The sequence below is a fragment of the Acipenser ruthenus genome, chromosome 3 (genome assembly GCF_902713425.1).
Source record: "Acipenser ruthenus chromosome 3, fAciRut3.2 maternal haplotype, whole genome shotgun sequence".
Taxonomy (NCBI): Eukaryota; Metazoa; Chordata; class Actinopteri; order Acipenseriformes; family Acipenseridae; genus Acipenser; species Acipenser ruthenus.
In genome coordinates, this window is record NC_081191.1 from 76,916,792 (window position 1) to 76,971,972 (window position 55,181).

Consider the following 55,181-nt stretch of genomic DNA (forward strand, 5'->3'; position numbering starts at 1 on the left):
TCCGTAGGGTAGATGGAAGTCGGTCAGTTCGGAAGGGGGCGGAGCCATGGCACCCGAGCTCAGTGACCCAGACGGTAAGCGGCGTGGCATCCGAGGACTGGAGGAGCGGATGCGCTCGTTAACCTCGGGGTCATGGGCGAGGGTATAAATAGGGGGCATGGCTTGAGTGATCTGTTCCTTTTTCATATGGTTAAGTTTAATAACCGAGAAGGAGCCCGTACTGTGAGGAAACCGTGAGTGTTCTGTGTCTGTGTATTAACACTGTGTGTCTTGTGTGTTATTTGTCACAGAGGATTACTGAGCACGATCCGGAGCTGCAGCCGCAGGCCAGCGAAAAACCCGGACTTCACCACTCACCTTTCACTACCAACTGTCTTTGTGTTTGCACCTTTTAGCACTTGAATCACGCACTGTCTTTTGTGTTCGTGTTTAGTGTGGGTGTCGGAACGGGACTTTGGGGTTGCGGGTCAAACCCGCGGGATTATAAATTAGAAGTGATACACGCCGCTGTATCACTTCCAGCACTATTATCATTTACAGGTTTTGCCTTGAGGCTCTGGACATTTACAAAAATAAATAAACACCCTTGCACCTGTACCAACGTCTGTCTGTGTGATTCTTCTGCACTGCACTCACCTGCACGTCATTACCACTTTGCCACACGGTTTCACGCTGTTCTTTGGCAATTGTAAGACACTGAAATGATCCAAACACAGTTCCAGTGTTTTCAATGGCCCTGTTGTTTCAGCCTCATCTTGTTTACATTTCCTTTCATTCAATGTATGTTTAGAACTTCCCATGTGCTCTACAATGGTCTGCCTAGGAGTGTAATCTACAGCCTTGCTGCACAAAACAGCACATTACCATCGACGTGATCCGATCTCTAGGGCTGATTTTGATTGTTTTCGGCATCTTTAAACAGCTCTGCTTTAGAATTTACTGTAAAAGATTATTGTACACAAGGCTTGGAAGGAGTCAGGTTACTCAATACTACTACTCTGCATAAGTACATTAAAAGTTAATGAAATGGTGCCTGAAAATCTGTTATATCTTTAAAATAGAACAGGGCTGTTTTTATTCCTGGAGGCCTTGCTGAACTGAACATGCTCTGCTGACATCTGAACCTGCTGTCTTTCAATACAACAAAGTGGCAGTCTTTCCAGGATCGTGCCTATATGTATATTTGTTATATATTTTTTTTGACACAACGTAACTGAGGACAATATATTTTTTATGGACTTTGGGTTGTTGTGCACAACAGGGGTTTTATGCTACAGCAATTATTATAATTTTTTTTTACACTGTGAAATGACTGTACCATGAGTGTTACATATTACAGATACAATGATACTGAACTACCTCAGTATTATTAATTGACGCTATAAAACTTAAAATAAAAAACCTACTATATGTGTTTGGTACTGATTACTAACCCAGGTTAAGTTATTATAGTGATCTATGACTGAGTACAATTTGTCCCTATCAATTGGTAAGGTTAGGGTTACATTCCTAGGATCCCTGGTGATGTCTATAGATTACATGCAAGAGGACATATATGTGTGCATGTGTTATAGGCAATCAAAGTGTGAGCCAGATTGAGTTTTTTAACTGGATTGCGTTATAAGGCCCACCTTCGGTTGTCAAAACAATATTCAGTCAATCCACCATGGAAACTTGCCTTCCAGGGTTCAAAGAACAACAAATCTAAACACAGGAAACTTCAAGAAACCTCTGTAAACACAGGAAGTACAAAGGAAGGGTAATAATTAAAAAAAAAAAAAAACAGTTTAAACAAGTTGACAGTTTATACTATATATCCTACATTTCTAAAGTTAATATATTAGAATTATTGTATAAATTACTATATTTACAATAAATATTTTTATTTTCAAAACTTTAACGTCCCTTTTCAAATATCTTTATACAATCTACAGCGTGTAATAGAAAAAAATCACTTTCAGGAAACAGGTGGTGATATTTTAATAAATAAAAGGTGAAATCAGTTAACACTGCAGTGTAATTCCAGATACAGGTCCCTACGGTTCTGCAAAGTTCTAGTTTTATTACCAATATAATGCACCTGCTTTATAGTTTAAAAAAGACCTATTTATCCTGTAGGTGTATAAGGTATGTGTTATTGTAGTACTATTCGTAGTTCAAAAAGATGATCAAAGAAACTTAACAAAAGAAAAGTGAACATGCTCAAACAGCCTATAGATTATTAAAGTTATAAGGTATATTTTTTAGGTGTAAAGCAGCTTTAACCCAAAGAACATATTCAGTAGATCATGAACAGTTATTAACAAAACTGGTTAACTACCTCGAATATTTAATCTGTATATTCACACTGGAGACTAAACATCAGTTTGCATGATTCAGACTGGGAGTGACGCTTCCTCTTTTCCTTAAGGAAGCAAAACCTTTTTTTCAACATTCACATTAAATGACCAATCTTCCTGTAACACAAATCAGAACTCATATCAGAGAGATTCATATACAACACCAACACATTTAGTTTCACAAGTGTAACATTCATATTTGTACTGCCCAGCAGTGATAACACTAAGAAAAATGTACCCTATCTCTACAGTATTTAAAGGCGCGCCATGAGCTTTATGCACTGGTTGTTCAGGCTGTAGAACTTGCCCTCAGTCACAGCTGCCTGTCAAGGCTGTATTAATTAGTGGAAACATCACAATACAAGCTTTGTACTCCGAGCAGAGCAGCCATTCAAAGGGATCCATTTCACATCCAGCGGGACACTTTGGGACCATTGTCTTCTGCTCTGTGAAGAGAGAAAGGCACATTGATGTTGGAGACATTCTTCAGGAGTGCAGAGCTCTGTCTGTTAATGTTCAATGACAGATGCAAAACAGAGCCAGAGGTTTGGGGTCTGAGGTTTTGTGGGAAGTTTCTTCAGCACATTAGTATGGGAAGGGGCGATCCTTTACTTTATTCCATTTGCATAGACCACCCAAGCACCCTGTCACGTTATCGCGAGATCCACTTGCCCATCATGGGAATAATTGGCAGAACAATGGCATACCTACAGCACCTTTACAGTACTGCCACTTCAGTGATAGATACAGTACTGCAAGTATGATAACCAGAGATCCCAGTTTTTCGCAATAAAAAAATTCCCAGATAAAAAATAAATAAAAATCTGCATTATTCTGCAATTAAAATAAAAGGCTAAAATTGACCCCCCCCCCCCCCCCCCTCCCCCTCACATAATGCAAGATACACAATCAGTACTATTGAATAACAGTTAACACAGGAAGTATTTATTGGTACACTTTTAAATTTTAAGGAAGTTACAAGCTCACCCATGCCATCAATCAATATTATTATTATTTATTTCTTAGCAGACGCCCTTATCCAGGGCGACTTACAATCGTAAGCAAAAACATTTCAAGCGTTACAATACAAGTAATAATAAACAAACTTACCGTTTCACTTTAAACATTACAAATATTTCTGTCTAATAATAATAAAAAAACAAAAAATAGTATATATTAGTTTATCTCCGAGTTGCTCTTTGTCATCCGTTTTTTTGTCAAACTCCTTGACCCGATCTTTAGGGGTGATTTTTATCATTCTCGGTATGTTTAACATGAATGTTACAGTGCACCTCGTTCAACCTTGACCACTGTACATGCAAATTGAAATCTAAATTGTCTGTGTTGATGATTCAATATGGTAAGTGTATTGATTTGGTTATCAAACAAATAAAAAAAGCCTTGCATGTTTTTTGCCCCGCTTCAAGTGTAAAAATAAAAATTCTCCGACAGCATAGACAATCTGTGTTTTTCCGCGTTATTCCGCAGCAAACAGATTTCTAGGATCCCTGATGATGACACACAGATCAGTGTTAAAATCATGGTAAACAGGAAAATAAACATAACCAATAAACCTTTTTCAATATATAGTACATCTGGTACACATCAGTGACCTTTCCCTCAACACTCTACCTATAGTGGGAGTAAGAACTGCATCATAATACAACATATAACAAATGTTATATTTCTTATATTCAGTAGAGGACTGTTGCAGGGACACTGATGTACCAGGTTCAGAGAGCTATGTTGAATTTAAATAAGTCACCAGGATATGATGACTGAAAAGGAAGATTATGGAATGATGAAGTGAATCTAAACAACTAGAAATCTAATATTTCATACCCATAAACATGTTGCTCTTTAATAACCCGGTTTAGCATGTCGTCCAAATATCCCATAGTCCCTTGCGTTCTCTGGAGGTCCCCTATTCCTCATTGTGTGAGGTGTGCAAAGATATTCCTGTTCCTGTCAAACAAATTCAGGATACATCTGGATTCTCCATCATTGTTTGAAACATCCTATATATACATATAAACAAAACAACTAAAAACAGGAAAGTCTCAGATGATAGGATGTTTCAAACAATGATGGAGATCTATATATACACAATATATATATATAAATCACTGTGTACGTTTTCCATAAACATGGAATTGTTGTTTTATTTTGAAAGTAAACATCCACTTGTTTTGGTATAAATTATGTTCAGGATGCTCTAAGTGAGGTGACACAAGAAAGAACAGGAGAGGTCCATTTTCCCATCGATGCTTCTTCGGTTCCTAGTAATTGATCTCAGAACTTTGTCTAGCTGACTCATACACTCACCACTCTTTGTGACCCAAGCCTGCCTCCACTCAATTTCCGACTGTATCCCCTGCTCCAAGTCTCTGTTCTTACAATATTGGCTAGGGTTAACTTGTCAAATCTTTTATACAATTGTGCTCAAACTTAGACCCATGTATTTTTAATTACATTAATATTTAGCATTTTTCAATGTGGCAGTTTGATTACTACTTTGTAGACTTTTTAATAAAACCCTATGATATAATTCAGGGAAAACTGCAAAGCTATCTCAGGCTACACATTTTGATGTATGGCTTAGTACCAAGCAAGATCCTGATATATTTTGTTGTTCTGATTTTAATAGTCATACAAACTTTGTCTAACTGATAAGTAAGCCAGGAAGCAGAATGCAAACCAGGCTGTACGGTATTCTCAGAAGTTATTTTCACCAAACAAATATTCCACTGGTTTTGGATGCTTGACAGGTTCATTTTCCAAACCGTTATTTCTACCTAAGCACACTAATTCAGAGAAAAAAAAAAACATTGAAATTAAAATAATATTTGTATTATTGGATTTGTTCTGAATTTTTTGCATCCAATGTTACAGCAATATGATTTTTATCAGACCACTGATTTCCCTGATTTGACTGACTGGCACCAGTATGAAAAGCTTACAAGTAATTGAGTGATCCTGCACAGAGCGTACGTGACAGGGTCTGCCAATGACACCAGGCATTCACTTTTTGTTGCTGAACAGGTTTAAAAAAAAAAAAAAAAAAACATGTTCTTTGTTGGATAAGCCCTGCAGGTGACAGCTGCTAAAACTGAATATAACAGGGCATCTCAATTCAGCTGGGTGTTTTTTTTATTTTAAAATACAGTTACAATTTGTATTGATGTTATGTGTATGTACAGTATGTTGTGTTAGAAATTGTTATGTGTATGTTATGTTAAAAGACTTCACAGAAACAGGTGGTATAATTTTATAAAGAATGAATTGGAAAATCATCATTGGAGCCCTGTAGCATAACATAGGGACCCTTAGAGGCAAATGCAAAGGCACATTTTCTGAGAGGAATACATCAATTGCAACAACATAAAACTGTCAAAAACTGTTTTATTGCAAGCTGTTAAATTAGCATTCAGATTAGTTTCTTACTAGTTTTAGACAGTTCAAAATATTCTTTATACTATTACTATGGGGCCAACAGAGTTGCCAGCTTCCACAGGCTTATTATTTGTTTATCCAAGGCGACTTACAAACACTAGGGTGTGTGAACTATGCATCAGCTGCAGAGTCACTTACAACAACATCTCACCCAAAAGGAGGTTAAGTGACTCAGGGTCACACAGTGAGTGCGCCAGGATTTGAACCGGAGAGCTCCTGGTTACAAGCCCTTTTCTTTAACCACTAGACCACTTGGCTACTGCCACTTGGATTCTGACAGTTCTGTATTGGAGAAACATAAATCAGAACCACCATGTATTGTAAACGTCATATACTGGTACTGCCTTTACACATTGCCTTCTATTACACTCCCTAATTTACACTGCAGGTACTGCCAGAAGGGGGAGCACAAGTGTCTCCAGCGTCCAGAAGGGGGAAGCATGAGCATCCAGCACCCAAGAGGCTAGAGCCAGACATCCAGAGCTACACCACCTCCCAGCAGCCAAGGGAGAGCCGCACCGGTTCCCAGCAGCCAAGGGAGAGCCGCACCGGTTCCCAGTTACCGAAGGAGAGCCGCACCAGTCTCTAGGGTTAGAGGGAAACAACCTGCTGCTCCCACCTCCACCGCTAGGGGGAGATTACATGCGGCTCCCACAACCACCGCAGCAGGGAGACTGCCTCCAGCTCCCACCACCACCACCAAAGGGAGACTACCTGCAGCTCCAACCTCAACCACCAAAGGGAGACTACCTGCAGCTCCCACCTCCACCACAAGAGGGAGACTACCTGCAGCTCCCATTTCCACCACACAAGGAAGGACCAGGGTATTCCTCAGCAGCCACTGCACAGGCTGCTGAGGGGAGCATGGGGGATAACAGCTCGACCGCAGTGGCCGTGAAGAGGGCCAGCGCCATCACAGCCACTGCCAAACTGACTAATCCCAGCACCACGACTGGTCCTAACTCCATCACCAGGGGGAGAAGTGGAGCTCCCGCTGCCGCCCTCTTGGCCGGGGCTCCCCTCCCGGCTTCACCTTCTGAGGGACCGCTCTGGCCCTGTGCCGCACTGCCTAGGGCTGCCAAGCCTACAACGCTTAGGACTGCCGAGCCTGCAACACCTATGGCTGCTTGGTCGCCATCGTCTAGGGCTGCCTGGTCGCCATTGCCATTGCCTATCGTTGCCAGCATTGCCGCTGCCAGCGGTGCCAATAGCAGCATTTCCGCTGCTGGAATGTGCTACCCCACTGTCAGCCTTTCAAGGAAGCAGCTTTTCCACTACTGGAGTGCCCTGTGCCATTGGCAGCAATTGCGCTGCCAGCCTTGCCATGGGCTGCACGACTGGAGAGAGCAGCCTTTCCGCTGCCAGGATTATCAGCCGTGGACCCCTTGAAGTCCCTGTTCTTGGCCCCAGACTTTGCTCAAGACTTTAGGGATTTTAAGGGGGGAGGTGGCCGTTGAGGCCATGTGTGCTGCGCACAAGGAGGGAGATATGTGGCGGGGTGCCCCCGCCCCTGTGCGTATTTTGTGTGTTATGTTGTGGGTGGTGTGTTAATGTTGTTTTATATGTATTGGTGCACAGAATATAATTCTGTTGTAATATGTATTTAGGCACGGGGATTGCACAATCACTTCACATGCAGATAAAATGTGTATTAATATGTGAGCACGGGGAATCCACAAATTAGTTAATGTGCTGGGATTCAAGTGAATAATTAATTAGTAATTGAATCCCGGCACAACTGTATATATAGGTGCATGTTTCACTCACTTGGGTTGTGTGTTCGAGAGTGGAGAACGGGAGAGAGAATTAAAATATAAAAGAATAACAATTGTTATTTGTGTTGGAAGCTCCAGCACAGTACTGGCTTGGTTTGGTTTGGTTTGGTTTCGTCTGGTTACCACTGGTTTTTCTGTCTGTTTGTTTTGGCCACCACGACGTTTGTCATCAGCGCATTTCATTCACAAATTCACCCTCAGTACTTTGTGTTCTTCCGGGTCTGACGTCACTACCAGCCAGCCTCTTCACAGGGACACAAAATAAGGACGGGCGTTAAGCGCAGCTAAAAAAAAAAAAAAAGAAAATTTAAGAATATGGCTCAAATGTTTAAAGTTACTGTCTGTATGTGTTTGAGGGCATGAGCTAGACACATGCTATTAATGTGTCCCCAAGATACCACTAAAATAGAAGGACCTCCTTCTACCAAGTCCTAGTTTGCTTTCAATTAGGTTGGTACTCAGCGTATCAGTTAATGCAGGTAAAATGTTGCTTTAAACATCAGGAGACCCCTACAGCCTACTTTCAACAATTACTAGCTAAAAAGAGGCAAGTCAAGATTATCAGATATTGTTAACCTGTTCAGTATAATTCAATCTTAAAACAGTACTGGGAGCTGCTGCAACCAGTTTAGGACCCCCTTTTATATTAATAAAAACAATTCAAGTGAGCAGTTTGTACTGGGATTGCTGGTCACCTCACCCGGAGCTGGAGGGATGCCTTGTGGTGTTTTGGCCATTAAACAAGGCTCTTCTCCAAGTGTGTTGCCTTATGAGTTTGTCCAATCAACCTGACCACTGTCTTGAGCATGAGCTTTGTTCCTGCCTTGCAGGTAACCCACCACCAGCACACTATGAAATTCTACTGACATTCTAGCTTATTGAACCCAGAAGCACACTGACGTAAGCACGAATAGGACTGGCTGGAAGTGGGCACATCAGGTGCATGTTGCCTAATGTATACCCTCAGAAGCACTAACAAATTCCACCCAATCAGAGAAACAAGGATGTTTGTGCACCAATGATATATTCATTTATATATTAATTTATGTGGGTATAGGAAGAGAGGTATAGGTACAGGAAGGAAGTTCTACCTCAAGGGATCTTTCTGCTTGAATTATTTCTGCAGCAATACACCGAGAGCAACAATGTAGCACTGGATAAATTCCAACCAGAGGCAAACTAATGCAGGATGTTGACACTTACATGAATTAAGGCCCTGCAGACCTTTTTGTCGATTTTTTAAAAAGCTGTGAGCGCCATTTATTTGTCTCTGTGGGGAATTATCCTGTGTATGTGAGATTTCATACTTTGAGCCTGTTGCTTGTGTTCCATTTAACAAAAGAATACTCTGCCCCAAGCAGTCACGTTAAACTGTTTAAACAGTTCACAGGAGTTTGTTTAAGGAAAATACTCATTATCATCCAGCTGTTAGCTAATAGAAATAAAAGCTAGAAAAAAAACATTTCATATGTTAAAGGAAGTAACCCTCCTAATAAATGTAGCATACAGGCAGGGCAAGAGTGAAGGCAAAAGCTATATAGATGATTGCCTATGGCAGCAAATAAAGGGGCGCAAAAAATGTATAGAATTATGTTTTTTTTTTCTTTCTTTTGGACTTGCATGCATACCATGCACAGAACAGCTTTATTACAGCATGCCACTGGTGAGAGTGGGCAAGCAACCTGAGAAAGAGAGGGGATGCAAGACCTGAGACAGGAAGAGGAAGTGACTGAGCACAGGGCTCAAAGCAGTAGCTTAATAAAAAGGCAGCAGTTATTGTGTAATATAAAGCTGTTTGATATTTACTACTATACCAGTAGGCAACTGCAAGCGTTTATTTGACATCTGGTGTTTATAGGAGACAGGCAAAGATAGCTGTATGAAATCCTTGCGCTTGTAAGCTAATGTTGTAATACAGTATATTTACTAAGCACAAATATTGATTACTTATGGGTATTTGTGTCTGCATAAAATCTGGCTGAATTTTACTGCTTTACTCATGGGTACTTGTATATTGTGTCCACTCTTGATGGCTTAACCTTTATTGGGATTAAAGGTTTAAGATTTTTGTAGCTTGAGACATCCTACCGACTCGGGCTCTTCAGAACATCCACATGGCACATCCAAGTTATAGGAACACCTGGTAGTTTTATGTTTTATCAGTGACTAATTTAAGGTTTCAGTTTGTTCTTGCTAATATTTCATTATCCACTTAATCGGCCCTCTAACTAACCATGTGGATGTAACTAACAACTGGAGTAAATGAATGAATGAAAATGTGTATATGAACACTTTATTTTGCTTTTCTAGACTTCTAGACATCATTTGGTATAATGTGTTGTTTATGCTATGCAAAATGGATAAGATGCCCAATGCGCACAGCTGTCTCCGAGCAAGTGGAGGCACCACTGTATTCTGGACGCTGTAGTTTATTCTAGGAACATGTCACGGGCAGGTGAGATATCACTGGAAAGCCCCAAGCCTCCTCTTTCATTATATTGACTGTGTTCCTAGCTCTTTCCGTTTTTGAGTTACAGGCACTTGAACACACCTACTGATTTGCTGCGCATCACTGCACTGGAGCACTGAATGAGGGGGTGGTAGAAAGTACGCATACAGGCATGCCTGACATCAATTGAAAGCGCAATGCCTGCGTTTTTAAATGAAGTTGAAACCAGAAAGCTATCTGTTGAAGCAACCGAGTAATAGGCAACAAATGAAACTTAGGAGCTGACTTATGTCACATGACTCAAGCCTTAGTTTCGGTTTGCTGTAGTTTCGCTTAGGAACTTCTGTTCAGGACATGCGATACATCACTGGAAAGCTCTAATTATGTACTTTCAAACAAGCCTTGAACCAGGAATTTGCTATTACGGTGCCTGAGATGTTCATGCAAGAAGGTCAGGCCCGCCGATCACTACACCTGGGGTCCATACGGACCCCAAACCTAAAACAACTTGGGAAATCCAACCAGGCTACCTGGACTAGAATTATCCTTTGCATAGTGTGACATGATGGGTGCCTAACAACTAGCTAAAAGGAAACAAAAGTCAAGTCACTGGATCTACATAATAACGATACTAAAGCACCGTTGGGTCCAAATGGACCCCTAGTTACCTTATGAGGGTTAACAATATAATATATTTGAAAAATATGATACTAAATATAAAAAAAATATGATACTTGTGATGATTATCAGGAATATGGTTCCCAAAATTAAATATTATAGCATAAAAAACACCCCACAAAATGCATACCTGTATACCAGTGACTCTACTGGAAAGCAGCTCTGATGATTCTGTCACTGAGAGGTTGGGTTGGTCTGAAATTATCTCCTAACAGCCCGTCACTTCCTTCAGGGAGCTCTGCACCTTTTACATGGGATCTTAGCCTTCGAAACTCCTCGATCTGTAATTATGGAAATGAGACAGAAAAACATGTCAGTCTGGCCAAGCATAATTATTTTAATTAATCTCTTCAATAGATGTGCAGAACAGTAGTTAAGTGTTTGGTGAACTTTAATGGACTACAGTATTGTTCATTCAATTTAGTGAAAAGTTGTGACGGGCATTTTAAGATTGACTTTTTATTATAGTTAATTTTCACAATCATTTTAGTTTTCCATTCTGTTCCAATGTTTGCTGTGTATTTACAGTGCTTTATCATCTACCTTACTTATTTGTGACTTATGTTTGTGCATGGTTTAAGTATGTGCTAGACTAGTCTGCAATGAAAGAGCTTTATTATGAGGTGCCGTTTGGTACATAATTCACTTACTGATATTCATACACTCTATACTGAAATGCATACACTGTATACTGAGATATATATATATATATATATATATATTAAAGCACCTCATTACCTGAGCTAATTGCATTCAAACATTATATATTAATATATTATTAATAAAAATAACATCAGACAGGGAGTCACTGAGTATTTCTGTAAAAAAATAAATAAACTCATCAAGAAAACTCTTCGACCTGTCGTCTCATCTGTAATCTTCAATAATGGCGGCTATGCAGCAAGAAATTTTCAAAAATGTGGGTGAAGAGTACAACTCACGTGACTGATGACCGATCTCAGTATAGATTGCATTAGCAAGTAATCTCTGTATAGAGTGTATGCGTCTCAGTATATAGTGTATGCATTTCAGTATATAGTGTAAGCATTTTACTATAGAGTCTATGCGTCTCAGTATATAGTGTATGCATTTCAGTATATAGTGTATGCATTTCAGTATATAGTGTAAGCATTTTACTATAGAGTCTATGCGTCTCAGTATATAGTGTATGCATTTCAGTATATAGTGTATGCATTTCAGTATATAGTGTAAGCATTTTACTATAGAGTCTATGCGTCTCAGTGTATGCTTCTCTTATGTTGACTCAGAAATGTCTTCATCTAGACAATGTGGGGAAGCTATAAAAAAGGCTAACAAGATGCTCGGATATATTGTGAGAAGTGTTGAATTTAAATCAAGGGAAGTAATGTTAAAACTCTACAATGCATTAGTAAGACCTCACCTAGAATATTGTGTTCAGTTCTGGTCACCTCATTACAAAAAGGATATTGCTGCTCTAGAAAGAGTGCAAAGAAGAGCAACCAGAATTATCCCAGGTTTAAAAGGCATGTCGTATGCAGACAGGCTTAGAGAATTGAATCTATTCAGTCTTGAACGCATGCATGCAATAGGAGTGTAGCGTAGTGGTTAGGGCTCTGGACTCCTGACTGCAGGGTTGTGAGTTCAATCCCCAGTAGGAGACACTGCTGTTGTACCCTTGAGCAAGGTACTTTACCTAGATTGCTCCAGTAAAAACCCAACTGTGTAAAATGGGTAATTGTATGTGAAATAATGTATAATGTGATATCTTGTAACAATAGGGCAGAAGTGTGGAGTAGTGGTTAGGGCTCTGGACTCTTGACCGGAGGGTTGTGGGTTCAATCCCCGGTGGGACACTGCTGCTGTACCCTTGAGCAAGGTACTTTACCTAGATTGCTCCAGTAAAAACCCAACTGTATAAATGGGTAATTGTATGTAAAAATAATGTGATATCTTGTAACAATTGTAAGTCGCCCTGGATAAGGGCGTCTGCTAAGAAATTAATAATAATAATAATAATAATAATTGAACAAAGAAGACTACACGGCGATCTGATTCAAACATTCAAAATCCTAAAAGGTATAGACAATGTCAACCCGGGGGACTTCTTTGACTTGAAAAAAGAAAAAAGGACCAGGGGTCATAAATGGAGATTAGATAAAGGGGCATTCAGAACAGAAAATAGGAGGCACTTTTTTACATAGAGAATTGTGAGGGTCTGGAACCAACTCCCCAGTAATGTTGTTGAAGCTGACACCCTGGGATCCTTCAAGAAGCTGCTTGATGAGATTCTGGGATCAATAAGCTACTAACAACCGAACAAGCAAGATGGGCTGAATGGCCTCCTCTCGTTTGTAAACTTTCTTATGTTCTTATGTTCTTATATAGTGTATGCGTCTCAGTACAGAGTCTATGCGTCTCAGTATAGCGTGTACTCATACTTTATGTCAGCACTGCTCACAGCAAGGCAAGATCAACAAGAAGAACAAATTACTTTCGGAGCATCAAGGCCCCTGCAATAAAAGAAAATGTGTGAGGAATTGGTGACCGCACCTTTAATTGTGTAGTTAGTGAAGTCCTGGGGCTCGTTTCCATATACCAATACGATGTCATATCAGGCTAGTATATATAGGATAGGAGTAGCGATTCTATATAACATTGCTCACACTGCTTGGTCGTATTTCACCGATACCAATGCACTTACTCATTTCCCTCATTGAACTTTAAGAATTATGGCTGCTCTAAATTATGCTGTGTATTTAAGACATAAGCCGAGACAATTACAGAGACAGAGGGTATCAGAAGATGTGTGCGCAGTATCTTTGACATGGTTTGTTTTTTTTGATCCCATGTTCTGGCCCACTAGCAGCATTATTTTAATTGCAATTTTCACTCCTTTTAATCCTCTTTGAGGAAAACGTTACATGGCTGTTAATTTAAAAAAAATGAAATGTCCTTATTAATGTGCACTTCTTCTAGCAGAGGATCTATCTATATAAGATAGCTATGCTAGTATGTTTTCTTTTTGTTGTTGTTTCAGCAGATGCCATTACTGATTTTCCTGCCCAGTTTGTCTCTGAACACAACCCACAATTTGTGTCACATCTGTTCGAACAAATGTGTTACATGTGCTCTAACATAACACCGGGTCCTGACCTGGGTCGGTTCCAACCTGGGTAGAGCATGCCAGTGTGAAAGGGGCTATAGGTGTTTTCAACGGGTGTTGTGTGATTGGGGAATAAGCCTACGAAATTTGCTATATTGAACTACAATCACTTTTCTGTAATTTAAAGTTATAGTTCTAACGTTACTGCATATAAAATGGTAACATTTCAGACTGTTGTGAAACAGTAAACCATACAGTATAAGACTGTTGTGAAATGGTACTAAATAATCACTTAATTCAGTCTACACTAAAATCAGCAGACATGTATATCACCCAATTGCAATGAAACAATTAACCCGTTCATTTGAAAAATGCTAACTATAATATTATATATATATATATATATATATATATATATATATATATATATATATATATATATATATACATATATATATATACACATATATATATATATATATATATATATATATATATATATATATATATATATATATATATGATATTCTAAAAGACATCCGACAACCAAAGCATTTGGAAAGATCAACAACCCCCTACTTCAAGCAAAACAAAGATATCTTGGAAACCAATATTTAACAAGCAGATCAGTACACCTGATCAGCTGAAAGCTAAATATTATATCTTTATTGGTGCCTAAGTTCATAGTTACCGAGTAATAAATATAAAATCTCCAAGAGCAATTCTTTATTGTGACAAAATGTATCACCAGCATCTGTGCACCTATTTTTTTTTTTTTTTTTTAGATAAATATGTCAGTCTCCCTTATGTCCTTCTGGAAGTATAATCTAATTGGAACTACATTCACAGAACCTCTATCAGTTCAGATCAGTGTATAAGAGTTCTCTTTCAGTGCTTCCCAGAAACATGAAATAATTCGTACAACATTGCAGTCAGAATGCTGAAGAGTTCAAGGAAAAACAACGCCACTCAAAACTGCAAGATGGCAAGTGCAGTCTCGGAAAAATAAGTCATTTACCAAAGCAGACCTTTCTTGAGTATGCCCCTATGGCAAGTAACTTTGATCAAGAGTAGTCAAACAGCTGTGACATTTAACCACTTTAACAATAACAACAAATACAGCTTTCTTTTTTCTCTGTTCTTTGCTCCAGCAATCTGTTAAAATACACACGATAAAAGCTACCTGTCACTTATTTCATGTGCAACCTTTCATTTTTACTACAGTGGGGAATAACTCAATGAGCAGTAACCTTTACTTGAAAGCAATGCATTACTCAGAAGTATTTTAAAGAGACTTCTCATTACGAGCAGAAACAGACACAGTTTATGTACCCGGTGCTGCCTTTGAGTCACCCCAATTGAACTTGGGGAGGGTAAAGATAGTGTGTTTACCTGAATCTGGGACACAGTCAGAGGGTAACGGTATAAAATCCAAGTGACATTTTCACTGCAAGGGGGCATGGTGAGGGAGCCCTCATACACCCAGTAATCTCGAAGAAGGGGATCTAAAAGAATGACAAACATCAAAAGGAAAGCTGCTGAATAATGTTATATTAACATATTGAATGACATACCGCTTTGTAGTTTTCCATGTGACATTTCGAAATCTAACATGAAATACTGTACTATTATTATGGCTTCCGGTAGACTTTTGCAATATAATTTTGTAGTTTCTTTGATTATTTTTCAATAATGACAATAATGTGTACAAATGGGTATTGTAGTACTGGATTAACTTTATTTGTTCTGCATGTGCATAGGCTACTTAGTTTTACTTTCTCTATGCTGTATGAACATTTCCAAACTAAAATCATTTCTCTAGTTTTTTTTAAGTATTTTTTATTAGTATTCCTTACTTAGAGTAACTAATAAGTGGCTTAGTGGGTTATTGGATAGATTTTTATTTAAGTAGTCTTACTTAAATTCACCTTTGTTTGCCTGAATAATATAAACAGTTTGTGATTTTGAGATAAGAAGTGATATTGGTCAATATTATGTGGTATACAGTGAGAAAAGTAATCAGTGTGGATTCAGATGCTGGAATCAATTCATAAATGGTCCAATCCCATACACTGTTTTTTAACTCGAACTCGAATCCCCAAAGACTATAACTGAGTTAGAAAGGAGTCTGTTTGCGAATGGTATTAAGCTTTTTAGGGTAAAACTCAAGCCTGTTTGCGGTCAAAACACTAAAAAGCCTTTGAAGCTCTGATAAGAATGCAGCGTTTGATTGCGGTATTCTTGCGCAGCTCGTGGCCACGGCTTGACAGAGAGGCTTGATTAAATATGAAATAAATAATGTAATATTTTGTTTCTGTATAAAACCTGTGACCAAGGGGGCTTTTCTTTTTTCAGCTAAAACTAAACCAGAGAGTTAATTTGCCAGATGGAGACAGCTGGGAGAAGCTGAGCCTCTTTATTGAATCTTTAGTCCTTTACCGCTGAAAGTATAGAAAGTTCAATGATCTGGATGTAAGGTGTGTTCCACCAAGAGACATTATGCCCGGACAAAACATATAGTGTTAGTTACTTACAGCATTGTTCCTGATGCAGGAATCCTCCCTATAGGGCACGGCACACTTTTGTTTTGCTAGATTCTCAGTGTTTATTTATAACTTCTGTGACGTTTTACTGTGTAATTGAAGAATTCTGTAAATATCTGTGAATAAACCTGACACCTCAGCGGCATTACAAAGAAAACCTTTGTCTCTCCTTCCCAAGAGCCTTTTACAAGGTTTTACAAAGAAACATAGCAATATGTTTTGTTACGGTATACCTAAAACTCTAAACTGACATAGATTCAGGGGAACACATTAAAGTTTGCACAATTGATTAGCGGAGTGTGGGCTGAAATGGAAAATGTTAGTTAATTAGACAAGTTAAATGGCTGGACTTTGCCAGCAGGGTAGAGTGCTGGAGATTGTTGAAAGGTTATGGAAAAATGCTAGAAAAACATTCTGTTTGAATGCTAAATAAGCAAACTTACCAGGCAGCAGTGTGTTTGGATTAAAACATGGAATGATTTTTGTCTTCCCCTGCCGAAATAAAAGAAAGCTTGAGTTACACAGCAGTGCAGGTTGAGTCCCACAGTACATGCACTGGATACCATATTCTTCTGCTGCCTTGGAAGAAGAACTTGAAATTCTATTGCAACATTATATTCAAATTCTAAACACTGGCTTGGCAAGACACATTTCAGAATAGAGATCATAGTGAAGACACTGCTGTTCAACAATGATCATTAAAAAACATTGCATTTCAGCAATCTGAAGAAGCTTTCATTTGTTATGCATTTCATATGCATACAACTCGCCTCTTTTTTCTGTATCATTGCACATAAAAATGATAAGGTAGTAAATCATATATACCATGAGGTGATCCTCAGGTTATCATTCAAATGTCCTTTCCCTGCACAGTAGCTTCATCTATATACACTACATAATGAAATGATATCAGATACACTCTAAACATATGCTTCAGTGTAAAATGATGTGAAATGACAGAATTAATCATGCATGTAACTAAGACTAAAATGAAAATAAGCCTGTAAAGGAAATCATATCTCCTTAAAGTAAATATTGACTTTCTCAGCATGAAATCTGCATTACTCTCTTTTGCTGCTCTTAACACTGGGAGTCTAAGGAGTATAAAATCAAGATCATAAAAGCATAAACATGACACAGTCAATTGAATATGTGCAGATTTAAAAGGTTGCATTGCAACTGAGACCTGTACTTAATAACCTTGGAAACAACATAAAATGTATATTGGTCACTGTAACGGTGCGAGATCTGTACTAGCTATCTGGCGTATGCATGATCCTGTAGGGGAGGGGTCAGGAGCCCTGTAGGATCCGCCTGTCAATCATGGCGATGACACAGAGAAGTTGGGTGAGGGTGCGTTCTCTCCCTCTCTTAGTGGTCAACGGGTGGGCCTTGTGGGGGTGCCTCACCTATAAAAACTGTGCTTTGTTATTCCTCAGCCCCGCCCATCTAGGAAGAATAACAGTGACAGTCCTGGTCGTGAGGGTCTGGAGAAACCACGAAAGGACAGGCAAACAAGGCTGAGGAAGACAGCCAACCCGGAGAAGAAAATAAATAAAATAATCTGTATTTACATACCTGAATCAGGACACGTGTAGATTAGCGGGGAAACCCAGGGCAACCCCATGTAGTATAGTAGGGGAATAACAAAGCGTAGGCTGAAGACCCGAGCCGTGCGGGTAGCGACGGTGGGGGAACGCTGCAAGAGCAGCACCTTTTATTTTGTAGTTGTGTTACTGTGTTTTATTTTCCTTTTTACTTTCGCCCTTTTGTTTGTACTATTATTTTGAGCACCTGCGTGTGCACCGCTAGTGAACGGCCAGCCTTTTACCATTGCTGGTATTGGGTTGTGCTCTGGAGTCAGTGCTACAGTGCCACCTTGTGGCGTAAATAAATCCCTAGCTCTGCACCGCAAGGAGCAGATCGTTCAGAACAGACCCCTTAGTAATTACTGTGTAATACTGTCTGTATACCTTTATTTCTTTTTTCTTTTGTTTGTTTTATGTATGAAAAACACATGCTTTTCCATTATTGCAAATTAAAGTCTAATTTTGTTATAATTCTACATTTTTTTAATCAATTTTTGGCAGTCTGGTTTTCTTATATATTGCTTAATCTTTATATATTGCTTTTCTTAATTCATTGAATGACTTTACAGCCTTTTTATTGTATTTATTTTCCAGATATAAAGGTATAGCACAAATCATCTACACAAATACAGACATGACATACAAAGATATTGCTTATATTCCACCTGGCACAAGATGGAAACTGGTCACATGACATTAACATAAAAACATTTATCAATGTCTTTGTTGTAAGAGAAGATTGCTAGTAAGTAGGTTTATGATCAGCGCTATTTGTTCCATACTCAGTACTAGTTTTTAGATTTTCTATATGATTAACAAAATAATGTTATTACTTCCAGGAAGCAGTATTTAGCAGTAATGTATTTAATTGCAACTTAATACACTCATTTTATTATTTCTTATATAAATTAGAGACTCCCTAAATGTGACATGTTATAAAATGGCATGGATAAATTAAGCACAGTCATTGGCTGAACAAGGTCACATGACCGTGCAGTAAGACTGTCTGTGATGTCATAGAACAACACTTATTAATATTCCTAACACTTAATACAATAAAAGCCGAATAGCCCACACCAGGTTGTGCAGTAAGACAGTTCTTACCAGAATTATCTTGAAATGTTGTTTTGTGAAACGGACACATATTTTTTGTTATAGCTAGAAGCCTGCTAAGGCTTTGTGAAATTAACTGGTTACAGTCTGGCTTCATTAAATACAGTACCATATTCCTAGTAAGTGTATAAGTAATGTTCTAAAGATATAACCACCATTTCATCCCCTTATCTCTTCTCTGCTTTTATTCACACCATGAATGCGTGTTTCTAAATGTTGTCATTCAACACAAAAACCACAGAATACAGAGAATCCATGGTTACAGTACTTTTCTGTTTTTTTTTCACACACACACACACACACACACACACACACACACAGTGCTCCCAATTCATGATTTACAATCGCTCACCTTGTACTGGATATCTTGAAGGATTTCTGTAATTGCCTTCAGACCTAGATGCTCTTTGCCTATCTGCATGAAAAACACAATAAAGATTTCTTTAAGTAACATGAACATTTTATTCAATATACTGATAAAATCAATCTGTAATCTGAATCGGAAAGGTGTATTAAACAATAAAAATGATTAAAACAAAAGAAAAAAGAAATACTGGTACTCAAATAAACATTTTAAACTATAGTACTGTACTATATGCCCCTTGTACGGCCTATGGATTATATTAGCCAGTTTGTATCTCCTTGTGTATAATAAAGATTACGGGCCTGATTTTGGAAAGGAGTTTCATTTTCGGTGGAAATGGCAAAATCCGATGAATTTTTCCACCTTTTAATCCGTTAAAAAATATCCTCCTATTTCCTAAAGTGGACCTCCGTTTTACCCGCCAGCAGATCGCATTTCATGCATAATTTAGTGTGGTTCTTAGGAGCTTTAAATAAATAGGTAATGAGCATTTAAACAATGTAATCTGCCAAAAAAATGGTACTAGTTCAAATGTGTTAGTAATGCTCGATAAGCACAATCGAAACCTGTCCCAAAACGGGGGAAAAAACGAGTCAAAACGCAAATGCAATGCATTATTTTATTTTTGTATTATTATTTTTCTTATTATTTTTGTATGCAGGCAACACTGTTAATATACAGGTAGTGGACAAAAAATGGAAACACCAATGTAAAGTCACTTAATAGGGCTTTGGGCCACTACGGTATCCCACTCTGTGGAGTTCTCGGCGGACCGTTTTTGATGAAACTGGCTGCTTGCGCCCCAGGTTGAAATTTGCAGTCAATTGATCTGCCATTGCTCGCCTGTTTTGCCCAGGTGTTTCCATTTTGTTTGTCCACTACCTGTATAACATACTGGCAAATGTAGTGACATTTACCAATAAAAATGTGTGTGTGCATATACACATTATCACTGCCATTCATTACTCTGGCAGCCAGAAGCAATATCGCTATCCACATTAACAATTACAATAAAGTTACAATATTTTGATCATATTAAAGGGTACAAATACATCAAGAAGAACTCTCCCGGTAATGTGCATCAGTAACTTGATAGGCAAAAAAATCCCCATAAAAAAACATATTAAATGATTTTCAGTTAATTCCTGTCTCTCTCATATAAGAAACTGTACTTTCTTTCAATAACAAAGCAGCACCTTAGTTTGCAGCATTTGTGACAAGCTGATTTTAGCATGTGGTGCTGCTGAGAATTTAGATATTCTTTTTTTAGGACATTTGCAACTGTTTTATACAAGCTTCTAACACAGGTACACAGTGTCATTCTGGACACACTAGATGTCCAAGGAAGGCCATTCAGGTCAAAAACTTGTTATTCAATACACATTTCAAATATTTAGTACACGTACTAATTTGAATTTAGTATGTGTTGTAATTCTAATTATAACACTTACTAATTTGGCCAATAAGATAACTGAAAATGAAATAAGAGCCAATGAATCTGAAGAAAATAGTATGTGCCTTACATTTGAAATCGAAAAAAAAAAAAAAAACCTCTGGGTAATATAAACTGGATCATGTCACAGTCGACATCGTCTGTCTCAAGAAGTCAGCATAGGGTTACCAGATTTCCAGATTGAAAAATCTAGACATATTTTTTTTTCTCAATTCAATGACTCCTTGAAGCAGTTAAAATAACTGTAACATTATATATTTTTGAACGACACAATCACACAGCTATAGTTTTGTATGGTACAATAATAATATTTCCGAACAGGACAAAAAATCTGGACTGAAAACTTTGACAATCCCCGTTTTCCTGAGACGCCTGGTAACCTGGTAACCCTAAATCAGCAGCACTCAGCAAATCTATATTTGCAAGATACAAGAAAATCTCTCGCTGCGGTATTTTCCAGTTGATTGGCTACTCTTGTAATTATGCTGTGAATACGAAGTCATTAAAAGTGACAACTACTGTAAAATGACCAGCTCCTACGTAAAAAATGCTAGTTTGTTTACATTTATTTAGAACACGTACTATTTTATGTATTCTGATTGGTCCAAATCAATATGTGTACTAAATATGGGTTTTGGATGGTATGTATGGAAGGCCATCTGTGTCAAAAGCGTGTGCTGTTTAGTTCACTTTTCAAATAAATGACTACATGTAGTCACTGCGATACACCTTGCCTTCTATTTTGTTAACTACACATAATATTTTTACTACACGTACAAATTTGGGACAATCTTCTTTAGAAATCAAATAAGAGCCAATGGATTTAAGGCAAATAGTACGTGTACTAAGTGATCCAATGAAAAGTCACAATTTTTACAATTATCAGTCACATTACACAATTTTCATAATATTTCAAAGAAGAATCCAAGTCAAGTCAAAACAAATATGTTTGTCTGAAAAGTGAGCTGATTAATTGTCGGAAAACTGGTCTATCCAGTACAGTACTTTATTATAGACCTAATGATCTTACATGCTGTATTTGTTCCCAAGTTCTTTGTTGCTAAATTACTGAAGAGAGAATACAGATATGATGATATGTAAAAGTACTGTTACCAGGGTTTGATCTTCAAGTTCCTATCTTTTATTTAAATGCTCTATTTGTCATTTTATACACTTCTTTCCAATTTAGTATAATGTATTCAGAAAAAAAGTTACCTGCACAAACAAAGCAATAATAAGTATTCCATTCATCTTCCCCAATGCCTCATCAATACTGCTGTATAGTGTAGTGTTCCAGTGAATTAGATGAAGCTGAAAAAAGTCAAACAGTTACAGTCACATAAAAGCAAGCAGTATGAACCAATGTGTGCATACAGTTAAAAATACATTTGGCAAGTATTCTTAAACAAACCTGTTCTTTTAAAGTGCATGGCCAAAGGATACACTATGTAAAGTAAACAGACAACAAAGGATAGTATTTTTAATACAAAATGGAACATGCCTGAACATGATGGAAATATAATTCAAACTTTCTATTCTTGCACATGCTGCAGCTACTGTATTTGCAGTAGATATTTGCACCAAAGGTACTTTGTGTGAAACAACATCATAGTGTGTGTGAGCCTCTTTAGTATATCTGTGTCCTTAAAAGGAAGTTCAATGTTTCTATTCATAATAATTACATGGTGGCTGTGTTGGGGTCTGCCACTGTTTTGATTAATGAAATAGATCCTTGTGTCAAAAATACCATTGAGAAACTGGTCACACAAAAAATCAGTTGGCTCGTGTCAAATTTTAAAAACATTGATGTGTCTTATTTAAACTTTATGACAGACAGACTCGAAGGTGTTTAACTATTTTATCAGTATGAGTTTAAAAAAGAGTTATTTAAATTCCTATCAATAAATAGGAATTATCATAGGAATAACATCTGAAATACCTAGTTACAGTGTAGCCGTCATGAAAGGTGCTATTTGGAAAAAGGTCAGCTTGGTAAACTGACACATGCTCACTTATAAGAAGCTACAGGACACACTTTCTAAGTGTATAAAGATAGGAAACAAGGTAAGGCAAACATTTTGAAGATATGGCTCTATCGTGTGTACTTTTGATATGGAGGTTTACCAATTAACTTTTCTATTGACCTAATAAATGTAAATAATGTAAGTTATTGTTCCTTTGTTCTTGCTACTTTATAACTTTACCGGTATATAATAACTGTGGAGCAATTTTTCAATGGGCTCATCCAGTTAATATTTCCCGTAATACACAGCTGCTAGGGTGCGAGCTGTCAAACTGAAAGGAATTCCTATCATACATCACATAGTTGCTGTCTTTTCTCGCTCACTTCTCAGCCAGAAAAAAATGCTCACCAGAGATTATTATAAAAAATACTGCATTGGGCAGTGTGTGATCAATGAGAATTGAATTCCCACCCTCATTAAATTCTCATATCACACACTACCCCATGGAGGATGTGTGGTCCAGTGGTTAAAGAAAAGGGCTTGTAACCAGGATCCCCGGTTCAAATCCCACCTCAGCCACTGACTCATTGTGTGCCCCTGAGCAAGTCACTTAACCTCCTTGTGAATTTTCATGTGTATATCACATGGAAATTCTGGCATGTCAAACTACGTAAATTACGGTACCTGTCTTTGTAACACAGGAAGTAAAAACCATCAGACTTACATGGGCTTGACGTGAGTCAAAGTGAAAGTAAAGTCTGAGAAATTGAATTCGCTTCATAGCAAAACAATAAAGGACTTGTGAGAATGCTGCGTGGAGTGTATCCATAAATAATTCATCTTAGGAAGTATAAGAAACATGTATTCCTTTGGCCATTGAAATCAAGAGTTCGAAATTAAAGCTCACTGCTTGCTGCTTGTCGCTGTTATCAAAGTCTTTGACGTCACAAACAAATGCCACATCATAAAGACTTTAGATATCTTAGGAATCCACCGCTGCCACAACTTCCGCTATGTAGCAGCCTGCAACAGACAGCTTCAGGTGGCTCTTATGTCTTTATAACAGCTGTCAAAGGCATGGCCTGTATACTAAGTATCTAAAAGACTAAAATGGTTTTGTATTCTAGGATTCCTCCTTAATTAAAAATGTAAAATATTGGTATATATATATTATATATATATATATATATATATATATATATATAAGATATTTTCCAATGAAAATTGACAGACAGTCACAGAATAAAAACATGCATTGCAGTTTTACTCACAACAGTTCAAGTGTGCTATTGTATTAAATTGAATGTATACACAACTCGGTTGTTGGTAAATTACAATACCTGGACACAACATTACATTGCCTTACACTTATTTGTCATTACTTGTATTGTTTAAATAAGAATTTCCATATATACACACAGTATAAGTCAGTATTTTATTAAACAACATGCATGGTGTAAGTAGGGTATACTCTGGAGTGTCTAGAACTTTAGTGCTGCTATTATCATTAAAGACATTAGTTAATACATAGCTCTTGTTAAATAGTATATAACTTATATGGAGGAAATTCATTTAAATGTTCTTAAATTGTTCCCATTTATTTGGGATCAAACATTCCAAAGCATTTCTGAAAGCCTGACACTTAAAACACTTCATTTAAATCCAGTAATTGAATTTAAAGTTTCTCCAGTCCAAGTTGCAGCTGTGGTCCACAGCAATAGCATTGTTAGTTTCTATCTACCAGCAGCAACACAATGACATGGTTATTAAAACTTAAATAAATAGCAAATTACAATGGTTTTATGATATTGCGATTTAAAATCAGTCTGGTTTGTTTCCATTGGCAGTAGATGAAGATCAAACCAGTTTTAATTTAAACTCTGTCAATCAATGTATTAATTGTGTTGTGGTCTTGTTTATCAAATTCCAGCAAACCAATGCCAGTTACTCCTAAAGGAAATGACAGGTTTGTCCTCATTAATGTTTCATAGCTGCAAAGCAAAAACATAGCGCCAGATATTCAAAAGAGATGCAAGTTTCGAAAGGGCATTTTTTTCTTCAAGTGCACATTTTTCCTTGTGTCCATATAACTTGTGGGAGACCCAATGAAGAGGAAGAGGACGACTTATTTGTTTTTAGTGATAGCAAAGATGTTTCCCATATAATTATTTATTTATTTTTAGAAATCGTTTTTTCTGTTTTCCCCCTGATTTAGTAGTGCCTAATACAGTCTCTCAGTCGAGCGTCCTCCTTTCAGCCTAAGGAGCTCAGGACCGCCGCGGTCCTCCAAGCCACGTGATTCTAGATGCTCTTTTTCCACCAGAAGGCTCTAGGTATTAGACAGTGGTTGATGGACAATAATGTTGAAAATTTGCAGTGGCTGGCCCAGAGTGACAGCTTAATCGCCATCAAACACTGTGGGATGTTTTGGAATGCCACCTGTGGCATCAGACCACCAACCCTTGCTGAAATGTCAAACGTTCTGAAGGAGAATTGACACAATAATCCACCAGACATCTATCAAAATGTAGTGGCCAGTGCTAGTAACAGGACTCGAGCTGTGATTGCTGCCAAAGGTAGACCTGCATTATATTAGGTGGAAACAAGGACCCACTGCATGTTTGCTTAATGTAGCTTGAAACTTGTTAATTGTTCCAGTTCCTTTATTGACAAAATAGATTCTGTAATTTCAAATGGTATTTTCCAAATACAATTTTATTTTGTATTGAAAATACAGTGTTTCCAAAGTAGTTTGTATTTTGTATTTGGATACGTTTTTCTGAGTATTTTTTTATTGAAAAAACATTTATCTAAGTATTTTGCCCAAGCCTGGCAATGGGAAGGCAAATGCTTACCTCCATGGGAAAAGCTTTGAAATTAACTGTGTGTTCAGAGCCACGCTGATTCTCCCTCCCCCAGTGAAATCGAACCTCGTGTAATTCATATTCATGTTCTCTAGGTAACGGGCCTCCTGTAACAACTGCAATGGGTACACATGTGTTAGCACAGATTGAATTATGTTAGCTGAAAATAAAAAAGACACTAAACTAATAGAAAAAGAAAGTCAAGTACACAAACTTTTCGAATAATTCTGGCTATGAAAATAATGAAAACAAATGTTAAATATAAGATATACCAAAAACAGCCTAGAACAGTTTTGAGAATATCACACTTTATTTAGCCATCAACACTGATGATTGTGTTTTTGTTTGTCCCATTCATGAGGCCATTCTTACTCATGACTACTTGAGAGCTGTAAGGAATGGCATACTTCTAGGAAACAATTACTCATGTTCTTAAGTTTTTCAGCTCTGTTTCTAAAAGGGGCCTCTTTAGAAAATTCAAATATGAAGAATGTGGGAGTAATTGTTAGTTTTCAGCATAATGTTGACAATCAAAAACTGATGGGCACAGGACAGTCATTTCGGTTACATGCACAAGAATTCCTGTAGTTTGCGGAAAAAAATGTTTTCTGAAAGATAACTCTTTTTTTTCAGTCAAGTAAATACAGTTTTCAGAAAACAATTGTAATATTGGATTCCCTGTTCCAAGTCATGTAAGCACAGTTTTCATAAAAATACATTCCGATTTAGCACTTATCATGAACTTTATCTCATGTACACATATTGATTGAAACTACCGTACTTACAACCAGAAGTTGCTGCAAACACGTGTTTTCCTCACATTTTGTAACAAACTCAACATTTTGGAGATTGTATCCCTTAACATAATCAAATATGGTGTAGGGCATCAGGCATAAGCTTATCTCAACGTGCATGGCTGTAATAAAATATTTCCATTGTAAGTGATTGCAATTAATAAAAAAGAAAGTTCAACATACCTGATTTTGACCTAAGCAGTATCCGAACTGTATGGCCATCATTTATAACTTCAGAGTCCCGGCACACAACATAATTCGGAGACAGGCGTACTTGTAGTAGTGTTGGGTCATACCTAGCCTCCCTGGAGTTGAGGTTAATTGGAGACTGATATTCCCCATTAGCTTCAGGAAACACTAGACCCCATTCCACACCTGAAAAGAAGAGCAGCATTTTCAAAACTCTGGGACTAAGTGAAACATAAAAAATACAGAACAAAAAAAAATAGAATAAAAGCACAAATGTGTCTGTACAGTGCTCCCTTTTTTTGTTATTTGCCTTACAAGGGCCCTTGTACAGTATAGTACATGTACAGCTTACAGTGATAACACTGTATACTTTATTGCAATAAACTGTTAACATCCCTATTCACTAAAAGGTGACCTAATTTTGCTAAATCTACCATTTGAAAAATCTCTGTTTTAAAATAAGTAGCAAAGAACAAAGGTCACATAGAAGTATTTATCCCATCCTTAAAGGGTAAGTAGCGGGGTTCCGAAAAATACAGCGTTATATGGCCCCACGTGTTGTTGTTACATAATGTACCTGTAATTTTTCTTTTCATTGTTAACATCCTGACAACTTTTTACACTTATAATTTTAAAGTCTGTTTCAAAGCTTTTCAAAATGGCCACACTAGAGCGGACATTTTGAAATGAGCCTTGAAACAGACTTTAAAGTTATAAGTGTAAAAAGTTACTCTTTGACTCATTAGACTGCTAGCCATGAGAGGGAGTTTCAGAATGAAGGTACAACCTGTGTAGAGCAATGAAATGTTTGTCCATTCAGCACTCAATAAACTAGAACATGTAAACTCTCCACTTTGTGGTTTTAAAGAAGCTCGCCGATATTTCTCAACTTCAGGTGGGAGTGACCAGGAAACCTGAGACTGCTGTCTCAAAGGAGACTGATCCTCACCCCCATACAAGGGGCAAAAGGAGGCTATGCCTGCGTGTCCTACTAGCACTTGTTCCTCTCAAGAATGAGAATGGAGCAGAATGAACCCTGGACATGGTAGCCTTGTTCACCTATCTAGAAAGATTTATTTAAATAACAGAGGAAAGTTGATGACCATGAAAAGAAGTTTTTGCGCCTGGGAAAGGTTTATATTCTCATTACATGAACAGAATGACTGGTCAGGAAACTACCTGAAAGTGTGTCACCCTCTACTTGTCAGTTTCTTATAGACAATGCAGCAGCAATTGCTTAACGTTATAACATTAATTGAAAAAAACTGGGACTTTGATGAGGTATCACTGGGATGACAGCCTGGGCTTTATATTAAAGGCAAATGGGAAATTATCTTGTGTGAACATTTTCCAATTCCTAATCTAGTTAGTAAGCCTGTCTAAATAAGCCCCCCCCCCCCCCATTTAAAATAGAAAATGATTAACACAACCCCTCGCCTCTCGCCTAATTTATTATTGCAAACTCAAGTCATATTAGTGAAAAGGGTTCATTTGTAAGTACGTTTTAGTTGAAGATATATTAGCCAGACTTTCAATTATTTTATTCAAGGTGAAAACAAATCCTCCTACAAATTTCAAATCGATGCTGGTTATTCCAATAAAAACAGCACAGGCAGGTATATTTTTAAATGACCATATTAACTAGAATAACTGAAACTGTTATATTATAACAATTGGAGCAAAACTGGCAATCACTGTGGTGCATTCTGTCTGCAAATTGTCATCAATAGCTTGTACAATCGTGTTTTTACATGTTTGTGTGTATCGGATTGTATTAATATAATCTTGTGTGTGTGTGTGTGCGTGTGTTTTATATTTATAAATTGAATTTTTTTTATTTTATTTTACTTACCATTGCACTTACAGAAATATGGCAATTTATTTTCAATTGCATTATCATTTTTGAAATGTTTGTTTGTGTGCACATATTTACGTATGCGTAATGACTTGATTCTCCAGGATTAAAATAGCAATTCTAAACAGGACACAGGTACAGGCACTGGACAGCAATCAGATTTGTATGTAGTCCAGCACAGTGGCAACCAATTCAGCATAACTAATTATTGGTGTTTGCGAAGCATGATTGTGAAATTCTATTACCATTTTCTGAAACTATACTGCCATTTTTAAGTCGGGTAACACCACAAAGGCGAAGAGAATTGCTATTTTATTGCTGTAACTGAAGTTATTTTTTATATTGTTTGATTCAAAGAAATGTCCTTTATTGAAGATAGCCAAAGGGCAAACCATAGAGGAAGTAATAAAGAGATCACTTTTTTTTTTTTAAATAGCCCCTTACAAGAAATCTGAACTGACAACAATACAGTGTGGTAACTACAATTGAATGAAACCAGTAGGAGCCATAAAGCAATGTTGATGGATAAATATGTTTAATTACATACAGTAATGGAAAAACAGAGGTTTTGCTTTTAAAAATTACAGATTCAAATATTTACAAAAGTATGAGCCCACATTGATTAATATTTTGTTTACAATGGTAATGAAAAACATGCAGAATAAGTCAAACCTAATTGCAAAAGTCACAGTTCTTATATTTCAGCAACAACAGCAGCATTTTATTTTCTATTTGTTAGCATTTGTAAATCAGGTAATTGTTTTTTGGATATCTAGATATTTATTATCCATTGCTTTGCTTAAAAAGAACCGCTTTAACATTATGAACAAGATTTGTTTATTGAGCAAAAAGATAGTGTGGAATGCATTTTCACTGTACTTACAAGGGGTGACATAACCATATCAAGTATAATCTGACAGGTTTGATGTTCAGGATTTACCTTTCTTTCATCCTTTATATAAGGTGACATGCATGAATACATGCCCCACATACTCATGAATACTTATTTAGGCCATTTTATGTCCACTGTACATAAAATATAGAACTTCTGGTGCATACTTTAGTCTAGGGTTTTCAAACCATTTTTCTTTTTTTTTTTTTTGTAAAAGGAAAATTAAACTATTACTGTAAGAAAATAAAGGAAAAAAAACAGTGTACAACAACAAAGTTACACTTGCAATTCCATAAATGAACTTAGTAGATCCTCCCCTTAATCACAAAGGGAATAAAATGAATAATACAAAACGTCTTTAGTTTGGTTAGCACTTTACCAGCTATTAATGACATGTTAATTTGAGAAATCGGGTGTAAAAGACAATAGCACTAAATCTTGTGACTCTGTGGTGAAAGACTATGTGTGGGACTCCACTCTCCAATGTGTATTTAAGCATACAAATTAGCAGACTTCATCCCATAAAAAAGCAGCTCAATAAAAAGACAAAAGGCAAAACTAACAAAAAAAGAAAAACAATTAAACTTACCTTCCTCGTAGCCCCACTCCAGATCATCTTTATCAGGATAATAGTCTGACTCTTCAATCGTATTATCTGCCATTCCAACCAGATGTTCACTCAAATTTAGATCAAATTACTCAGTACATTTATTTTTTTTACCAACTAAATGATAAGGTTTTAAAAGAATAATACAGGGAAAAAGGGGTGGCTATAGTTTCCACCTTGTCAATACAGGTAACGTATAACTTCAATATCTTGAATGTCCTTCGTTATTCAGTGCAGGTAATCTAGCATCTCATGAATTCATTTGTGATCTTAGGGTAGGTAATAGAAAGTGTTGCTTAGCTTCTGCAGTTCAAACTGATAAATACATTTTTAAAAAAGTGGTGATGGCAGTGTAACAGCAAGTCTGTCTTATCCTTTTTCTCTCCCTATCCTTTCTCTCAAGCCCAAACTCCTTCAGTGTGAATAAAGTTGGAGTCTCCAGAAAGCACTCTTGCCTCAGTGAAAGCAACGAGCTACTGAACCTGTGCTGTAGCTTTACAGTGCAAATGCATAGGAGGTAGACTGAAATCTGTCACCCAGTGACTAACCAATCTGACCCTGCTGATTGGCTGGCTGAAGTCTGCACTGTTGTGGATACAGTAGTGACTGGGGCGGCTAGGGCAGTTTGACTTAAGGCTCTGAGCTCACGTGAGGTGCTACCAGTGCTTAATTTGTGCCGTGGCTTGCCGGGGCGCACCCTGAATCCTGTTCAGTTATGAAATATCATACAAATGTTTCCTCTCAAATGCGTTTTCTTAAAATTGTCAACACAGTTCTTGCGTCCGCGCTAAAGAGAGACACTGCGCTGCCAAGTTCGTACTTTTATACTCTACGATTTTAGCTGAGTGTCTTTAATGACACTGGCAGCACAACAAGGACTGCGACTCTTGTCGTTTTTTTTATTAAAAAATAACCTTACTAGATTTGAAAAACGTCTTCTACACAACTTGGTTTGATTAAATGAGTACAGAACAAAATATGAAAGCTGATCATTAACTTCAACAAAGAACAACAAGTTTTAATGAAAACAAATATTGTAGCCTACTTCAATATGAACATTAAGAGCATTGCTACAGTATTGCCACTTGCCCGGTTTTAGTGATAACAAACACAGTCAACAGCTGTCCACCAACACGCCAGTGTACCACGCGTGTGAGTCTGAAAATCACGCGAGAGTGAGGAGACGTGCGAGAGAAGTACTGGGTTTGAAAGTGAATTTTTTTGGACTGGTCAAAAGAGAGCTTTCCATTAGATGTAATTGTTTGAATGTGTGTTATGTTATTAAACTGTACTTTTGAAATCATGAATTTGTTTTCTACGAACAAGTAGTCTGCTCCATGACTGTTTTAGGGAATCCTTCTGAATCACATTATAAGTTAATTCAAATAATGTGATGTATGCAATAATAACACAAACTGAGAAATAATGTCGGAATTTGTTAATCTTTGTATTCTTTATTCAGTAATTATTTTCTCCCATTTTTAAAAAAAATTTAGTAGTCACCAATTAGTTTTTCTTGTAGTTTTCTCCCCTATTTAATAGTGTCCAATTATTTTTGTTTAGCTCAGCTCACCGCTACCACCCCCGCGCTGACTCGGGAGCGGCGAAGACGAGCACATGCTGTCCTCTGAAGCGTGTGCCGTCAGCCGACCGTTTTTTTTCACACTGCGGTCTCACCATGCAGCCACCCAAGAGCTACAGAGTGGGAGGACAACTCAGCTCTGGACAGCTTACAGGCAAGCCCGCAGGCGCCCGGTCAGACTACAGGGGTCGCTGGTGCGCGGTGACCGACCCTGGCCGACCTAACCATGATTTCGGACACGTTGGCAAATTCGGGAACACCTCAAAAGAAAAAAAAAAACGAAAGCAAAAATGGGAGACGGATTTTACATGGGTGAACAAAGTTCATGTCAATATTTTCAAAGCCCGGTGCACTGTGTGCAGAAAAGAATTTTCAATCTCTCACGGCGGAGTTTGTGACCTTAGACAGCATGAAGCGGGAGAAGACCATGCTCATGACGAACAAGGAGAACCAAATCAGGCTATTCAATCGTTGTTTGTTCCAGAGAGATCACCTGAAGCTGATAATAGGTAGGCAGGCAAATGTACTCCTTGCATAATTTATTCCTCTAGCTAGAGCGATTACAATTATATTAGCTAACGTTAGATAGCTACCCACCGCAATTTCTAGCCATTCAGATTCACGGACCCGAGCACGAAGTTACGATTTTCTTCTGTAATGCGGTCTCCGGTCTCTTTTTTTTGCTTTAAGTGTAATTATTTTAATTAATTACGCATTGGACACTGTTGTTCTTGTGTAGTTTTGACTTGTTCGTTTACGAAATGCATTTTCTGGGTCGCTCTCACAACTCAAATTGCACCACCAATTAGTAGCTAACGTTACAACGTTTTAAATGGACTTGCTTTACTTTACGTGCGCGCACTCATATCATAATCCGTTCATCATTCTAAGTGCATTTTCTTGATGTGTGATGTAAATAGCGTTTTAATGTATCGATCATTTTCTGGGTTCTTATAATATATGATGTAGCCTATTTATATATTTGCGTTTTAAAAGAATGTATTGAACGTGTTGCTGTTATTTGCATTACACAATGTGTATTTAAATTGAAATAACTTAACTAACTAGTATTACTTAATGTAGCTAGAGTGAAGCTTTATTCCTTATTCGTTCAATATATGTTGGTACCATCCATGTTTGGACACAACAGCATTGTTATTAGCTCATCATAAGCAATTTGTAAATCAGTAATAATTTCTACTTTACTAACAATTTTTAAATTCACATATCTTAGTCATTTTGACAACCAATTCTGATTCTGTAAAGACTTACAGAATTTGTATATGCAGAGAGTTTACGAAGATCAATATATATTTTTTTATTTATCTTTAGCTTTATGCAGTGAATTCATTGTCATGTGACTTCCTGTCAGCAGAAATTTCATCGGGAACCAGGGCAGGTTGCATGTCCACTGCTTAATTTGAAATGTGCAATAGCTTTGTGGTATTTATTTTAAAGGGAACTTGTAATTCCACATAGTTCTAGGTTTTTCATTGATATTTGTTTGTATTGAATGTGTGTGAAATCCTGACATTTGTTTGAATTGCCAAGAATCTACAAAAGTGCCCTGGAACTAACTTTATATATAATAAATGTTTTTGGCCAACAGAAAACGTAAAAAGCCTATTTTCTGTAGAATGGTAGGGGAACCACTGGTTTCCAATGTTTTGTCTTCTGCTGTTGCTTGCTTCAGCTGTGACGGTCTTTTCTTTGTTACAGGAAGATTCTTCACTAAGCAGCGTACTTCTGCTTCTCATTCTTCACTGCCTGCATTCTCAACGGTGTCTGGCTTTTCTATGTAGGCTCTTGACAGTGTGTTGACTACATACATATACTTGCCAGGTAAAAACTTTACATTTAGCTGATATTTCTGTGTCTCGTGAGCATTCGTTGTAATCTGGGAGCTGCTTTGCTCAAAGGTTTTCTGAGTATGGTCTGATTATACATCCACTAATGTGCCATATACATATTGATTCAATTTTTCACATGCAAATATACAATGGCGAGTAACTCTTTCTCAATTTGAGAATAGCTCTGTTCAGCTGGTGTAAGCGATCTTGATGCATAAGCAATGGAGTGTTCTTCTTGGAACAGGCAGGCTCCTAGACCACTTTTTGACACATCTACTTGTAATTTAACTGGCTTGTTCACATTGAAAAACATAAGCACAGGTTTGCTTGTCAAACACTGCTTTAGCTGTTCCAAAGCTCTGTCATGTTCTTCATACCATATCTATGCTGAATCGTTCTTTAACAGGACTCTCATTTGGGTTTTGGCATTTCTGTGATGGCATGTATCTTTTCCGGATCAGACTTCAGCCCGTCTTCAGAGACTATATTGACTGCATATTTAACCTCTTTGACTCTCAGTTGTATTTTGATTTTGTAAACTTAACATTTTCCTCTCCTGGTTCTGTTCATGACTTTCTTCAGAATCATGTCGTGCTGCGAGATGTCTTCAGCAGCAATTATGATGTCATCAAAAAACACTTTTACTCCTTGAATGTCGCCAAATGTTTTCTCGTTTCTTTTCTGGAAGACTGCTGAGGCAGAGGAATATTTTAATTTGTGTTTATTTTAATTTGCTTTGCAAAGCGTATGGCACTTTTCTTGGTGAATGGATGACTCTTCTCATCTGTCTCAATGTGATACTTGCCTTCTAGCTGACCTAATCCACTGAACACATCCTTGTATTCTTCACCTGACTGCTCTTTTGTCAGTGGCATTTTGCTGTTTAACATCTCCACTTTCTTTATTAGGGTTAAGCTTTTGGTAGCTTTCAGACCTAGTATGGGCGGTGATGCAACATCAACAATGTGAAATACTAGCTCTTGAATTGTATCCTTAGTGCTGCACTTCATGGTCGTTTTCCCTAGTGGCTTCACTCTAAAATTTTTGTATGCCATTAACACAGTGTCTGTCTTCATTAGTGGTGATTATTCAGACATTTTCTCATAGCAGTTCAGAGGTAATACATTTACAGCATACGGCAAAACATGCAGAAAATGCAACAGAAAAAAATCCCTTTTCTAGAGGGTGTATTCTGTTTTTTCTACAGCGTGTATTCTGTTTTTTCTACAGCGTGTATTCTGTTTTTTCTACAGGGTGTATTCTGTTTTTTTGTAAAGCACATTGTAGAAAAGGGATTTTTTTTTTCCATTGCACTTTCTGCATGTTTTGCCGTATGCTGGACATGATCTGGGACAGTGGCTTTCGGATTTACTGCATATACTGCTTTTTCTCCATGGCCTTGCAGCGTTCGTATCTGAGTTTTTAATTGCTTCACCTGCGAGGGAGATTTGTGCAGTGTTAAATCTGGCTAATCATTTTTAGACGCATGTCCCTAACACCAAACACAATTCTGTCTCTATCATACTATCATGCTGATCACCAAACTCGCATGATTTGGTTTTAGTTTTTAATTCAGTCACAAACTGACTGCATTACTAGAATGTATATTGTTCAAACACTGTGTTGCAGTTTCCAAATCATCTTTTTTGTCTTCCGTAGTATATATATATGAAGTTATTGTACACTTCAGGGCTCCTTCCCCGACGCAGTGTAATAGAATTGCACATGGAGTGTCCTCCGGTTTCTCATTCGCACCAGAGGCTTTCATGTACACTTTGAATCTCTGGATCCACCTTCCCCAATTCACACTCACATTTCCTTCAAGCTATAAATTTTGCAGTGGCTTAAACTGATCCATAGTTTATTTTTACTGTGTGAAATATATCTATATTTATTTATTTACTTTTTTTTTGTTGTTGCTTCTGACACCATGTCATGTTTATAAACGTACGACGACTCTGACACCAGCTAGAGGTCAACAACAACAACTTTATTTACAACTGAAACTTAACAAAGTGACAGTGCAAGCCCTGTCTATCAATAAACTTTATTGGTAGTGTAATACTGTATGTGTCACTTATTACAATTACATACCTTCAGAAACTAATAAGTTTACTTATTCATGAAAACAAAATAAATTAGCAAAATGTACAACTTGAACACTTCACTGTGAGCTATTTAGCAGAAATTGGAGTTACTATTAATATCCTTGAAATTCAGATTAAGACCTGCCATTCTTGGCCTGTTATCTTTTAAATTAAACAAGAAAGCAGATTAAAGAACGCTGTCTCCACTGAAATTATTTGAATGAGGTCACTTTGTTCTGTACTTTATGTTCACTAAAAATAGGGACATCATTAACACAATCATTTTAGCATGACATAACCCATGACTACTTAAATTCCTCTATGTGAAACATGGTAACAGTATTTCTGATAAATCATGATATATAATTCTATTCAAAAAATGCAAACGCTGCTGCCCATTTTACCCTCAACACAAAGCTTTTTTTTTCGATCCGAATTCTCGAATGCTGGATCTAAATTCCCGAGTGGGCTGTCTGTTTTGCGTTCCTGTATCGTTACACAGCCCTGCAATCTCTGACTTAATCATTTAAATCTGATTATCAATTTAGATTTGAAATGGCTGCTCATTGCACTTTTCTTTCTCTGCTGTATACAATACATGAACCCACAAATCAGACAACAGTATCTTCTGATCCAATGGACACATCCAATTATTCTTAGTGCAGTGCTGCTCTACTATCTTATTTTTGAAGGCCCGCCTCACATTTGTTCCTCTGAGCAAATGATGGTCAAACCTGGATTCCAGATATCATTTTTCATTGAATTTAAGGTATAACAGGTTAGACGTCTTGTCACTATATTAGAAAATACTACTGAAATAATTTTATCCAAATGACAAGACCTAGAGTTTATCCACAGGCAGGTTGAGTTCAATTTATATCTGAACACTCCCTCCTTCCACTGACTTTTAATTAACAAACCTTACCAGATACAAACAGTTATCAAAGTTTACTGCCATTTTCTTGATAAAGATTAATACAATTATGTATTCGTAGTAGTGAAGGTAAAAATAACAAATTAATGGCTACCTGAAATCAGTCTTAAATTAAATCCAATATATTCATGTTGGTTCCAGGCAAATGTATTTTTAAATATAAATGTTCATCCATTTTGTGACCTGAGTAAAGTAATTAATTTCAGAGTAGTGTCGGAATACAGATGTCAAAAAGACTCACAATCCTGTAACAAACCTCCTGACAAATTAGGGACCCTTTTATTCTGCTGCAACTTGCTAAAAAGCCTCATGTATACTGTGAAAATTATGCACTAATGAAAAAAAAAAAAACATTATTATCAATCATGATAAATAATTTCATGACCATGTGAATGAAAACCATCCTGTAGGTCAATTTCTGCTAGTTACGGACCAAAAATCCCTTTGGCCCCTGTAGCTCACAATCCAGTCATAATGTCCCTGAATATCAAAGGTTTTCCAAACGTCGAGGAGGGCTTTTGTGGCTGTGTTTTAACTTCCGGCTGTTTTTTGTGTTCCGAGCAAAAATCAAAAATCAAAAATAGCCAGGAGGGGTGAGAACAGTTTCAAAACCCCAATACTGACAGTATAAGGAATATTATGCAAATGAAGTGGGTATCTAATTAACATAAGACATTATTGAATTGAAACACTGCACAATTTTTTTGTTTCAGCCAGTCATTAAAAAAATGTATTATTATGAAGGCGTAGTGATATTAATAGTGAGTTGGTCTGTGATGTCACAGCCATGCAGTAAGACAATTCTTACTGCACAGTCAATCACTGCGCTTAATTACCCCCCCCCCCCATATACACACACACACACACACACAGATGCGGGAAATCAGTCTGCCATCAATTCCAAAATGCCATGTCATCTCGAAAAATGTACAATGAATGGCAATCAATTTAACGTTTATGGCAAATGAAAAAAAGTTCAAATATAAATATAAAAATGAAAAAGTCCTCAGGGACTACTTTTTCTGAGTGGAAGGATACATAATACATTTCTTCTTTTTATCCTTATGTGGCAGGGCAGAGGAAAAGCTCTGCACATAATGAGAGGGGACAGGGCAAAGCAAGAGTATGTATCTGCAGAACGAAGGCTCCCACAGCGTAGCTCACACAGCGTAGCTCACACAGGGTAGCTCACACAGCATAGCTCACACAGGGTAGCTCACACAGCGTAGCTCTCGCAGGGAGCTCACACAGAGTAGGTCACACAGCGTAGCTCTCGCAGGATAGCTCACACCGGGTAGCTCATACAGCGTAGCTCTCGCAGGGAGCTCACACAGCGTAGCTCACACAGGGTAGCTCACACAGCCTAGCTCACACAGGGTAGCTCACACAGCATAACTCTCGCAGGTAGCTCACACAGGGTAGCTCACACAGCGTAGCCCACACAGGGTAGCTCACACAGCGTAGCTCTCGCAGGTAGCTCACACAGGGTAGCTCACACAGGGTAGCTCTCGCAGAGTAGCTCACACAGCGTAGCTCTCGCAGGGAGCTCACACAGGGTAGCTCACACAGCATAGCTCACACAGGGTAGCTCACACAGCGTAGCTCTCGTAGGGTAGCTCACACAGGGTAGCTCACACAGCGTAGCTCACACAGGGTAGCTCACACAGAGTATCTGTCGCAGGGAGCTCACACAGCGTAGCTCACACAGCGTAGCTCTCGCAGGGAGCTCACACAGGGTAGCTCACACAGCGTAGTTCTCTCAGGGAGCTCACACAGCGTAGCTCACACAGGGTAGCTCACACAGAGTAGCTCTTGCAGGGTAGCTCACACAGCGTAGCTCACACAGGGTAGCTCACACAGGGTAGCTCTTGCAGGGAGCTCACACGGGAGCTCATACAGGGTAGTGCTGCGTGCGCAACTCATAATTTACATTGTGCTTCATTCACCCTCAACACCGCTATCATGTGACGATAAACAGGGTATGGGAGGGGGAGAACACTGAACATAGCGATTACCTTGTGAGAATTAATTGGTGATCCACGGCCAATACCCCACGAACCTTAAGTTTAGGGTTAATTTATTGTTATGAAATAAATTTAGTTTTAGTACCTAAATTTATCACCTTTATCATGTGATCGGCCTGTAGCATATAATGATGACATCTATTACAAGTTGCGCACGCAACACTACCCTGTGTGAGCTACCGTGCGACAGCTACGATGTGGGAGCCTTCGTTCTGCAGCAATACCCCTCTTGGTCAAAGCCCTACAGTTTAAATGTGTGTTTATGTATCACAGGTGAATGTATTGTTATGATTTAAAAATGTATTGGTGTATTATTATTTAAAAGAATGTATTGTTTGGGAACGGGTGATGTTGTTATTGTATGATTTAAATGTATTTTGTGATTTTAAAGAAAACAAATGTTTTGTCTTTTGTCTGGCAGATGCGATGGTAGCAGCTCGTATCTGCCAGACAGCTCGTGAGAATGTGGCAAATTGTTGTTAATAACAGGAAAGAAGCCATTGGAATGCTGAGGACATTTTCACTCTCCTGGAGAAAAAACCCAGGAAGTGCATTCCAGCTGAAAACATGGTTTGCAAACAGAGATTTATCTGTACTACCAGATATTATGGTTTAAATAAAATATATTTTTTTTACTAAATGTTTTTCTTTCACAATTTCACATTTGAGACCTGTATATTAAAAGTACATGTAAGATTCATGGCATTATGTTGTTAGCTGTCATCAGTCTACTAAGAATTGGAACAATAATGATCAAAGCATTAAAAGCAGAACATAGTTAGTCCAGTCACTATCTAGGGTTAGCTCAGTCTTAACTCAGCACCAGTGTTCATGGTGGGTAAACCACAGAGCCTACTATTATTTGCAGATCCCCGTTCTATCCTGTTGGAGAGGAGAAAGATAAAAATAAAAAAGCCATGTTTGCACAGTGTTTTCCTTCACCAGCAAAACTAATGCAAAAAGAAGCATTTTAAATTGAAAGGTTAAGGTCGAATTCCAAACATGTATCCATATTCAGTATAATGTTGTAATTTGCACTAAATAAACTGTTTAATTATGTATTGCTTCGAAAAACTTCTGCATATTGCAATTTCGTGACAGGATAGCCTTGTGAATGACCTGTTCTTACCCTTTGTGGTATACTTGGTTCCCAGTGAGTGAGGGGTGTAATCAAAGGATACAACACCTGCATAATTCCCTTGTTATATGGAGACATTCAATCTTCAATCAAAATATACAATACTCATTTTATTACCTGGATTATTTTCCTGTCATATGGAGCTATTCAATCACATTCCTTAAAATGTTTGATTGGTTTGATGATTGATTAAATGTCGCCATATAGCAGAGTACTCGTGTGTAGCTTTCAGAGTACTCCTGTGTGTTTGCTTTTCATAAATCCAGCAAATTCTCATTGTCCTTCATACTGACGTTGCAGATATTTGCATCATGTGGTGTTACAACACCTGGAGTATTATCGCCATCTAGTGGCTTCCCTTTGTCTTTGACATGAACATGACAATACTAATGTTCCATTCTAAGGTTTTTCTTTTTTTTCACAATCACACTGGATGGTTACTGGATGATACTGCATAATTTACTGTTGTGTTGGATTACTCAAAATACTTGTATATTTTTAAACATTAATGCTGCTGACTCCCATTGACTAAAAGTATGCCTGGCATATATATATATATATATATATATATATATATATATATATATATATATACAGATGTGCTCAAATTTGTTGGTACCCTTACAGCTCATTGAAATAATGCTTCATTCCTCCTGAAAAGTGATTAAATTAAAAGCTATTTTATCATGTATACTTGCATGCCTTTGGTATGTCATAGAATAAAGCAAAGAAGCTGTGAAAAGAGATTAATTATTGCTTATTCTACAAAGATATTCTAAAATGGCCTGGACACATTTGTTGGTACCCCTTAGAAAAGATAATAAATAATTGGATTATAGTGATATTTCAAACTAATTCGTTTCTTTAATTAGTATCACACATGTCTCCAATCTTGTAATCAGTCATTCAGCCTATTTAAATGGAGAAAAGTAGTCACTGTGCTGTTTGGTATCATTGTGTGCACCACACTGAACATGGACCAGAGAAAGCAAAGGAGAGAGTTGTCTGAGGAGATCAGAAAGAAAATAACAGACAAGATTGGTAAAGGTAAAGGCTACAAGACCATCTCCAAGCAGCTTGATGTTCCTGTGACAACAGTTGCAAATATTATTAAGAAGTTTAAGGCCCATGGAACTGTAGCCAACCTCCCTGGGCGCGGCCGCAAGAGGAAAATCGACCCCAGATTGAACAGAAGGATAGTGCGAATGGTAGAAAAAGAACCAAGGATAACTGCCAAAGAGATACAAGCTGAACTCCAAGGTGAAGGTACATCAGTTTCTGATCGCACCATCCGTCGCTTTTTGAGTGAAAGTGGGCTCCATGGAAGAAGACCCAGGAGGACTCCACTTTTGAAAGAAAAACATAAAAAAGCCAGACTGGAATTTGCTAAAATGCATATTGACAAGCCACAATCCTTCTGGGAGAATCTCCTTTGGACGATTGAGTCAAAACTGGAGCTTTTTGGCAAGTCATATCAGCTCTATGTTCACAGACGAAAAAATGAAGCTTTCAAAGAAAAGAACACCATACCTACAGTGAAACATGGAGGAGGCTCGGTTATGTTTTGGGGCTGCTTTGCTGCGCCTGGCACAGGGTGCCTTGAATCTGTGCTGGGCACAATGAAATCTCAAGACTATCAAGGCATTCTGGAGCGAAACGTACTGCCCAGTGTCAGAAAGCTCTGTCTCAGTCGCAGGTCATGGGTCCTCCAACAGGATAATGACCCAAAACACACCTAAAAGCACCCAAGAGTGGATAAGAACAAAACATTGGACTATTCTCAAGTGGCCTTCTATGAGTCCTGATCTGAATCCTATCGAACATCTATGGAAAGAGCTGAAACTTGCAGTCTAGAGAAGGCACCCATCAAACCTGAGACAGCTGGAGCAGTTTGCTCAGGAAGAGTGGGCCAAACTACCTGTTAACAGGTGCAGAAGTCTCATTGAGAGCTACAGAAAACGTTTGATTGCAGTGATTGCCTCTAAAGGTTGTGCAACAAAATATTAGGTTAGCGGTCCCATCATTTTTGTCCATGCCATTTTCATTTGTTTTATTATTTACAATATTATGTTGAATAAAAAATCAAAGCAAGCAAAGTCTGATTTCTATTAAATATGGAATAAACAATGGTGGATGCCAATTACTTTTGTCAGTTTCAAGTTATTTCAGAGAATATTGTGCATTCTTCGTTTTTTGTGGAGGGGTACCAACAAATTTGAGCACGTCTATATAAAAATATATATATATATTTCTGAAGTGAGTTGGTTTGATCCCTAGGGGTGAGCAGATGAAACTAATTTTGTTTAGAGATTTTTCATTTACTTACTCCCTGTTGTTGATGGGCAGGAATTTGAAATGCACACCCTAGTGGTTCTTTCCAAATAAAAATTTTGCTTGAATAGTTATTATGCATAGTACATTAAAAAAAATCATATCACCAACAGCAATAGAGAACTATACAAAATATAAATAATATTAAACAGATAAGAAATTAAAAGTATTACAAAAATGTTAAACATATACACCTAAGAGTACCAAACAAAATACTGTTCAAAATACAATATATAAACTTGGTGCGATGTGTAACATTATAGACAGTAAATCAACTACATGAAGTTAGACTGCATACACATAATCCTCTGCGTGGTCCTCTCACAGCTGTCTTTTTAACTGGTGTGAAAAATGATCTGCAAAAAATTCAAAAGTATGACTGAAAGTTATGGCTAAAATGATGCCATAGCAGTACGTTTAGAGATTAACAAGCATCATGGAACAGTGATTCTACAGCTGTGGCATGCAAAAACAAAAAAACAAGCAAAAACAAAGAGATTCTTCTACTTTTTGTAACCAGTCATTAAAATGTGCAAGATGAAAAGAAAAAAGCTGTGCTTATTGTTAGTGGTATATCATGATTTACCCAACAAAGGAAATGGAAAAAATCTAAACTGACAGAATCAGTAAAATTCTCCTACTATTTAAAACACATCAATGTAAGGTAATTGATAATTTTGCACAGAAAGATATACATCCTTATTGCCTATATTTTTCCTTTAATTTCTCTAATTTATTTATCTGTCATACCTGTCTACACATCTACCTAAATTATTATTTATTTCTTAGCAGATGCCCTTATCCAGGATGACTTACAATTGTTACAAGATATCACATTATTTTTACATACAATTACCCATTTACACAGTTGGGTGTTTACTGGAGCAATCTAGATAAAGCACCTTGCTCAAGGGTACAGCAGCAGTGACCCCCACCTGGGTTTGAACCGACAACCCTCCGGTCCAGAGTCCTAACCACTACACCCCACTGCTGCCCCTAAATGTGTACCTACCGGTCTTAATACCGGTGTATGACATTTAAATGTATATATCAAGTATTTATTTAACTCTTCTTAGCTTTTGTTACTGTGGGGTAGATGTAAGGATACGCGCAAAGTGATTTGTGGGTGCAAAACTCCCATAATGCAGCATATGTAAAGAATGGTGCTAAAGCGTTATCGTCTCAATCCGCAGGTCATCCTAGACCTAATAGCTGAATTAAGGGATGAACTAGACCCCAGCGTCAATCTGGGGACCGCTATCCCTGCTCATGTGAAAGTGCTGTGTTCTCTGCACTACTTAGCCTCTGGTTCCTTTAAGACCACAGTTGGAATGTCTGGAGGGAGAGCCCTATCCACCTTTTCCAGAGTGCTAGGCAAATTTCTGGATGTCATGCTGAAAAGGGCAGGCCAGTACATAAGGATACCATAACTGATATTAGCTGAGGCTTTTCCAAACAACTCAGTTTCATGCTGAGTGACCTCAGCCGTAAGGTCTCTCCAACATTTCTTTTCCGTGCACCAAGAGGACTTTGCTGCCCTTCCTCTGACATATATTTTTTTGGTTTGTATTCTCGTGCTCCACAAATGTCATACAGCAACTACTGCTCTCTGTACTCCTAACTGCAAGTGTGGCCGCTAAATAGACCGATGCGCTCACTGAGACCCTCATTATCATAATTGCGGATCATTATTTGTGCGTGTTGAGTAATTTGCATTGCTCTTAAGCTTACATAGGGCACAGTGCAATTTGAATTTTGCATCAGCCTATAATTTATTTATTTGTACTGAGCCTATACTTTATTTATTTCTTAGCACATATAGGAGTATACTTACATCTACCCCTATATGTGGTGGCTACCTCTAGTCAAGTTGAGTGTATTTCTCATGCATACTTTGCTGTGTCAGGCCAACGAGAGATGGGAGTCAAGTCTGTCATACAAAGTGCAAGAGAGTGTTCCTGTAGCTTTGTTCCCATAGCTTTGTTCACAGGGTTATTTTGACACAAATCACTAAACTCATCCCTACTCCAGTTAAAAACCTTGATCCCGGTTCCACACATGGTGGTGGGAGGTTTTTTTCATCACTGTCGAGCCCTCTCAAGGTGTTGTGGTCTAGTCGACGAAACACCAAGGATGGAAGGTGCCCACTAGGGAGTGAATGGGAATGTCAGAAATGTTCCTGTCTCATTCCATCCCATGAAACAGTCATCATTTCCAATCCTGTCCCATCCTGTAATGTCCAAATTTTTCCCGTCCCATCCCGTCCCTTAAAAAAATCCTGTCCCATCCCATCCCGTAATCTACAGAGATCAATTATTATTTGGAGGTACAGATATTTTCGTATTCATGTATAAAATTAGGGTTATAGGGTTTTGCATTAAACACTACCGGTATACGAAGTAATTTGTTTTTGTTTTTTCTGAAAAAAATAGAGTGCAAGCACAGGGTCTTTATAAGCACAATGTGCAATATAATGATGCAATATATAAATTCGGTAATAGAGTTTTGGGCAGCAGTTTAAGTTTCTAAACCGGTTACTAAGCAACCCGACTCAGATCATTTAATGTCAATGAAATACAGAATTACGAACCATTAATTCATTAAAAAAAAAAAACTGAAATAATATTTCATAAACGTTCAGGGGAGTATCCATCATGTATTTATTTATTAAAAACGTAGTATTATACATACCCCTTCAAGGTAGTGCAGTAGCAGAACCTCCAAAATAGTAGCTGCTGCAGCCAAATCGTAGCCGTTGTCATCTCTGCATTATGATTAGGGGTAATATTCATAAAAACCGAAAATGTGCACATCCTTAATGTACTGTACATATGTATATAGAGAGAGATATGTTAAATACATCCCAGTAGCAATCCACAGCGTTCGGTTATTCTGCTAGTATCAATAATTCATGTATCAATATTGTTAACTAAAGGACTGACATAACTATACAATTATGGGTAATGTGAAATATTTTAAGTATCAATCTATGTTAAATGTAAGGGTTTTTATTAACCATTCCGTGTTGCCAAGACGCTGATTCTCCGCGGACATCTGCTGTCCCTCCGGTCCATCCGCGTTCGTGTTGTCGGTCTCTCTCCGAGTTTGACCCTACAGCTCGAATTGATACAGGAGACAATCCCTGGTTTCTCTCTCTACATCAGATCCATCACAACATGAATCACATTCATAAGAGGTGTCTGAAACTGATAAAATTAGGCTACTCTAACTTTCACTGTCGCTGTCATCCATACTGGCAGATGCAAGGAGCCTGTGGTCACAGTCTCCTGGCCCCACACCAGGAAATGGAAATCGCCCTTTGTGAATTTACGGATATTATTTGATTAACTGTAGCATGATTAAACATAATTTGGCAAAATTAATGTGATTACATGTTCAAGTGAGACCTGTTAATATTATGTTTTATGTTTGTGGTAACAGTCAAGTTCCATGTTATAGGCTCTTTAATGACTTTAAAGAGCAAATAAAATACTCTTCCTGTCTGCTGGTGACAGAGTAGTCCCATTCCTTCCCATTCCCCGAAGCTTAAATCCCATTCTTGCCCGTCCTGAGAGCTTTATTTTTTTTTTATTTCCCGTTCCCGTGAGCTTCACTCCTGTACCATCCCATCCTGCAAAATTTAACACCATTCTTTCCCGTACCGCGGGAATCCTGTGGGTCCTGCGGGAGTCCCGTCTTCATGTAACTCCCTAGTGCCCACTTGAAGACCCAAGAGAAGTACCATATTCAGCTCAGTCCAGACGGTTGTCATGCTGATGCGCTAAGGAGGCCGCACTGTGGTTGATCCCTGGAGCCAGCATTGCAGCCGTTGTATGTGCTGATGCGCCAGGGAGGCAACATAGGCTGATCCCTGGAGCCAGCATTACACTTCAGCCATCAACACCAGGCAGAAGGATATCTACATCATCAGATGGAAGGAAACGCAGATGGATCACATTAGTTTACAGTAAAATAAGCTATGTCTTAGTTGGTGCTTATCTTGGAGAGAGCTGAGTTTGTTGTCAGGGGTAGTGGTGATGGTCCTGGTCCTTGACTCAAAGCATTGAGTTGTATCAGCGGTTTCCTTTTATCGCGAGATCCTCTGCCGGGACACCCCCGCCAGCTGGTTAGGGATCCACAGCTGACCAATCCCCAGGTGCTTTTCCCGTAACTGAACACAGCAGGTAACATATCTGACTAAATTTGCAAACAGAAAACACAAAAGGAAACCGGTTTAATGTCTTTGGAAATACAATTATAGAAGGCAGATTGCAAGCCTTTAGTTGCATGGTTTACAGTATATTAATGAACTATGGATGTTTACATTTACAAGTATAATTATAAATACATTTTTTAAAACAAAATAGTGAACAAAATATTACTGCATTAAAATAAGGTCTTGCATTTATTTTAAATTTTTATTGTGGTTACACGAGTGTTTCTGTGACATCTAAAGTATATTCTCAAACACTACATTTAATTAAAAAACATTTCTTAAACATTGGCTTTCTCTTTTATCTGAATTTAATGTAATTTATTGTGGGGACAAACTGTGTACCTCTACTCGGTTGTGTAAAATTATCATTAAAAGATTAATAAGAGTAAATGCTTTAAAAATATCATATATTTTTTTACACATTTAAACTATAAAGCTAAATGTTTAAAAAAGTGCTTCCTAAAGACAGGATTGATTATGTGGTACTTTATTACAGACTATGTAAAGCTATAGCAGCAGCACCATAATTAATGTGCCACCTGTATCACCTTTCATCTCCACATCTCATCAAAAACATAACTGCACTTCAATGACCCCTGAATATCACAATGGTCAGCTCTGTTGGGTGTGAATGGAACCTCCTGAACCTGATCATGTTTGTTGTCCCACAGAGCAATAAAGCCAGACCCTGCAGAAGACATGTTAGATCAAGTTAAATACTAAGCAAACTATTTATTTAAAAAAAAGTGGGATAAAGATCCAGTATTTAAACTACTATGGATACATCCATAACAACATTTAAGTTTTTCTTCTGTTAAAGTAGTAGTTTGACACAGTTGTCAGTATGCTTGTTGCCATTGTCTTCTACTAGAGGCAACACGCGTCACGCTTGGAGTAGTTGGCTTTCAAATGCAGAACTGAAATTATTAATTGAACACAGAGGGGAAAGTGACACTATTTTTTATAGGATCCATCTATAACAAAGTGCCCGAGTCAAATGGTTGTATTTTTCCACCTGAGATTGCCACCACTAACCTTCGACCAGATATTGTCTTGTGGTCTGGATCAGCACGGCTTGTTCACCTGGTAGAGTTAACAGTGCCATGGGAGGATGTATATGAGGCGTATGAGAGGAAGAAACTGCGGTATGCTCAACTAGCCACTGAAGCGGAACAGCGAGGATGGATAGTCCGGGTTTACCCAGTGGAAGTGGGTTGTCGTGGATTTGTGGCACACTCTACAACCCGGTTTCTCAGAGACATCGGATTCAGTGGCCAAGAGTTGGCCACATCATCATATCTACATCATCACATGGAAGGAAACGTAAATGGATGGAGACACATATGGATCACATCAGTTTACTGTAAAGCTACATCTTAGTTGGTGCTTATCTTGGCGAGAGCCGAGTTCAAATCAGCATGAAGTTTTAACATCTACTCTTGTGTAATGGAAATCATAATAAAGACAGATATTCAGAAGTATAAGATTATTAATGTTTTTCCACTGCTGAAATCCTCAAAACAGCACTTTTTCCAATGATCCACCACTAAATAGAGGAATAAATAGAGTTAAGTCCTCTTGTGACAGGGTAGCGTCATGGGCCCTGATGGTATTGGGCAGGCAGAGAGACTCAGAGACAAGGAACTGCAGTTAACGCGCTTCTGCGCAGTTTAATAAACAACAGTAAATCAAAAAGTTGAACAAAACACTGCTCACCGAGCAAAAATAAAAGGTCAAACAAAAACAAATCTCGCACACAATAAACCAATTACAAAATAACTGGCGCAAGGGCCAAAACAAAAAGGTTTAAAAAATACAAAAATGTAGGCTGGGCATTAGCCTTCACCACACCTTTTTCTTTTTTCACAAATATACAGAGAGCACAAACAAACACTCACCCAACACCTCCCCCAAACAAAGGATTTTCCCCTTTTTTATAGCATGTGGCTGGAGCCTAATTATCAATGATTCAATTAGCTCCAGCCACAGTCTCGCATGTATTTTGGCAGGGACAGGAAATTAACCCCATCCCTGCCAACCACCACCAAATCACCACATAACAATATTATTTACAGGCAGGGCCCTGCCCTGCTACATTTCCCCCCCCCCCTTGTGCGCAGCACACATGGCCCCACGGCCACCTCCCCCCCCCCCCTTTGAAAGCCATCCACCCTCCCTCAAGTCCCCTATTGTCTTTCCTCTCCCATCCTTGAGGGAGGGTTAGTCCATAGTCCGGCGCCTTCCTGGCGGGACCGAGACCCGGCGACAGGGGACCCAGGCGTAGTGGATGGGGCGTCAGGAGCGCAGGCAGGCGAGCAGTCGGCTGCAGCCCCAGGCAGAGGTGTGAGCCCAGGCGACTGTGGAGCGACGTCTGGGCAACCAGGGGGAGCGGAGCAGGAGACCAGGCGACCTCCTGTGCCTGGTGGTGCTGCGACCTGGGAGTCAGGCCCAGCGACCAGAGGTCCAGACATGCAGCCTGGGTGTCTGGGAGCCCAGGTTGAGGGAACCAACCCCCAGGCGCCGGGCTATGGCACAGGGGTGGTGGTCGGGGCTGTGGTGGAGGTGGTCTCCTCACCTCCCCCCCCCCCCTTCTTCGTGGCCGGTAGCTCCTCTTTGTGCGGCTCCGGCCACAGGATTCCCTGCTGCCATGAAGGGCTGGCAGTGACCCCAAGCAAAGCTAAGCCTGTAGTGACCACAGGCAACGGCGGCAGCGGACCCTCGGGAGGCGACGGCGGCGGCGGCGGACCCTCGGGAGGCGACGGCGGCGGACCCTCGGGAGGCGACGGCGGGAGGGGAGCCCCTGGCCATGAAGGCGGCCGCAGGAGCTCCACTTCTCCCTCGTACCCTGTATCCTGTGGGAAACAAAAGGCAGCCCCAGACGATGCAGAACAGCCCTCCCCAGGCAAGGGCGACGGTGGAAGGGGAGCCCCTGGCCATGAAGGCGACAGCAGGAGCTCCACTTCTCCCAATGGTGGTGGTGGAGGTAGAGGTAGCTCCTGCTCCTCTCCTCTTGATGGCGAAGGCGGCAGGGGCTCCTCCCCTTCTGGCTGCGAAGGCGGCAGGGGCTCCTCCCCTTCTGGCTGCGAAGGCGGCAGGGGCTCCTCCCCTTCTGGCTGCGAAGGCGGCAGGGGCTCCTCCCCTTCTGGCTGCGAAGGCGGCAGGGGCTCCTCCCCTTCTGGCTGCGAAGGCGGCAGGGGCTCCTCCCCTTCTGGCTGCGAAGGCGGCAGGGGCTCCTCCCCTTCTGGCTGCAGCAGTGGGACCAGCAGGCATCCTCCCTCTGCTGGCGGAGGCGGGACCAGCAGGCTCTCTCCCTCTGCTGGTGGCAGTGGTGGATGCAGAGGCAGCAGGCATTCTTCTGGTGGGAGGGGGCAGTTAGCTGGGAAATGGCCCCACTCCCCACAGATGCAGCAACAATACTGTACGCCCATGCTGTGGAGGAAGGCTTCCCAGTCATCCTCCTCCTGTGGCTGTGGCTCTGGTTCCACCTCTTCTTCCTGAGGTGGGGAGTGGTAGTAGTCGGGCAACACGTGCCCAACCTCGCCAACTTCAAAACACCACTCCTCCCCCCTCAAGCAGGTCATGCAGACGTCCACCTTGCCAGATGCGCGGTGCGGCTTGCGACCAGCCCCTCGCTGCTGCTTCTGCCGCTGCTTCTTTCCCATTTTTTTTTTTTTTTTTTTTAAACTACAGTCCCGCTCCGAGTCTCTAGGGGGCGCTATCCTGCTTCTGACAGCATATGTGACAGGGTAGCGTCATGGGCCCTGATGGTATTGGGCAGGCAGAGAGACTCAGAGACAAGGAACTGCAGTTAATGCGCTTCTGCGCAGTTTAATAAACAACAGTAAATCAAAAAGTTGAACAAAACACTGCTCACCGAGCAAAAATAAAAGGTCAAACAAAAACAAATCTCGCACACAATAAACCAATTACAAAATAACTGGCGCAAGGGCCAAAACAAAAAAGGTTTAAACAAAATACAAAAATGTAGGCTGGGCATTAGCCTTCACTACACCTTTTTCTTTTTTCACAAATATACAGAGAGCACAAACAAACACTCACCCAACACCTCCCCCAAACAAAGGATTTTCCCCTTTTTTATAGCATGTGGCTGGAGCCTAATTATCAATGATTCAATTAGCTCCAGCCACATTCTCACATGTATTTTGGCAGGGACAGGAAATTAACCCCATCCCTGCCAACCACCACCAAATCACCACATAACAATATTATTTACAGGCAGGGCCCTGCCCTGCTACACCTCTATTTAGAGTTTAATTATTATTATTTATTTCTCAGCAGACACCCTTATCCAGGGCGACTTACAATTGTTCAAGATATCACATAATCTTTTACATACAATTACATTATTTTTACACATTATTTTTACATACAATTACCCATTTATACAGTTGGGTTTTTACTGGAACAATCTAGGTAAAGTACCTTACTCAAGGGTACAGCAGCGGTGTCCCCCACCTGGGATTGAACCCACGACCCTTATGCAAGCTCACCCAATCCAGTTTGTGCCTATGTATATGTGGCAGAGATGGCTGCAGTGGTTTTTTAAATACTTTAAACAAAAACACACAAAAGAAAAGGGCACTTTGGCCAAAACAAACACAAACATTAATGGTGTTGCACAGAAACAAGTACCTTTTTGGCTCTTCACTAATCGGATAGCTCTCGCTCTCAATCTACCGTTGTTTTCTCTCTCTTTAAGCCTCCCTTAATGAGCCTGGAGTGGGTCTTTTATATTCTGTGGCTAGAGTCTTAATTACCCAGTAATCAAAAAATGACCTTATTAAGGCTCCAGCCACATTCCCACAAGGTTTATATAGGGATGGGAAATAACCCAATTTACCCAGCTACACATTATACAGCTGGCTTTTCGCTGCTCTCAAATAATAAATAATAATAACGGACGTCTTTCGTCCACCCGCACACAAACAGGGTATAACAATAATGACAATACAAATGAAAATACATACATAAATAAATAAATATACACAAGGGGTGGTCACCCCGTCACAGTGTATAATACCGATGTTGTGATGGAAACATGTGTTTCAGAAATTCAATTGCAAAGCATTTAAGAGTGACTACACAGTGAAAAATCAACTACAACTGCTGTTGACATGACTTGGCAATAATTAACAGGAATTACTGCCAGACATTGTTTAATAAGGCACTTGTATGTAATTCTCTGATTTCTGGTAGAATTTACACTGGGCCTTTTTAATCAAAGGTTACTAATAAAAACAAGCTTTATGGTTGTACTATTTTTGGGACAATATTGCTTAAAGGGACTGATCTGGGATCTGTTGTAACCTGAACTACCATTCAAACTTACATCCTGAGGTGAAATATCCCTGCATTGTACAGTATATAATTAAATTATGATGTGTTTAGGTTATTAGCATGAAACATGACAGCAGTAAGTTTTTAGCATTAAACATGACATCTGGAAGGCAAAAATTATATCCGAGGGGGCTCCCGAGTGGCGCATCCGGTAAAGGCACTCCGTGTGGAGTGCAGAATGCGCTCTATAGCCTGGTTCGAGTCCAGGCTATTCCACTGCCGACCGTGGATGGGAGCTCCCAGGTGGTGGTGCACAATTGGCCGAGCGCCGCCCGGGTAGGGGAGGGCTTAGGTCGGCCAGGGTGTCCTTAGCACACTGCGCACCAGTGACCCCTGTAGACTGGCCGGGCGCCTGCAGGCATGCCTGTAAGCTGCCCAAAGCTGCGTGGTCCTTCGATGCTGTAGCTCTGAGGTGTCTGCATGGCAGGCCTGCAGAGTGAAAAGATGTGGACGGCTTCGTCTCTCCTGAGTCAGCGTGGGGGTAGCAGCAGTGGGCCGGGTTGAAATAAAAATAATTTATATATGATCATATATATATGATAGCTTTTAGACTATATTACACTTACTAGATAATTTCACCCGGAGAGTGGCATCGTTTCCACGCCTTCAGGGACTTCCTTCCTGTCAGGAACCAACCAGCTGCTTCCCCTAATGACTTTAATCTGAGAATGGTCTTTTACATGCAATTCATTGAAATTACATGTTTGTGTTTCTTTTTAAACTGCACATTTGAGACCTTTTATGGCAGGGATGTCCAATCCTGGTCCTGGAGGGCCAGTGTCCCTCCTGTTTTTTGTTCCAACTGTGCCCTAAATTACTTAATTAGAACAATAATTGGTAATAATTGGTCCAATTAAGTAATTTAGGACACAGTTGGAACAAAAAACCGGGAGGGACACCGACCCTCCAGGACCAGGATTGGACACCCCTGTTTTATGGTGAATGGAAGTGCACGACAAATTATAGAATTTTTTTGTTAGCTATAATTGCTTTAATGGTGTTTACTAATGAATACCAAAAGTTTTAAGTACATTTCATAATTTATGCTATTTAATTTACTCAACTCACAACCTAATTGCACAGAGTAAATTTACATTTGTAAGTTACTAACTGATTTTGCAAGCTTGCCAAACTAAAGAACTGAGAAGTGGGCAGTCTTTCCTTGGTTTTAACAGAAAATCCTGTTTCCCAAGTTTTCCCACATTGACATTTACGGAAGTACACATCTCTGCCTCACAACACACCTGAAGTTCACTAAACAGTACATGACAAGTGGAGTCTCCATTCCAATCACTTATATTGGGATTCGAAAACCTGTTATCCTTCAATAAACAACACAGTGTAATTTGGATAAACAAATACCACAAAGGATCCTCAGTGACAACAACCTGTTTTCAAGCCGAATGCCCCTTCTTATTTTGAACCCAGGACCTTTAAAAAAGCAAGATGAAAACACTTTAGCCATAACTGCAGGGCACATTAAATGTACTTGGAGAGAACTGTCTCTCCCTCGACTTGGATGTTGCTTAATTAACAATAATCTGTATAGCTACATGATGTGGTTTATGTGTACATAAAACAGTATTGCTTGGCATCACCGAGACTGTAGAGGACATCAAAGATTAGGGGCTCTTATCTGTGAAGAACTTTGACAATAAAAATACCTATAGAAATTGAATCATGACAACTATGACTGTCCAGTGGGCCAGTGATACATTTAACCCCACTGAGGCAGCCAATTAGAATCACACTTATTCAAGAAGTTTCCAAAACTGCATAACAAAAAGACCAATAACTCTGGAGATAGGTGTAGTGAAACATCAAGAAATGATGTATATCTAATGACATTTTAAACTCTCCACAATAATGCACTGTTGAATGTTGATTAGAATGTGTAATGTTGTGTTGCTTATACAAAGATGAGACTTATGATTAATGAAATAATCTTTATTATTTAGACATATACCATGTAACATGTGTTGCATGCAGTGGTTTCATACATGCATCAGCTACTCATGTTACTCTACTTCTGTTTGCTCTAACCCCTAGCCTGTTACGCAATATCCTGACAGAATGGTCCGGCATTATAAAGCCACAATACAATTTTGTCATGCATTTGTTGCGTTTGAACAACCATTTCTGCCAGGAAATCACCAGAATATTAATTTAGGACTGAATGGCAACTACATTGGAATGCCCTGTGGATGCAGAGAAGTACTATTCTAAAAAAACATAATTTTACTTTAAAGGTTTTTTTTTATATAAATTTTTGCAGCAATAGTTGAGAATTAAAATACACATAGTGGTTTCTTTGAGCTGTCGTGGTGTGGTTTATAAAAATGTTCTAATTTCCTCACTGTAAATTAAACCTCAGAATTTTCACTCACCAGTCGAGAAGTTCATGCAAACCTAGATACTACAATCAGCCCTCTAACAACATGTGTCAAATCTGCTCTCTCCTGTGGCTTCACTTGGAACCTAACCGATGTGCCACGTGATGTCAAAGCTGTGACCAGGACAGTGCAGGGCCCAAAGCAAACTATTGTTTTTTGCTTATAGCTGGTGCTGGTTTTGAACACATCCTTTGGTGACTGCAGGGTTTTCAAACATTTCAAGTACTTCCAATAGGACAGATTTTTGTTTCAATCACAAGCTAGATATTTGCTTTAAATATAAAGAAGTCAGCAATTAGAGACAGGCTCTGACACTTGTGAAAAAGTGTTTAGCTACAGTGTTCACCGCTGATACAGCTTAAATATACAATTAAAAAAAAAGTAACTGGTTGAAACAAAAACCAGAACCAGGGTTGAAATCACTGATATAAGTGATAGCCCATTTAGACAAAAGTATATACTACATATTTCAATGGAGTGGTGGCAGCACTGTTCAGTGCAGCGCAGTCAGAGACAGCTGCTGCAGCAGGAGCAGGGGGGCTTAGCCCTTGGACTGTGGACTGAGTGTGTTAGTTCTCATTGGTTGTGTTATGCCTGTATCTGTTTGGTGTGTTTTCTGTGCTTATTTACATACATGTATTACTTTGTTTATTATGTTATGTCTCAGTTGTTCCCAACCTGGTTGGGGTTGTAGTTGGTTCCTGACCTGTGTGAATTCCAAATAAAAGCACCTGTACATTTTTACACACTTACTCCTCATTCTTTCCTCCACCTTTGTAATTTGTTACAATATCAGTTATTTCAAATTTTGAATCTGAATCTATTCGGCTTAAGACTGTTTACAACGTATTTCAACTGAAATAAGGGACACAGTCTCCAAAAGAGAGAAATGTGGCAAGTCATTTAATGAACAAATCTAACCTGTCTCAAATAGCACCAGCAAGGCAAACCAGCGTGACCAGCAGTTGAGCTGTGCCGCCTCCTCTGACCCACTAACAGCGGACTACTAGGGCTGGAAAATAGTATGCATAAGTATTAGCTGCTCACGTTGCAGATGACAGCAATACCTTAAGTTTTAACCTCCGAGAAAAAATCTTGGAAATGACACTCATGCAGTCGAAAGTCTTACCACACACTCAGATGTGTCCCAATTTTGTGTCCCTATTTTTGTCTTTTACCACTTGATCCCACTGTTTACCTAAAGTAGTTGCGTAAGTAACCGGTACCCTTTGCCAGAGTAATGCCTGGGTTTCGTGGGACGG

General features: G+C 38.9%; 1 protein-coding gene across 3 annotated transcripts; it reads right to left on the reverse strand.

Annotated features, from left to right (window-relative positions):
- Window positions 1-627: 627 nt before the first annotated feature.
- On the reverse strand, window positions 628-30,616 carry LOC117394194 (carbonic anhydrase-related protein-like). Of its 3 annotated transcripts, none has more exons than XM_033992264.3 (9): window positions 29,989-30,616; window positions 26,647-26,838; window positions 25,661-25,785; window positions 22,057-22,152; window positions 19,377-19,439; window positions 16,766-16,814; window positions 15,172-15,284; window positions 10,825-10,975; window positions 628-2,780 (listed from the first exon to the last, which is right to left on the reverse strand). In XM_033992264.3, exons 1-8 carry the CDS (start codon window positions 30,059-30,061, stop codon window positions 10,841-10,843), a joined length of 846 nt encoding a protein of 281 aa, XP_033848155.1. In that variant the 5' UTR covers window positions 30,062-30,616; the 3' UTR covers window positions 628-2,780; window positions 10,825-10,840. The 3 variants fall into 3 exon arrangements, with proteins under 3 accessions (XP_033848155.1, XP_033848153.1, XP_033848154.1); XM_033992262.3 differs by having other exon boundaries at window positions 629-2,785; window positions 29,989-30,612; XM_033992263.2 differs by lacking the exon at window positions 628-2,780 and adding an exon at window positions 3,242-7,851.
- Window positions 30,617-55,181: the final 24,565 nt, after the last annotated feature.

Excerpts from the sequence above, each read along its gene's own strand:
- LOC117394194 (XM_033992264.3), bottom strand. The coding sequence starts at position 30,061 with ATGGCAGATAATACGATTGAAGAGTCAGACTATTATCCTGATAAAGAT. Across the intron at positions 15,285-16,765 it reads TCCAAACACACTGCTGCCTG|ATCCCCTTCTTCGAGATTAC; the intron begins GTAAGTTTGCTT and ends TCATTCTTTTAG. Across the intron at positions 10,976-15,171 it reads TGACTGTGTCCCAGATTCAG|ATCGAGGAGTTTCGAAGGCT; the intron begins GTAAACACACTA and ends CCATAATTACAG.